The sequence below is a fragment of the Indicator indicator genome, chromosome 18 (genome assembly GCF_027791375.1).
Source record: "Indicator indicator isolate 239-I01 chromosome 18, UM_Iind_1.1, whole genome shotgun sequence".
In the NCBI taxonomy this organism is placed as follows: domain Eukaryota; kingdom Metazoa; phylum Chordata; class Aves; order Piciformes; family Indicatoridae; genus Indicator; species Indicator indicator.
In genome coordinates, this window is record NC_072027.1 from 9,618,232 (window position 1) to 9,683,651 (window position 65,420).

General features: G+C 38.5%; 1 protein-coding gene across 1 annotated transcript; it reads left to right on the forward strand.

Annotated features, from left to right (window-relative positions):
- The first annotated feature begins 37,010 nt into the window (after positions 1–37,010).
- ADRA1B (adrenoceptor alpha 1B) lies at positions 37,011–52,549 on the forward strand. The gene is made up of 2 exons (XM_054389116.1): positions 37,011–37,983; positions 51,987–52,549. Exons 1-2 carry the CDS (start codon positions 37,011–37,013, stop codon positions 52,547–52,549), a joined length of 1,536 nt encoding a protein of 511 aa, XP_054245091.1.
- Positions 52,550–65,420: the final 12,871 nt, after the last annotated feature.

Here is a 65,420-nt window from a genome sequence, read left to right on the forward strand (position 1 = left end):
TTATATTTTGGTCGCTGGACTTTAAATAGAGGACTGTTTCATAAATCACTGATTTTTGCTTAAATCATGTTGGTAAAGCATTAAACAACACGATTTGCCAGGAAATCTATGTTCTCTAGTGATACAAGTCTGACTGAAGAGGTGTTGAAAGAAACCGATTAAGAAGCACAAAGTAGTGTTTGGTACTGTGTGTTCACAAGTTGTCAGTGAGCTGCTGTATTAGCACCAGAAGGTCTTACCCAAGACGGAGGGCAGCATATGGTCCCTGCTGTTCTGTAATACAAGGTCTCTCAAGTTCCCGGTCATACTGCTCCAGCATGGATTTGTCTGAAAACAGCAGTTAAAAAAACCTCATGAGCCAGAAATACTTAACTCTCTTTTGCCTTAACATATTGTCCCAAAGGACCTTGTTTTAAAAGCAAGGAACTCACTCATCAGTATTTTAGCACTAGACAGTGTGCTGGGATTGGACCACGGCAGGATGAAAATGAAGCAAAGGGATAACGATTTTAAAAATACGTTATTAATGCTATAAATTTACGTACTCACTACACTGGAATCAGAGCGGAAAAAACACTCATTAATATTAAAAGACTGGGAATTAAAATAGCTATTAATTTGCCATGAAATCACAAAATGTAATGTTTAGCACTGGTGTTATGTTTATACTTTTTATACTTTATCTTTTGCATCTTTTAAAATATAAGTGCTTTGAGACACCTAGTGAGACTAATTTTATTGGGAAAAAAATTCAGCTTTACAAAACGCAGCTTTATTTTTCAAAATTGGATTGTAAATTTGGAGATATTAACAAATTGCACTGTAGCTTTATGGATGCATTCTATGATCATGGGTCATGAACTATGTCCATTTCAATATTGCAAAATATTTCCTTTCATTAAATGAGAAGCAGTGCCGTTTTCCAAAACACTGCCTAACCAAGGAGTTCCTGGAACAAACTTCTAGCCTATACTGCTGCAAAAGGATGTTGTGCCACTCGAAATGGAAAAAAACACCACCACCACCAAAACACATCAGAATCAAGCTTCTGTCTGTACTGTTTTAGTATACTTGGCTATTAACTCAGTTTACAGAGTTCAGTGGGGTAAACTAACCAACTGGAAAGAAGAAACTGTGCTGTTGGGATATTTTTCAGCTAGCAGTTATAAAAGGGAAAATGAACAGACATGGTTATCTTTTAAGATGTTTTGTGACTAAGCAGCATTCCTGTTTGCTTGCACTGCATATTTAATAGGTAACAGATCTTGTAATTAAAGTGTAAAGTAAAAGCCACTTCAGGAAACTTCCATCATTATCTCATATTGAGGAGTCAACTGTAAACATCACTCAAAAGATCATCAGTGCATTCAGCTGATGAGCTCCCTTTTCCAAACTCCCCAAGTTAAACACAGAAACAGTGTGCATTTACCTCAGTCTTGTTTTAACTAGTCTAGTATAAAAAACTTAGAACAGAAGCGTGATCACACTATTGATTCAGCATGAACAAGTTTCAATCTGGCAGCATTACACAACAAAATATTTCTGCAACAATCAAATTTTCCAGGTGTTAGGTAGATTTATTATAGAACAGGAAATAAATGACAGGATCTATGAGTATTCAAGCCATAACATTTCCAGTGCACTTTCCAATTCACATAGCTCAGTTTGTCCAGGTTTTCTAAAATTGACACAGATTCCCAGATATTTTCATACAATAAATATAATTATTATTACCCATTATGATGTTGTCTTGAAAGATATTTGCATGACGAGGTTAGGTTTTACTGCTTTTTGTTGCTGTTGTTCCATCATATATATAAACAACATTTTCCTTGAAATGTAGACTGAATTTGCTGAGCATCTTACAGATCTGACTTAGAAACATTTTACCTTGACATACAAATAGAGGTATTTAATATTGATGATAAAACTGCTTTTTTCTGAATTCCCTGTAAATGTTTGATAGGCTATGTGCTTGAAATAAGCTGCTAAGATGTAATGTCCAGAAGTCACTAATTCTGCTCTGGAAAAGGCCAACGTACTTAAAATTCTGCTCTTGAAAAATTCCTGGTGCTCATGGCCAACTCCCCCAAGCATGTGTCAAAAACACATCATGTCAAACTTCCTAGCAGAGCCCTGAGCAGTATGTAAGTTGAGTGGAACCTGAATATTTTCTATTCTAATTAGGCCATCAAATTGTTTTAATTGTTAAACATAACTTAGTTGTTTCCCTATCCTTATGTCTGCAGGTTTTCAAAATTCCAGTTTGTAAAATTCCATTTTCTTGAGTGAGTTATTTTGATCAGTGTCCCCATTCTCTATATCCTGCTGCGGGTGTGCACAAAACTCTTCATGTAATGTTAATTTTTAAATGAAGTAGATTGAATATATCTGGTTTATCTTTTCAAAATACATCCTCTGCCCTTCACAGCTGAGATGAACTCACTTAGTGAAAGGAACATTTTCCAAAATAACATTTAAGCAAGCTGCAGAAGTGCCACTGAAAGCTCATTTTGAACATGCAGTTCTGTGTAGTGACACTAATTCCAAAAGTTGTATCAGCCTCACGTGTAGCTGGCCCCATGTTCCTGAGCCACAGGTACCAAGGCCTGAGGACAGGCAAACCAGCAACGATTAGCACACTTCTCCACGTGTATTCAAAGGACAGGAGAGAAAAAAAAAATAGCTTAATACCTCTCTAATAAAGTTCTAAAACAGTTATGGTCAGCAGGAAAATCAACTGGGCAGAATCCAACTGTTTTCATGTAGAGATCTTTTTGTGCTTAATAGAATATTTTAACAAAAGCATGCTGCTTTTTGATGTACTGTACTGGCAGCTGAGAAGCAATTACTCACTGTACATTTTATGCTTTCTTCTTAATTATGTTAAAAAAACTGTACACATGTACACCATACCAGAATATTACAGACAATATTAAATTAATTGTTTATCCCCAACCCAATACTAACAAAGATAACTGGATAATTATACAACTACAGAAATTTCAGCAGTTCTATTTCCTGATAAACTTCTGCTATCTTGGATGACTTTATAATCCCCATATCTACCCCTTGCTCAATATGAAATTTTAATGACATGTCTGTTTACATGCTCTAATCTGCTGGAAAATGTGTATTTTCTCTTAGGCTTTGGGAGTACTTGTTTTCCTGAAAGAATGTGAAAGAAAAGACAGAAAATCTACCATTTTTGTATCTGTGTTAACCCTCAGATTCATTAAACTTTGTATCTGCAAAGTCTTTCTCAAGTGCCTTGTAGTTCAAGCATCTCTGCTCTCCTGGCCCTTCAATCTGCAGTCACAATGATGTTAGGTTCCTAGTCCTGCTTCCTGGCAGAGTACTACAAAATTTCCACCCCCCTCCCTCCCTAATTTATTCTGTGTCCTGAGAAAAGCCAAAACCTTAGAAGCACAAATGGGAAAACACACTAAGGGGAGTGAAGAAATTAATCCGTATTTTTTAAAAATCTGCTTACTTATCAGTATTTATTGTATTTATACAATCACTCACACAAACATGAGGAATGAAAATGAAATTCTGGAGTGGCTGTCAGGCACTTTAACAGGACAGAAATGCATTATGGTTTGATCAGAAGGGTGTGTTGACTGATGTCATATACAACTACTCTTTACATTATCTTTAGGTCAAACTGACATTCTAAGCAACTACCCAAGTACTTCATGGGTTATTTTTCAATACCCTTACATTCACATTTGTGCTTTCTCCAGCCTCCCCCTCTGCCATGTCCTGGTACCCTGCAGTGTGTACCCAAACCTTGTCTATGCCCTGTTAGCTAATGCTGTGGACTGGGCTGTCTCCCAGCTTGGCAGCAAGCTATCACTTACAAAGCTGATTTCACAGCTGTCTTGTCTCCTTATCCCACCTCCTTTCTGCTCTCGTCCCATGATATTTAAAAGGCAACTAAAAATAAGATAGCTGGGCTCTGAATGTCACTGACACAACCACTTCTCAGCTTCCTTGGATTAATGGTGTATGTGTCTGCCTTCACAATGGTGCCAAATCCAGTTATTTTCTTGCAAGTTGCATAGTACCTCCTTAAGACCCCAGTTGTGCAATTATGCTAGAAAGCCAGCAGCAGCTAAAAAGAAAGTTCCATGTTTGTGGTGAAAGGTTTGAAAACACAAAGAGCCTTATACCCTAAGGCTCCAAAAAAGGCAAAGTGAAAAAGATCCTATGTTGTTTTCTTTCTTGTTCGTGACTTACAAGTTCATTTCGTGAATTTCCTGGGCTCTGAACTCACTTTTCAGTGCATGGGTTTGGCATTGCTAATGTAAATACTCAGTAATTAGCACAAACTGTCCCTTTATTTTGGGATCCAGTAAGTCACTTAGTTATGACAAGTATTTCCCAGTGTAAAAGAGTCTCTGTGTGTTACTGCACTAGATGCTATATCAGTATTGCAGGCTCTCAAACAATAAGACCAATCTTACATATTTTCAGGTCAAGGCATTATATTATAATGATGAAGTCAGGTCAGGTAATGCTTGAAGATCCATTGTGGCTAAGTGGATTTTTCAGATGCCTAGAAACTAGTTTCAAACACTGATGCATTGTCATTTTTCATATTTATTTGTTATTTTGTATTAACAGAGAAATTGCAATTCGTATCACCATGTAATTATAATTCTAAGATGTTAACTGCTATGTATTGTAGACTGAGGTGAAATAATTGAACTGATTCCTCTTAGGCCAGTCTTTTTCAAGCAGAAAAAAAAAAGATGTTTTTCTGCCTTATCTCCCCTCCATGGTAGGACAAATACTTCTGCAATTATCTAGCAAACCACAGATTTTTCATCACTCTCTCCTCTTCTGCCTGCTAGCTGATATCATACAAGTGAAGCCTTAGGGAGAAAACTCTCCTCTCAATTTATACTTCACATTATCCTACATCTACCAACATTATCCTTTGTAGAATTATCCTGAAAAATTCATAATAATTCCCATCAAAATTTTGTGTCTGGCTTTTGATGTTGGGTACATATTTTTGTACATCTATCTGAACTAAAATGTCAACCCTATGTGCATACTTGTGTCTAGAAGTTTCCCCTCCAGCTGGTGGACACTGCTCTGACTGTGAATCTAGAAGTCTCCAAAAAAGGAATCTGTTTTGTTGCGTTTGATCCTATCAGCACCTTTGTACACAGCCACTGTTGCTTTACCACTAAACTGTGTGCTAAAGCACAGCTAGAGATGGGCATACATTAAGCACTGTCAGTACACAGAGCCTTTCTAAACAGGGACTCTGAACTACAGCCCATAATGACAGCTGCGATCCCACTAACACACATACGAATGACATGAAAAATTATTGCTTTGGCCTGCTTGAATGTTATTCACATGTATCTCAAATCACAGAAGAACAAGCAGGTTCAACACAGCTTGCAAATTACCACATCAAAACAGCCTGATCTGACACACAAGAGCACATGCGTCCCTAGGAATTTCCACATAGCACATCCTGGTCGTGTCCAGGAGACATTCATCATAACAATATCATATTTCAGCAACAACTACTTTGTTTAGATTGTCTTAACTAATTATTCATTTGTTTACTTTCCTCTCCTAAGATACAGCTTTAATACTTGTCTTCCTATCAAATCTATCAATATGCTGAAATTTAAGGGTGTCTGCTGCAACATGACTGACCAACAACAGGGAACAGGCATGGTTAAAAGCCTACAGCTTTATACTTTGGAAGTCAGATTTATCCATCTAGTATTGGTTATCTTAAGTTATATAATTAGTGCATTATCTGGGCACTCCCTACAAGCAATGAGGACACAGACTGTACAAGATACCTCCATTCCTGCAGGTCAGGGTGGGGTGACTCTCACCCCAGTGACTGGTGTCTGAGTGTGGCTATTTGGTGGGATTGCTCCCAGGGCATGTGCTATGGGTTACAAGTAGCTGACTTCAGTCACATTGAGAGGCTACTCTGACTTCAGTTTAACTCTGTTCACGGGGGGTTTTAAATAAATAATTAATTGTGTGGTAATGTCAATTTTTTGCACACATTAAAATGAAAAGGAATTTTAAATGAGAAGTATCAATCCCAGCTGAGGCAGTAATGGGTTCAGTGTGGCACTTCACACTGAAATTGAAATCACTGTGCTTTCACAGATGCACAGCTGAATTACAAACTGCAGCTGAAAGTTGATAGAAAGATTCCTTTACATTCCTAGGAGTGACAACATTTAATCCACTTACATCCTATTATATGTTCACCAGCTATTCCCTTGCTTCAGGTGTCTTTCTCTAAGGCACAATCACCAGCACAGTGCAGATGGAGGCCTGGGCAGGATGACAAACAGGTAGCACAAACTGCCTCACCTGAGGGCACTCTTCTGGGACATTTCAATATGCTAGTTGCAGGTCCAAGCCATAGCAATCCAGTTAGCAGTTATGTTCATTGCAGAAAGCAGGAATACACAGGGAAGGAAGTCTAGGCACACTGAACTCAGACATGGGCAGCCAGTGTGCCATAAGGAAGATCTTTTATTCTGTCATTACATGGCACTTACAGAAGTTACTATGATTAATATAAGAACCTATGGAAGAAACCTATTCTTATTTATGGTATGTTTATATCAACAGTAGATCTTCAGTTCCTGACCTTTATTGCTTGCCTGGTTCTCTGGAATTTACAGAAAGGAAAATGTGCACCCATCTACATGTACAAAAGCAGACTAGTTATCATCTTCTGCTTCTTAATCAAAATGTGACAGTCATCCAAACCAAAATGTGACCCTCTGTATATTAAGAGCATTTACAAGGCACTAGGTAATTTCAAGACAAGATGTGTTTGCTGAAACCTAAAACCATAAGCTGTCAGGAAAGGTTGGTGAACGTCTTCTGCACAATGTGGCATAACTGCACTCAGCAGTTTCAAAGCAATTTGCATCACTTAAAGAAGCTAGTTTATGTTGTTGTAAACAGAGCTTTTCCCTGCATTACCAGAGGCAGTAGATGAAGCCAGGCAGGCTCAAGACAGTTCATCTCAAATTTTGTCATCTCCCTGCTGTATGCCAACAACAGTAAAATATTCCACTCATTTCTAAGAGTCCTCCACTCTTATGTACCCTCCCTTCTTCCCTATGTCCAGCTGTCACTCAGTTCAAATGACATTGTTGTTAATTCTACTTGTCAAGGTTTTGGAAGGACAATACCAAAAAAGGTATTTGGTTTGGAAAATATGTTATGTGTTCTTGGAACTGCATAGAATTGGTGACCTCATGACTTTAAATATAGACTCTGAAACCTAAGAATTTATTGGAAGAAATAGTAAGATTTCATGCACATTTTGTTAATCATGCTCAGTTAGAGTGACTTGAGATTTTGGGGTTTGTTCCTTTTTTCTTAGAATTTGTTTTTCAGTAGTTGACAGCACTGGCCAGTGTTGAAAGTGATAGACAAGCACTCACATGCTCCCCTGCTGAGGATCTGATCCAGCCCCCCATGCTATCCAGCCCTACCTCAGAGCAGCTCTGCCAGTATGCTTCAATCTCCGCTTGTAGCTCCTAATGTCATCCCTGTCCTCTTCTACCTGTCTTTTATAGGCCTTGTCATTCAGTCTGCTATTGGGATCCTGTCCAAGGCCATGAAAGAGATCCGTAACAGGGAAACAGATGACTGCCATAATGAACTGGGTCCACTGCACACAGCATCTCCCAACCATAGCAGATGCTTAGGAAAGGAATATTAGTACCAGGAAGAAGGGAGGAAGACTCTTACTAGTCACAGGAGCATTACCAGCATGTCTTTATCTCATGCACAGATACAGATATTCTTATTTTCATGTATTCTTACTACAATTTGATTCAGAAACAGTGACAGGGTGGCTTTCTATCACGTGATTAACATTATGATCTAGTGAAAATTGCTTCATAAATGCAGCTACCGTTCTCAAAGTCCCATTTATAGATTGGGCAGAAGAGATCTCAGGATATTTGCAGAGACACTAAGAAGAGACAGGTTCAAAGACTGAATCCATTATGTTTGTTTGGGAGTATACAAGACAGGACAGGACAAGTCCTTTCTTCTCAAGTCCTTTGGAAGAGGAGCTGCTGTTGCTGTCCCTGTGGGGACCCACACAGCAGAGGTGCCCTGTGCACGCACTCAGCAAAGGAAAAGAAGCAAGAGAGTGGGTGCTGGAGAAAGCCTCCTTCTCCAGACACTTCCCCAGCAGCCTGCAGACAGGGAGAGCAAGAGACAAACCATTGCATGGACAGCACTCATGCATGCAGAGGGAATAGCAGAGTTTAGGGCAAAAGTTTCATCTGCTCCCAATTTGACTGCATCTTGTGCCTGACTGGAGCCCCAAGGAAGACTGTTACTGTTTGCATCAGCATGCATGGATAGGAGGAGGAACAGATTTCACTTCACCCATCAGTTTACTTGAGCTGGGGAGGTTATCCTGTCTCATCAGCAACGGATGGAATAAATACCTTTGTTCACTGTGCCCACACATAGCACACTATACATATTACACATCAGGATACATATTTTCCTACTCCTAGTAACCACCGTGTGGCTTTAGCTTTACACAGTTAATAGTTTCTTGTCTTTCCTAACTGGACGATTATCTCTCCTTTCATTCTTCAAGGTTGCAGTTTAATAAGTGCAACATGCTTCCTTAAAAAAATCTGCCTACTTACAGACAAAGTGTACACAGGCACACACTTTATTTAATTACTTTGTCTCTTTGTGTTATATATTTTAACTTATAATTGCATTTCCCATTTCTTATTTATATTATTTCGTACACAGCCCCTGACTATGTTTTGCCTTCTGATGAACACTCCCTCTGGTAAAAACAGCAGTACAACAGGCCAAATAGCCACTGTCAGCTGAACCGATTCCTGCAGTTGGAAGCAGAGCCACTCTTATTAATGTAATTAAATTTTGTAGCTTAAAAGAACATGCATCCTCACTGATCTACAATATGCAGCTGGTGATTAAATTCCCAAAAATTCATTTCACCAAGACACTGTGTTCTATTTCAGTTCTCATGGGATGATCACATGGTCATTCAAAAATTGTTGATATGCAGTATTCTGTCATTAAAAGGAGCTGAGAAAGCTCCTAACACAGAGACACAGATTATTTCTTTTGAATCAGACTACAACAGATGTTCTAAAAATAGCTGAGGAGAAAACAAGTGCTTAAAAGCCAAAAAAGTAAACAATAGATAAACCTAGTGTAGAAGTAAAAATAACACATGCCAAAAAAAAAAAAAAAAAAGTAACACCACCCCTCCACTCCCAAACAATCAAAAAACCCAAGCAAAGACTGGAAAAAAGAATTGTAAAGTATCACTGGAGACAGTCGCAAGGGATGGTGAAGTCAGAAGTGTATAACAACACAAACAGAGTATTATTTTCAGTTGTCTGCAGAGTAGATGCTGGGGAAAGGGAAATTTGTCTGGGGAGAACATATATCTCTGGGTATCCTTCGTGGGTACAGACACAGCATTTAAAGTCAAATCCATAGATGTAATTTCTGTACCTTCTGGGTACTGGATGTGCAATGGATGTTCAAGCATCTCTTTTTAAACTATCAAATAGGTGAGATTTTCCCTGACATTGCTGGACATACCACTGCTGCTTCACCAAACTGTATTCATTATAAATTTCTTCAATGAAAGGAGTAGTCACAGTTTTGAAGAAAAATGCAGATCATTGATAGGCTTTTCTGTGTGATAATTAATTAGAAGGGGCCCAATGTCTCATTTGATTGCTAAACAAAAAAGGAGAAAGGTAAGACTTTGGAAGACTGTTGAAGCCTCAGCAGAAACAATGTAAAAATTGGTCCTCAAGGAAAATTATATTATTGGGTACTCAATACCCAAAGAATTCTTCTCCAAAAGCATCTGCTCTATATGGAAAATGTAGCTTTTACTGCAATTGAAAAACTGCCTGAAAAGGCAAGCTGTATTTTTTTTTCCTGAAATTTAATTTTATCAAACAAAAGTCAGTAGTTTTAACTTAGGTTCATCACCAACAGCACACTGAATCTTAAGTTGTGTAGTAGCCACTCATCCTCACAGATGCAGATTTTCTTCATGCTCATCTTGGGAGCAGAAAATCCACATACACACTGCCTTCTCCACGCCAGGGACCCAGCTTGGGCAGCACAGTGCCACACGGAGACACTCAGACCGCATTTCTCCCAGATAATTCAGATACTGCTTCTAGCTCCTACCCTACCTTGCTGCTTGTAAGTCAGGTAAGCATCCAAATGTAAATAGTTTTGTTAATGCCAAGGGCACACCAAAGACCAGTATCTTCCTTTTCAATCAGATGTGTGTGTGTGTTGTGCAAATTCCTTGCCACTTTGTCATCCTATCCTTTCTGCTCTTCCCTCTTGACTATTAAAAAAAAAAAATAGAGCCCTTGGAATAACCTTACATTTCTTGTCTGACTGAGGATGCTGCTTCAGTCCCATATACTTTGTTTTATTTGTCTTTTGCTGCGGGCATCTTCTTGACAGGTCACTCCAGGTCTTCTACTACAAATATTTGTTTTGTCTCCATGCCTCTTAGATTTCAAGTTTTCTTAGTGCAAGGACTGAGTCATTTTTTTCTGTTAAAGAACATTCTTACTATACTTCATCCATTGTAGATTTCTATGCATTTATTGTACACATAGATTTATGGAACACAAATATTGAATAAGTGTAAATCTTAATTACAACTCATGGTATTTTCCCTGTTTCATAATCCTATTATGCTATCAGTTAAATAATATATATCTTACTGAAACTAAATAATATGTGGTTTTGGAACCTCTCACCTATAGCCAAATGTCAGTTATTGTGGAACGCTTGCTTAGAAGAGGGAAAGACCAGAGAAACCAACAGAAAGATTTTACCCATTGGTGAGAGGTAAAATAAAAGACTCAGCTGCCTTAAAACTGAAACAAGCAAATAAATTCTCTGCTGCCCCAAACACCGCCTAAACCTCAAAAAAATGTTAACATCTTACACATGTCAAGAGGGTTATTTATGAAACTATTTTCTTGTCAGCCACTGCAGTACATTCCGTCCCTTTGCTAAGATACTGTAAATTCATGAATGATGAGTAAAAGTCTTACTTTGGCAGAAATATTTATCTGAAAATTATCAGCTTGCTTCAATGCCGAGATAGTCGTCCACTGACTAGTGGTATGTAATTATACCACACTCTCTCACTATGCTAAGGCTCTGACTTGTAGCAGATAGCCTTTGTAAGTTCAGTAAAGGATTTCAGTTTGACTGAAGCAGATTTTCTTCCTTAACAGCTTCAAAGTTTTCTTCTAGTGTTGCATTTCCAGCCTTTGTGTGCGTGATTTCTGGTGCTTAAGCTTGTGAACAACTGTTGATACCCTCCTGCAGGGAGACCTGGGTGCTAAAAGCAGCGTGGTTGCCAGCCTGGACCACAGCTCTTGCACAAGGCTGCCTGAACTGGGGAGAGCAGTGCTCTGCTTGAAGAACTGTGCTCCTAGCTCACCTGCTCCAGTCCCAGCTGAGCCACTCAAAGCTGAAACTTCTGACAAGTTCTCATGTGACATCCAAACACACTCTCACCAGCTGAGATAAAAGAAGGCTTCCTGCCCAAAGTGGTAGTTTTTCAGTAGAGAAGGACAATTTATGCCAAATTTATGCCTCTCTGTAGTATTATGAGTTAGAAGGGGGCTGGTGTCTGGGAGGGGACAGGAAACATGAATGGGCTCCATAAACAAGGCTCACAAACAAACCAGTCACACAGATGCTTTCACTAAAGCAAAGTATGTTTTGTTTGCTTCTCCAAGTTGTAAAACAAGCATTTTATTGTTTAGCAGACTGATGATCTGAAGGCTCTAGGATGAATTTCTATGGCCAGTGTTATGCTGGAGGTTGGGATCAGTGATCTAATTGTCTACCTGCCCATTAAAGCTATGGTTCTATGAATCACAAGGATATTTTCAAAGAGAGCTGAACAACCACTGTTCGAAAACAGCTGTAAAGAGCTCTCCTTCTGTCACTCTGAAAAGATCAAACAAATACATGGGACAAGAGACCACGTTTTATGTTGCATCCCAAACATCTCCCTAGGTGAAAAGGTGTCCAAAGCTGACTTATCTGAAGCTAATCTCCTCCAAAGTCCCAGGCTACCAGAACCGGACCCAAATTTTCTCTGTTTCAGTTTTAATCCAGAGCACAAAAGTAGTGTTAGATGTGTATATAAAAAACCAAATTGCAACAAGCTTCAGCAGTTCATTGCAGTAATTTATCCTGAATGATGGATGCTCCTAGGTTAGCACAGACGCAGAGGCATTATAAAATGAGCCTTTCTCATGAAATTCGAATACTCTCTGTTCCAGAAAGTGGGGGCCAGGAATAGTGGTCTCCTCCCTGAAAACTCTTGTGACCAAACTGGTATATACTTGAGAAAAGAATGGGAAGAGTTGATATAATTGAGTTTCCATTAGTGGAATGTTAACCTCCTTGCTCATTAGAAAGAATGTGGATCATGACTTTATAAATACATGTCTGTAATTATAATCATACTCATAATGCTTTATAAAAAGCAACCACTATTCTGTCTGGAAATTAGCCGTAAATTTCCACACAGACTTGAAATCTATTTTAAGCAAAGTGCAGTTTGTGATCTGACAAATGTCAGTTCGGTACATGCTTGCAAGAAGTCTGATATAAATTTGGGTAATGCTTTCACGCAGTCTTTTACTAGCAATGAATAGAACATTTTAAAAATGGGAGTGGGGAAGAGAACTTTCCCTGGGACTGACCACATTTCCAGCCTCATTAAATCCTCTTTTTTTTTTTTTAAAGCAATGTTTGTTCTCATTATTTATCTTCATTTCATAACAGAACACTTATTCTCATGAAAACATAGCTTTGTTCTCACACCCTTTCACAGTACATGCCAAACTTGGTTTCTGGCATATTTAGTTTTGTTGGTATTACACTACAACTTGGAAAAAGTAGTTACTGAATGACATGAGGGAGTCATAAACATGAGCACAAGATGATCGCAATGCTAGCAAATTATCTGTAGGATCTGCTACAAAGTTAGCTGAGCTTCTGACCGTTTGAAAAAACAACTGATGAAATTGTAAGACACATGCACCATACATTTACTGTTATCAGAATATCTTCAATATTTAGACAGGAAAACAACCTCATATTCATGAGCATTTTCTCACAGTGCAGACCTTCCAGATGAACTCATGTTTGTGACTTAGAACAAACATATTTGTATTCATAGTTAATATCAATTAGAACACTTACTCTTTTGTGGAACCACCACTAAAAAGATGACATGATTTGGGAGAGAAGGGGTGGAAACCTAGCTGATGATTATCAAAACCAAAACTTCAGCTCTGCTTTGAAAGTCCTGTGTTCTGTAAATTAGTATGAAGAGCACCATTTTCAATACTCCCAAGGCCAAATGGTAAGAGGAATCTCTGAAAACCTCAGTTTCCACTACTTTTCTCAGTGTTGTGGAGTCTTTCCTTTCCTGTTTGATGAATTAGTCTCCCTGTACGTATTTACAGATTTTAAACAAACAAAACTTTGCCCACGCAATAGGCAATACCCGTGAGATACAGCTAAGGCTAGTGATTAAGATAAGCAAAAATAAACAATATATCATTCTTGACCTCCCATACATTAAAAAAAAAAAAAAAAACAACTCCAACCACAAACCAAAACAAACTCCTGCAACTTCCAGAGACTTTAACAGGAGCTTAGCTTGCCATTTTAGAGTTCTTTTATAGTTTTAGGTCATTTCATAGCACCAAAAAAATAATCGGAAATGTAGGTACATCGAGAAATTATTTTATGTGCACTTAAGTACAGACAAGTACCCTGTGCTATGCTACTGATTTGAACAGTACAATGAGGCAGAACACTTGTGCAACTGGAGAAACATCAATCACTGGTTGTATTCAGAAACAAACACAGGGGGGGCTGAGCCAAGCTCTCACTGCCAAGCACCACCAATCCATACCAAAACTCGAATTCCTCGCTCTCCTTTCTCCTCCCCCTATTTATCAGAATCCAGAAGATTAATGGAAAATATTAATTTCTGTAAAATTTGATACACTTAAAATTCAAGTCTCATTCTTGTGTTTCAGCCCATTTCTAATTAATATCTTTTTTACTGTTTTCATGTTTTCCATTTCACTGAGCAAAACAGATTGTTGATCTGTCCATCTTCTTCCTAAACAGACATGAATCCAAAGAACAATATGATCTTCTCATTTATTCAATCACTCAAACTATTATGAATTTGCACCCTGTCTTTAAGGTACCATTGAATTTTATTCTGGTTAGAACATTTTAATAATAACAAATATTGAGATTCCTATAACCAGTGCATATTCATTAATGCAAAATCACTTAGCAATTCCTTATAATTATATGAAGTGTCCAAAGCATTGACCACTGAAGGAAATTATAATTAAAGTTATTAAAATTAATTAGAAAAGGAGACAGTAATTAAATCCCAGTTGATGAAATGTAAAACTGCATGGATGGCTCCTCCAGAAAGGAGAATGCTGGTAACATTTCTTTCCTTAGTTACTCAAAATTTAAGTTAATTTTTACTGTAATATTTTTCTCTCTAATAAAAATACTTGAATAAAATTCTTTACCCAGTGAAGTTTTTCTAAGATGATTATCCTGATACGTTGCATGTGAAAAATGCATATTGTTTGTCTTCACTTCACAAGAGAGACCTGGTATCAGGCCTGGTAAACTCCATGGTCTTACCACCAGCTGGAAAAACATCACAGTGGTAAAGTTAATGCTGAAAGCAAAGCAGTTTCTCAGTGAGCTACTCATTTTTTCAGCTCTAAGTGGTAATGGCTAATACTCATCCTTATCTTCATCTTGCCAGACTTACTGCAGTGAAGATTTGTTTTCATTTCCCCAGTAAACATCCCCAGTAAACACTCCCAGACTGGCTATCTTAGCCAGTCTCCCTCTGGTTCAATAAATAAGCTTTCTTGTAACACACAAAAGCTCAGACTGCTGCAGCAGACTGAAGGCCTTTCCACACAAAAGGGAGGGCAGGGCAGGGCAGGCAGTTCTGATGGGAGGAAATCCAAGGGCAGCTCCCAGGCACAAGAGCAACTACAGCTAGATTTCTCTGCTTTGCTGAGAAAACAAGCTAAAATTTGCTGGCTTTTAAGTGAATAACCTCAGTCCATTGATGCAGGTCTCTCACATCCTCCTCCACATCAGGCACCCTTTGCTTTCCTGAAAGTTTTTCCAGGAAATAGTTGCATTTCTGAATCGAATCTGCTCAATGAAAGATTTAATCCCATATATATGAAAAGGAATTTAAGTTCACTATTTTTATAAAACATGAGTGCATCCTTACTTGTGTTACCTACTGACAAGTTAATCCTAGCTATTAGAAAACTCAGTGCTCCAATCTGAACCTCTGAGAAGAAAGAGGTGTATATATAGAAGCCAAGGAAAACATTTTATTTTCCTAGTTATGACAAAGTCAATCTGTCATTTTTCAAGAAAAGTCATCCCATGGCCGCATAGACTAAAAATGGTAAATTTCATATAAACCCAGGAATTAACTGTCTTCTAAGACTTTCCACATTAGTGTCAACTACCTGTAATATAAACACAAAAATGCGAAACTCTTTATGCTACAGAGGACCATGAGACTAGAATGCATCTTTATGAGTAATAAGATCACTTTAATGTTATCCTTGTGACTACTGATGGAAATATTGATTCACTATTCATTGTTAATATTGACAAAATGTTCAGAGGGAAAAAAAAAACACTTCCCCTCAACCTCTTTCTCAGCCATGAATAAAAGAAATTATAAGAAATAATACAACCCCCAATTAACCATGCTGCACAAAGCTTTGGATTTGTGCTTAGCTCCTGTATCAATACACTAGATCTGGTCCATGCTGTGGATAATTACGTTGAAAACACACTAAAGTGTGGCATTGATGGAGGAATTAGCACAGGCTTGCTCTGAAGATTTTTGCCATGATTTCTTGAGGAATAAGATTCTTTTCAGTAATACAACTTTTGGAACAAACTGATGCAAACTTGTTGCAACTCCAAAACTTTTGCTTTGACGCCAGTAAATCATGCTTAATAGTTTTAGTGGCAGATAACAATGGCATCCGTAATACTAAACTATTATGGAAAACTGTTTTATCACCATTACCAGCAGATTTCCTATACTCTAATATTGAAAACAGCTTAGCTACAGGAACCGAACGATTTCTAGTGCTAGTACAAACATTTTGGTAGGATCCTTTCTCTCCTGGGAGAAGAGAGATTCTATTAGCTATGCTGCTGATGACCATCTACATTTTGCTTTTGAAAAATCATGTGTAACTCAGTTACCTTATGGAAAATATCCTCAGTGAAATTCAGTGTCTCCTGCAATTGTAGAAGCATTCCTGATTGAAACAAGATGTATCTGAGTGATAATATACCCTTACCATAGACTAAGGACCCTAAAGTTGGTGTAACAATGGCATAACATTGGAACAGGTTGCCCAGGGAGGTGGTTGGGGTCCTGTACTTGGACATATTCAAAATGAGGCTTGACAGGGCACTGGGCCACCTGATCTAGTCGAGGATGCCCCTGCTTACTGCAGAGGGGGTTGGACTAGATGACCTTCAGAGGTCCCTTCCAACTCAGACTATTCTATGATTCTATAAAAAAGCAGTCTTGCTAGTAATATGTCGTAATAAACTCTCATGTTTTGAGCTTGTTAAGCTACATTGCTCCTATTGGCTTGGGTTGTCTCATGCTTTTGGAGAAGATAAATTAGTGTCTATGAAAACAAAAGCAAACAAATGTTCACGTGGTATTTTGCCAATAAATGTTTTCTACTATATTTTGTATTCCGTAAGTAGCTTATTTAGAAAATCTAGCACAGTCATAATACATCTGACTCATGATATTGAATAATACATCTTGATTAGTTTGAAAATCAAACTAATTCTTTCTGTGATGTTTTCCTCTATCCAATCCCATGACCTCATATTTTCCCACAGGTCAAGGGATACAAAAATAAATATATTTCCACAGACGCAAGCTGAAACCATTTCAATGACTGTACCTCACTTTAGACACATGCTCCAAGAGAAGCTTGTACTGATCACTGAAACAGTGAAACACTGTTTCACTGGCTATTTCCAGCTGTTGGAAGAACAAATGCAAACTAAGGTTATCTGTAGCAGCAGATATAGTAATAGGGAAAAACACCTTGTAAAATGATGGCTTAAAAAAAGCTTTTGACTCTTTAGATTTCTTCCTTATGTACCCAGAATTATTTCTGGCAGCTTACTCTCTGATACACTATCTATGTTTGGGTAAAGAAAAGGCTAAGATTACTCACTATTTCCTTTTATAATTACCACAAATGTTTCAAGTACAGCTAAGTTTTAAAAGCAGGTATTTTACTTTTTGGCTTATTTGTTAGATACAAAATACTTTGCACGTGGTAAAACTGCAAAGTTTGTCTCTTAGTCACATTTGCATTGAATCCAACTGCTTTAACAAGCTAACAGATGATTTTCCTGTTCAGCTCTGTCAAATGCACAGTGTTATGAAAAATAAAATTAAATTATGTTGCCTATCATAAGCAGTAAGCCCTCTCTCTTTCATGGGGTGAAGGTTCAGAAGCAGCAGTCCATAGAAACACATCATCAGCAAGGCTTTCATAGGTTTATTGCTGACACTGGGTCCAAGAAATAGTATTTAGCCAATGAACTTCCACAAAGGTCATGAGATATCTGTGGGTTTACAGGCAAAAGCCAGCTTCTCTTCCTATTCAACAAGAGTCAAGCATATCCCAAAGGAAATGACAGACGTGTTGACTGGAGCTATTTACTTGTACTATTAATCCACCTCTAGTTGTACCCTTTCCCCCACATAGCCTCCCAAGTTTATATAGATTTTTTTATAGGATTTTATTCTCTAGAGATTTCATTCATTCAAATAAAGCCAGCTTGAGGGCAGATAATTCTGCTAGATAAGGAAGAAACATCCAGTAACTGTTAGCCACAAACAAGAACAAAGTTAGAAGTTTTAATTTCTTCCACTTAGGTTACTTTTGAAAACCCAGGCATGCACCAAGCCTCTTCTGCAAACAATGGAGATGTTAGAAAACCTTTTAAAAAATAAAATAATTTTCAAGAATATTTTCATAATCAGTACTGCCAGACACTTAGATTATGAGAGCATGATGCAGCACTACCTCAGGAAGATGGCTGGAGAGCACTGGTGAATAACTATACAACAAGGATCTGTCATACAACCTGTCCTGAACAAAGCTTGGGATGCTCATGGATACACGCAATGGTGCAATCCACTCCACTGACTCTTGCGCATCTAGTTACATGCAAGAGGCATCACCTTGTGGCCTCAGCAAAGAAGCCAGCACTAAAAAATTCATAGGACACTGAAGGAATTTCCATGGGTTACTCTTTTTCCCATGCCCTCACCACAGGCCTGCTCTGGAAAGTCCTCAAGACGAAGGGCAGCCAGCAGCACAGCAGTCACTTGGCTCAGTTGCTTTGGGAGATCTAGCCCAGCTCAGACACTGGACAGAGTCAACTCAGGCATCCCTGTTTAGAAAGAAACAACATCTCTCCCAAACTGCAGTTCTGTTTCTCCAATATGCTGTTTGCCCATAACACTGACTCTTAATTTTGTCTTTTTCTGAAAGTCCCAAAATCTTGGAATCATTTTGACTTTTCCCAGATACTGTCTTGGCATCAGCACCAGATTTTGAGTGCGCTGAAATTTCATTTATCATTCTTAACTGATCAACAGTAGATACCAAACATCATTCCTCACAACTGGCTACAATTCTGTACTATATTCTCACTTGTAAAACACGCATTTAACTGTATTTGTATCCTTCTGGCCTTATGGCATAGTGTTAAGAAGGAAGATCCTCTTCTAGAAAAAGGAAATTTGCAATGAACTTTAAGCTATCCTGACTGCAAATTTGTAGAGAGTTACTGCTCCATACAACCACAAAACAGTAACTAAGTTTATTTTAATAAAATGTTCATTAAACTGCTATTAAATGTAACCCAGAATATACATACGTAAAAATATCTGCCATAATTCTGCTTAAATTGCCTCTAAGTAAAAATCCATCATCCTCATTATTCAATCCATAAATGTCTGAATAAAAAGTGAAGGAGAATGATGAATCAGAAACAGAAGTCTGAAGTAGCAGTGCTCAAGCTGTGAGTTGCACCAGCAGCCTCCTCATCAAACGTAAATCACTGCTGTGTTAAACCAGCTTGAGGTAGCCATGGCTTGACTGAAGCAATAGGGGAAAAAAGAGTCATTACAGCACAGAATGGGTAAAACACATGAAAGAAACAATGTCTGGAGAAGTTCAACCTCAAGAGGGGTAATAAACTTGAACTAATTTCAACAAACAGAGTTTGGAGCTTTAGGAAAGGAAGCAAGAGACAGTTTATATGTTACAAGAACAAAAACAAAGGGTTGAAATTGGAATCTCTTTTCTTTCTTTTTTTTCTGGCACCAGCTCTCAGAGAACCTTAGTGACTGCCAGCCTTTCCACGTGAGCTCAGAAAGCTGTTGTGGCCTCACGACTCCCTACATACATACACCAACAATTCCAGTTCTCCTAGTTCTAGGATATGGTGAGCTCTGATGATTTCATTCAAAGTGCATCTGATTTTGTTGGCTACCACAACATCAGTGTGCTTGCAGAGAGACTGAGAGGTCCAAGGCTCACATTTTTCCTCAGTAGCTGCAGAATTTGGTACAGCCTTGCGTGGCCTCAACATACCTATGCAGGTCATGGGAATGGATTCTACTCATGATGAGACAGAGGTGACATTTCAGAGGGGTGTGTTTTTCATGACACTGACCTATGCAGGTGCCAAGATCTTCTCTGTCCAGACGCTCTGTATCAGAAGTGCTACAATTATATCTTACAAGCCTGTGAATTAGAAGTCCAAATGCCTTTGCAGGGTACCTCCCCCAGGAGCACTGGCAAAGCTCTTCAAAATACTTCTCATTTTTGGCTGGGCTTTCTCAGCAGCTCTGCAGGTCAGTCAGCTGAAATCCCCAGTCTGATTCAAAAGCGTGCTTAGCAAAACTCTGAAATGTGGGGCAGCTCATAAACAAAAGAAGCAAAAAGCAGTCTGCATCATATCCTTTGGATCAACACAAATGAAGCAGACCATTTCGAAGATATCCAGCCTAGTATAACTTCTGTTTCTGTCAAACCAAGTAGGTCAAAAGCACATCTACAGATGACACAGCATGCTACCATTAAACCTCCCTAAAACATGGAACAGCTGGCTCAATGCTTAAAAGAAATAAATATTATGACATAAAATGCTAACGTTGATTCTTATCTATGAACATGAGTAATGCTTTGCATATATTCATCCAAGTCTAGAAGGCAGGAAAGATATATGTATATCTGTTAGAGGATGAAAGGATAAACTCAGTAACAAAAAAGTAACAGGCATGATAGAACAGAGTGACAGGACAGGGAACAGACTTCCTGTATTCATTGAATACTGCACTGCAAAATTAATTTGAAAGCATTTTGATATACAGGAAAGAAGCTACCCTATATTTGGTGTAGTATAATGTTACATCTGAATGTTGCTTGCAAGTCTTTACACTTATTATCCTGTCTACTTTCATGCAGAGTAATCCCATTTCCTTGACATTTATAAGAACAGGAGCACTGAGGAACACTGGTTCATTCATTTGTACAGATTCTTTTTGGCTTGCAACCTACCTACACAGTACTTAGAAGCAATACTGAAATCATCATATACCAACAAAACACTGCATATGCTTATTGAAGGTACTGGTTAAAGATGCTTCCTATTTAGGCAGCTGTAGAGAAGGTCAGAATGCAAGGTTTGCATGTAATCAAAATTAGAGCATCGTGTTCTTTAATTTGTCTAACACAGCTTTTAAAAAAAAATTATTGGTAGAGTCTGTACCTGTTATATTTAATAAACACTATTCCAGCTAGCCAATTGCACTCACATAGATGGCAATAAAAAATAAAGGAATAAAGACGACTTTGGTACAACTCTACATCTCAAAGCAAAAGGAACCCTATGGAATTGTACTGCTGTTCGTGAGAATGCCAGGAACTGACACCTTGTCAGTTTTGGAAGCATATTTGGAGTCAGGCTCCTTTAAATCATCACTGCCACATCTCTGGACCTCCATGGCTAGCTAAGCAAACAGCTTCAGCCTTTCAGCTAAGCTTTCCCTCACAAAACAGGGAAGAGCAGTAAACTGTAACTAGTCTGAGAACTCCAGCACTCACCATAGCAGTTTTAATCAGTCTAACTCTGACTAAATGCCAACAAGGAGAATTTTACAAGCATTGCTACTTTTACTTTTACCTGAATAAATAACAAGTCGATCAATAATAATTCATTATGCTATCCCATGAGCCTCTCTGTTCCTGTCTGTGTCCCTGCATAATGCTTTCTAAGTCTCTAATAACTTCAGGCTCATGCATTCCTATGTATTCAGAATATATTTCATCTGGCTTTTTTCACTTGTGTGAATAAAAAAATCGCTCTCAAAAACATTTACTGAAGATGTTTTGTGAATATATTCTTATTAATATTTGAAAAATACTTTCAGACTCTTGACTAATAATGATATATAAGAACTTGGAAAATGTGAAGCTTCAGAAAATTGGAATATGCCTTAAGTCATTAAAATTTAATGAGGTTCCTTATTACCACTTAGGAAAAATCTCAAAATCAATCAGGTTCATTGTACAATTTTTAATGGTCTTTTATGTTACTTTTTAATGCAAGTTCAGACATAGATCTGTAAATTATATACTGTTTCTGCTTTCTAATTCTCCCTTTATAATATGAAACTTTTTAGACAAATATCCCACCAAACTTAATTTGCTGAACACATGATCACAGTTGCTTCCTCTGAGACTTCCCTTCCTATTGCAGAAATGGTGCCTGAGCCATCCCTTTAAGGATGAAAGCAGAACACAGTGGAGATAGTAGAAGCATAGCTGTTAGACTTTCAGCCACAGCAAAACCTATTAACTGTCCATCTGAAGTTTCCCATCAAAAAAGTAAAAATTACTCTCAAACACTACCCTGTAGTGGAAGTTTCCAAGCCTCCATCCTATAGGCTTCACCCATTACAGTCTCCCCACACCCTGTTTCTTCACATCCTGTTGCTTGCCCTCCACAGCCCATGGTTTTGCCTCACTTGTAGAGAGCAGACACATCAGGGCGATCCTGGCAACCTTATGGCAAACCTGTCTGTGCACTAGCAGTGACCTCTACTCCAGCTCTTGCCGTGATTACAGATCAGCAGCCTCCACCATCTCTGGAAGCCTCCAACAGCTCCCTTTCAGTACACACCTTCCCATACTCCTGGGGACACCTAGTTATCAACCAAGCTTTGTGATTTCTTCAGTCTAAAAGGAAAAAAAAAAAAAATCCCTAGTTTTCACCCTGCTCCAGGTGCAGCTAAATGCTGAGCTACTCCTTATCTACTTGCCACTTCAACATTTAGCCAGTCCTTCTGCAGGCATGCTGGAGAGTGCATCTACTAGCCATGTATCACAGAATCACAGAATGTCAGTGGCTGGAAGGGACCTTGAAAGATCATCCAGTCCAATCCCCTTGCCAGAGAAGGATCACCTATACCAGATCACACAGGTACACATCCAGGCAGGTACTGAACTGAAAGCATCCAAAGAACAATACCAGCCAGGAACGGGCAGGCAAAAAGGAGAAAACTGATGGAAGGAAAATCTGACAGCCATGGAAAAGAAGTGAAATATGAGAGCTATACGGATGAACAGTTGGATGTCAACTTTGAGACAGGTAGAAGAGGAATTTGAATGCTGGTTTAGCCATAATTCAGATAAATAACTGTCATAGAGCTATCTCATGATGGGCCTTTATCTCTCTGACATAGATCAAAATTTCCATGCTGCCACACAAAAGTAAGTGAAAGTCCAGCAAAATTTCCATGTTCTTATGGAAACTTCAGATTTCAGAGAATTTAAAATATTTTGTAAAGATTTAGAAGAATTTATGATGAAAACCTGTTTCAGTGGAAAATTCTGATCAGCATCTATAAAATGCCTCTGCTTACCAGAGACACAGTTTAAGCTTCATATATATGGAAACCTCTTACAGTACGAACCAGTAATAAACAGAGAAAAAAACAGCTATTATCTCCTACGTGGCAGCTACCTTCATTTCTTCTAGTAGCAGTTTACATTCATCATGCAGCTGCTGCAAGCAAGATTTGCAGTTTGAGACGCATCATATATTCGGCAGCACTGAGATCACAGTGACGTGCAAAGCAAGGCGAGAGAATCACCCCTTCATCCATTCCAAAAATACTCCTCTTACAGCCGGCAAGAGCACGCCTGCAGCTGATCCATCCACCATCAAAAAGACCCAAGTTGTATTTCCAACTGCTCCATTTTTCCGAGGCTGAAGGACATCACAGAGACAGGTACATCACTAAAGTTCCTAGTTGCTCATTTATTTTTAAACATTGATGTTATTTCTCTCTGTAATAGCCTCAGAGTCACACAACAGACGAACAGGCACTCACCCTGTTAGTATGCATAAAAGGCTACAGAGGCTCTGTGAAAAATTCACTCTAGCAGAAGCAGAGACACAGGAATCGTGATTGTAAGTATAACAGGAAGAAAATCACACTTGTACTAAAGTGGATCTGAATATATACACCTATATATCTATATGCATGTGGGAAGGGGGAAAGCTTGAGTGTTCAGAGAATTATATTTTCCTCCTAGCTAGCAATAGACTCTTTTGGCTATATTGCTTTTCAGCTAAATGACTGAAGGTATTTTACCTAAGACAGGCATCATAATTTCCTTGGAAAAGGCAGAGAAACTTAGCACTGGCAGAGTGCATGACTGTGTAAATTCACTCAGCAACCCATTAGAAGAGCTCAGACTACAATTACCATCTCCTCATGCTCAGGCCAGTGCCCTACCTCATAGCAACATTGCTTCTGCATACCAGACCCAAACAGTGTGGTGTATCAGAGAATAAGTCTCATCAGAAGTGAGGTGGAGGAATGGTGGTGTGCCATTGTACTGCTATTAAATTGATAGTACCTTTCTGTTACACATATACACATATATGTAGGCAAATAATTCTCATGGAGCCATGTGAGTCTTTTTTTTTTTTTCACTAAATGACATGCATGACAGGAACTTTTGTCTCCTTTATCAGCTCTGGAGAAGTCCAAAATCTATTTTCTGGCTGCAGTTACTTTATGATCACAGTCAAGATGAGACTGACAGACATGTTACATTTTATCCTTGCAATAGTAAATACTTTTATCCCTGAATGTATTTCAATACATTTAGAGTAGTAGCGCACCCTTAAGTGGTAGCATTGAAGACTGACAGACACAAAGATGAGATGCAGACCATAGTAGTATTCTGAACACTCTCCAGATTTGTGCTTGTTTCTATTTTAGACATCTACTGCACTGCTTAGGTAGAGATAAAGGCAACAAGTGAAATGCAATCTTTTCTCCAACATGTATTCCAAGAAGTCTTGAAGGACTCCACAGAATTAAAACTGATTTAGCTCTTTTCCACTTTTACTACCATAATGTGCTCATTTAATTTGTGACAGAAATAGCTGCTTGAGTTATCATTATTCATTACTTTAGCTTTTTCTACAGTTTCATTTGTCCTCCTGCAACTCTCCATTGAGTTTGCTTAAGCTATAAATATGACCTCTTGGGATACTGGATCTTGCCTTCTGAACAAAAATTTCGGTGACTCATTCTCATATTTTCTCTCATTATCTTCATCACAGGCAAATGTTCATGCTCATTCCAAAAGGTCAGAAGAAAAGAAGCTGTGACAAGCTTCCTGTCAGAAGTAGGTCAGAATGCTCTTTCCTTAGATGTCCTTAAACAAAGGTGAGTTTATTCATTAACCAGAGACTGTTTGAGTACTCTCTGGTTACCACTAAATCTTCTGAAGCCACAGAGATATTGGGTGATTCCTGCCCAAAAAAAGGAAAGTTGTTAATCAGAAGAGTGGTGCCAGACTGACTGACAAGTCTAATGACTTCATTTGGCTTCACTAACTTGTAAGCTAGTTGATGCCTTATTGAATTGGTTATGTAGAGTGCTGAAGTCAAGAATGTCACTCTTAATTACAACAAATATTAACCTGAGTAATAGAATTGGAATGGCCAAAGCCTCCAGAGACACCACCTGGTGGGACACACACAATCCAGAAAATATCCCATATCTCAGCTCATCAACATATTATTTCTAAAGGATAACTTCCTATTTGTTTGAAACCTAAATTTTGTAAAATTAAAAAAGTTAGTGACTGGAAATCATTGGCCATAACTCAAAACACACATTTCTGAGGTCAAGTGTCTGGTCTTTTTATCCATATATTGCAGTGTGCCATACCCCTTGGTGCATTCAGCTTTTCCAAAATACTCCTGTTGCATCTCTTCAACTACTGACAGATTCACACAGATGGCTTCACTCACAGAGCTCTCAGATATTTCACTCAGAGCTCTCAGGTACTACTCATGGTCTTCCTTTGTCATTTAGTTCTTTTTACTAAACACTGGCAAGATAATGAGATGTTCTACAGAACAGGTGGTTATGACTGGCTGTGGGTCATGCACTGCCAGTGGATTACAGCTTGTAGAGTGATCTTGTGAAAATTCTGAAACTATTACTGACGGACCAAAACTGCAGCCTTTAGCTCCCTTTTATTTCTGACTCACAGTGACTTTTGACACTTTCAAGAATATTTCTTGCAATGAGCCTGTAAAAAAATGTGAATTCCATCAAAGTCCTGCTTATTATCTCAGTTAAGCAATATCATGAAGCAGCTGCATTCTGCAGCACCACACTGCTTTGCTTTTGGTGAATAAATCCAAGAGTAAATATTCCTGCGGTTATAGGCCTTTGGGGGAACAGGCCCTTATCTTATACGCCTGGTGTTACAGCTACATTGTGTACGTAAGTAAACAACAAATCAGTAACTGTGTTTACCTCTAATAAATTATTGATAGCTCTGTGAGGAACCCAAAGTCAAGTGCTAGTGCTACTGAAGTACGCAATCTTTGCTCTACACTGAGCCCTACACTGCTGCCAGTAACCCTCCAGGTTAGAGTCAAGGTGCTGGTTACAGACTATAAAGTTCTTAACAGCTTGAATTTCATCACCTTTCCTTCTCTGTCCTGCTGTATGTTCAGCACTAAAATGTTTCAGGCAACTGTGCCACTGATGAGACTTTAGAGGGTCTGGCACATAGGGTCAGGCTGTGCACAGAAGCCAGCCCTTCTGCCTGGTGGCAGAGCTGGCAATAGGAGCATTTTTCCTGCTTCTTGATAATGATCAGAGAGGTTTTCTCCTATTGCAAAGTATTTCTTTTTGCTGCCTGGTTGAAGTTGCTGATGCTATAAAATGATTACAGAGCATAAACTCCATATAATGGTGAATGCTTCTGACTCTAAATCACATGTAACAAATCTGGGCTCTGCGTTGCTGGGCACAACATGCTTTTGCAATCCATAATAAACTGCTGAGGCATCTGTCAGAGTAGTTAAATAATAGAATTGGGACCTGCAAAGGTGATTTGTGGGTTTTATTCTTTCTGCTCTTTGTATCTGGAGGGATCAGGTGATTTCCCTGGCTTGAATCCATTCATGCAATGATTTTAAACCCACCTGCACTCACCTGACTTGTTCTGCCACATGACATGTGTGGATAAGCAGCAGCCAGATATTGCACATCCCTCTGATAAACCACAGGAATATAAAAGCAGTAGAGAATATTTCAGTTCTAAAAGATAAAGCTGTTCTCACAGTTCTGTTACACTACCATCAGCTGTTACACAATACTCAGTGCAGCTCAGTTTTATACCTAATGCATACTTAATTAGAATTAAACAGAATTAGGTCTTTCCCAGTAGCTTTAATAGTCAATATAATTATTTCAAATCTTGACAGGAAAAAGACAAGAAACAGATGCTTCCTTTCAGCTAATTTTTCTCCGGAAAAAATAAAGAGTGGTTATAGATTTTTATGGCTTCTCAAAAGAACAAAATATGGGAAAAGTTTCAGATTCACAAATAATTAACGTCAGTTTAAAGAAGAGTTCAGTGTTCACTTTAACAGAACATACAAGCCAAACTCTAATTCTTTTCTTTGAAATTCTCACAGTTCCGCCCACAAGTACGTGCTCTAACTACTGAGTGCTTGACTGTCACTGAGGCACTGAGTAACACTGAAAAAATCATTTATTTCTCCTCTTAAGCCACCTTTAAAAGATGGAGTAGCATGGGCTTCTTTTATTTACTCTGAGTAGTGTGAAACCACTAGGGTATATTTTAAAGTATTATGAAATGTTTATATGCATTCAAAATGCTCTTGTGAAGGAGAAGAATCTGTAACACTTAAACACCTGGCTCACAAGCTGAGGTTTAATAAAGTAATATGGAAGAGGGAATATCTTGGTTCACTGCTCAACCAGGAGTTTTTAATTGTCCTTATAAAAAAGGCATAGTTTTCTCTCAGCAAGTTCCAGACTATGGCATGGTGCAAACTTTACTTCCTCCTGCTTTGATGAACAGACTACTGGGAGTAGCACATTTGAAGGTACAACATAAGCCACTCTTCCAGTTCTTTTTGCTATTTTTGCTAAGCAGTTCTCTTTCTTTCGTTCCCTCCTGCACAATAAAGAGGTCTGATTTATCTTTTACCTCTTCATTATCTTAATGTTTTCAGCAATGGACCAAAGAAACTTTCTATCCAAGTTTCAACCCTTCTCCAAGCAATTACATCATTTAACATAATTTTTCACTGCAATCAGTTTAGCAAAGGAAAGACTGGATAATTATTGAGACATGGAGGAGAAATATAACTTTCAAGTCTTTCTGGGATTTTCTGCTGGAACAGGGAACCAGTAACACTGGTTTCTTTTCCTCAGAGATATTAATATTTTAACAAAATACTTCAAGAATTAAATAAATAACTAAATAGATAAATAAATAATTTATTGCCTTGATTCAATAAAGGTATTCTGGAATATATCTACAATACCAATTTATGAAAAGGAACAGACCAAATTAGATTATAAATCGACATCCATTTCTTTGGAGGAAGATCTAGGATCTATATTTTAAGTCTTGTTATTATTGCACACATAAAACTTAGCCACTGACTCTCCCAGGCATTTTTATCAAGGCAAAACATCAGGATGGGTTGGTATATCACCATGGCAAAATGAATTTCAGTGTTTATCAGCAGTGGGTCCCTGCCCGCTTACTGACAAAAAGATATTTATGCTGCAATTGAAAATTCTAAATGTCATAAAGATGTAATGAAGTACTGTGCACACCATGATCAGAACTTAATGAAATGGAGAGAGACAAAGAATAAGTTTATGTTATTTATTTTAAAAAGGAAATATTGGTCTTTCACTAAAATGCCCCAGCTTGTAGAATTCAAGTTTAGATTTCAAATGCCCCAGCACTTTGGACTCAAATTGCTATGACATGCTAGAGGCAGAATAAACCGCTGTGATATTTAAAAACAAAGGGAGGGCTACCATCGGGCTCAGAAGTAATCCCAGCTCTCGTGCACAGATCAAGGGAAGCTTTCAGAAGTCTCCAACAGCCACAAGGTATTCTGGTGCTTAAAGATGAAGGTCAAAAATATCAACCAGCAGAATTCTCTTTTGGTGCAGCTAGAGCATTGAGCCAACCTAGATATCTTCAGAGAACCTCTCTCCTAGCCATATTTCTGTTCTGTTAAAAATAGTACTTTAGGCTCAGCACAGAATTACTAGAATGAAGAAATGGCTCTGAAAAAGGCATAGAAATGAGACTAATTGCTTATGACATAATCTGCCAGTGAAGGAAGTTTCTATCCAGCCTGAATTTACCTTCAAGTTTATTTCTGGAGGCATGGAGATTTATAATGATGTGGTCATCTTTGCTAATTTATGAGTGATTGTTTCATTAGCCACATAAATGCCTAATCTACTTTTAATCTTGAACAGCTCTTGCCACAGTGTTGTTTTATGACAGTGAATAACATGAGTTATGTGTTGTGTTTAAAATTGTTCTTCTTTTTTCAGTATTTAATTACTGTCCTTTTAATGACACGTTAAATATTTTAAATGAGGACTGGTTTATTTAATGTAAATAAATATATCCAGCCACGTGTCTTTCTTTTAAATGACTGTGCAATTTGTATTAATTTTAATGCTTCTGATCTAGAACATATTATAATATGGAGATTAAAACCTCAAGTTCAATTCATTGCAATGCTGTTTGAAAAATGTCAACTTTAAGGCAGCTTGAATGCATAAGAATCAAAAGGATTCTTTCAGGAGAGCCTGGTGTCTCCCTCCTGCCTCACCACCACGAGTCAGCTGTTTCAACTAAGCAGCTGAGAAGCCTTCTTGCACACCTGTAGGACTTTAATAAGAGGTGAAGGTGCTCTGAGCCTCGCAGAACAGTTAAAGTGTGACACTTTCTAAATAAATCATGATGGCATTAAATATGGTGCCTTCTGAGCAGTCGTAGACAGACTTGTTTCACTCCACTCCTACTTCACTTTGGCCAGGCTTTAGCCACATTTGGCCAGGAAGCCACACAGCCGTCTTTCAGAGCTCAGTGTTCATGCTCAGAAGGTTTCCTGGGAGAAGCAGTGGCCTAGTTCTGCTGTCACAGCTGTTCCACTGCTGGACTGAGCTGGCCAACAGTTAGCCCATGCGAAACACAAACACTGAAGTTCATCTGGTTCCCCTTATTGGATTAAAATTTAGAAAGACTGCCCATGTCAAAGATTTACCAAGGTTTAGGACTCACCTCCATCAGGTAGAAACCCTCTTTTCCTCAGTGCAGTTTAGCACAGCATTGTAAGGGATTTAAACTTTCTTTCTGGCAGCTGCGCAACCCAACCAGCACACTTTTGCTGTTTATTTTATTACATTCACCAAAGATAAAATCATTCTTTTTATAAAAAAATTCCTCATAGAGTACTTGTTGTCTGTTCTGCTGTGCTTTATTTAAAGTGTGAATACTTCACATGGCCCAAGTCTTCGTCACTTGCACACCAAAAGATGTCTGTCATGAGCTGGTAACTGACTCACAGCCAGGGTTTCTTTCAGGCATCTGACCCATGCCAAACTCTGGAGTATATAATGCTTAGACTGCTGGAGCTCAGATTCATTCTTTGCTTACAAATCAACAGGTTTATGAAAGAATCTAAATATACTTTAAAAGGTCACAGTTAGGATGGAGGTCAAATCTGACCATTAAGGAAGGAAGATGAGAAGAAATAAAACAGGACTTTTGATCATCTAAAGCATCAGCCATTGTTAGAAATTCCTTACAGGGAGTACTGTGTACCCTGCATAGACAGTTAGCCAGTATTCACCATGGCAAGTCCATGGCCATAATTAAAGTTTATGAACCCAAAGTTTGATTCCTGTGAGAATGACTCCTGAAGATTAGCTAACTCACTTCTACCTCTCACTGCCCAGTTGAGAATTCTTAGATTATCTCAGTGCAATTCTTAGATTATCTCAGTGCTTGGAGAAAGTGCATTAGGTCTTAACTAACTAATAGAGTCTTGTGGAATTAGAGATTCCTAAATCTAACACACATTTTCCTTTCATAGATTCATAGATCCATAGAATGGTTTGGATTAAAAGACAATTTAGTTCCAACCCCCCTGGCATTGGCAGGGACATCTTCCACTAGACTAGGTTGCCCAAGGCCTCATCTAATCTGGCCTTGAACAACTCCAGAGAGTTTACTTTCATCTCCTTTATTTTCAAGGCATAGTTAATAAGGACTTTAGTCTCTGTTTTGGAGTGGAGACTGTATTTTCTACAAAGGATACACATTTCAAGCAACAATCAAGAGGGCATGAGAAAACACTTTGAAGAGTTTCTTTTTCTCCTCCTGCATTTATGGCCTTAATACATTTTCTGGTTAGCCACACTGCAGTGTAACAGTAACTAAGTGACCAAATTACTAGATAGAGATGAAAAGGATGGAGACTGCACCTTTGCAACCAGAGCAGGCTCACATACAGTGCAGGGACACTTCTATCACACCAGCTCACCAAGAACAGGGATATTTTGCAAGCTCCTTTACAATGATATTCTATGTTAGATTTTCACTATTTCACATTCACCCAAAAGATGAGCACAACCCTATAATTCTGCACGTGTCAAACACGCCCCCATGGCTTTTCCTTATTCTCAGTAAAAATACTCTACACTTTACATGAGCATCTTAGTAAGATTTTTTTTTTACTGCATTATGTTTGTCAGAACACCTTGTCAGCAAATATTATCTTACAACAGCTCTGATATCTCCCCATAGTTAGAAATCAGCTCCAAGCCAGCACAACTTCCTGAAAAAAGTCAAAGAAGACTCAGTAAAATGAAATTTTCTTCCACTATGAGAAATGTTCAATGCCAGTAGGTGGAAATACTTAAGAAGAGACCTACAGTTTATAAAAGAACCACAAGTGATTGTTCCTGTAGAAACATTTTGATTCTTTTTTTTTTTTTTTTTTTGGTGTCAGGCAATGTTATGGAATAAAACCATGTGTTTTATCCCACTGATAGTCCCAGTGTAACCACAAGCAGAAAATAAACTGCCTGCATGAATTGATAAGAGGGTCATAGATAATAAGAAAATTATAACATGTATGCTAGCCTGCCAGCAGACAATGAAGAAAAGTCAGAACTTCATGACTTCTCACTTTTTAACTCATCTTCTGATGATTTTGCCTGGTATTTATCTAACTATGTGATAGTTACTTCTCCAGTAGTTCTACTTTTCTCCTGGGAAGATGCTAACAATATTAGCTTGGAGCACAGAAAAGTGCTGAGCTTTTTTTAAAAATATCAGCAATCCAATGACCTTGTTCAAGCAGCTTGAAGGAGTCTGTTTATAGCTGTTCATTGGTGTTACTGTCTGGGGATGCTTTGCTTTTGTAGCAGGAAAGTGTCCAGGCTAAAGTCACCGCTGGAGCTTCAGGAAGGTGATGAGACTGTCTTATGAATAGTAGTGCTCTGCCCTCTCTTCACAGCTCCAGGGAGCAGAGGGCAGGTGGCAAAAGAGAGCATATGGTCATGGATCATGTGATCAAAACATAGAGGCAGATAAACAGAAAAATACAGAGAGAAGGCAGAGACTCAGATCTAGCACCTCCATACTCTTGTTTCTCTTGTTTTGGGAAGGATGGGTCAGCATGCAGTCACCTGTGCCCCTCCTGGATGCTACTACAATTTTGTGATACACAAAGAAAGAAACAAGACCTGCTGAGATTAGAAGGTCATCCCCCTCTCTGCTCTTTGTGGGTCTGTTCAGTGCAGTGTTTGGTTGCAAACTGTGTACTTTGTGAAAGACAGGTAAGATTATGAGAGCAGAAGACACAAAGCAACATCTGTCCTCCCTTCAGTGCATCTGTGGAGTGACTGTGACAGGAGCCATGCAGAATGGCAGCCTGAGGGAAACCTGTGCACCAAGGTGGCCCCACGGTTTTTGATAAGTGCAGTTTGCATTAGAAGAGCAGCATCCCCCCAAACTGTCCCAGACACCCAGGTTTGCCTTTAGAGAGTATGCAATTTGCAGTACTGTCCTAGATTATTTTTTTTTACAATTCAATTGCACAGTGACATTTTTGTAGAGAGACAGCATGAAGTGGGTCCATCAGCTTCCCAAGCATTTTTAAGCTGAGAACTACACACACAGACATGCACTTATTCCTCCCACTGCTGGAGACAGAGAGACTGTGTTATTTTATCTCTCTTTAAGGCAGGGACATACTTTTTTCCAGACTTCCAAACACTGATTTTTAACAGACTTAAACACATAGCCCATTAATCTCTGCTCAAAAAAGTCAAAATCACATCAGTCTCATCAATTCTGCTTTTGAGATGAGTATCAGCAACTGCTAATTCTGGGATTCTGCAGCACAGCTCTAGCAGAGCTGTATAGCTAAAGCAGTTTAAGAAAAAACATGTTCTGTTGTGGGAAATGGGCCTGCAAAACTTAAATCTGGAAGAGGATTTAAGAGTCAGTGACAACATAAAAAGCATAATATTTTAGTTCGTTCACTACATTTGACTTAGAAAATGTTCTTTAAATTCTGTTTACATAAAAATTACAAGCACTGAATCACAAGAGAAAAAAAAAGACACAAAACCGCAAATGTTTGCAACCTCCTTTTGGCAAGTTCAAGCTGACAACCTTAGCTTCTAATTCAACCCTATGGTACATTTTTCTTACTCAAAAAAAAAAAAAAACCCACAAATTTTTAAATATCATCACTGGACAACTAAAAATTAGCATTTTAAATGCATTTTTTCTTTTCTCATCATAGAAATTGACTCTTTCCTGAGGTTCAGGGTTTGTGTTGTGCACATTCACAGGGAACTAGCTTCTGCTTAATTGTGAAATGCAAAGAAACATCAACCCTGTGTATTTCCAAAGTCCATGGAAATTTTTCACAACTCTGCCTAAGCCAAAGAGGTTTTCTATGAAGGACAAAATTCTGCTAATCAGCAGCAGTGGAAAAGAAAGGACAAAATTTTGCAGATCACACTGTCTCTGGATTTTAAGAGTTGCCCAGTGGTCCTTAGAGAAAGAAAGAAGACTTCAGAACAAACACTTGTGTCAAAACAGTAGTAACTTTTTGCATCATCTGTAATTAATAATAAAAGCAATAAAATAAGTGTAGCTAGGTAGCTAATTAAATTTCTTACAAAAAACAGACAAGAGTTTCATCATTTTATCAGTTTCTTTTCAATGACTAACACTGTCTACAAAGTAGCTGTATTGAGAAGCAAATAATCTAGTACCAAAGAATCAGTCTCACATTTTTTCTGAGCTGCATATGCATTTTATGCACATGAGCCTACATATGCACCCATAATCATACAAACCTTCCCTTAGCCCACCTCCTCACTCTACTTGGGAATGTTTTAGTATCAGAGACAGTGCCAGAGAAGTTAGAAGTTTCTACAGCTGTATCCAATGTCCTTTTCATTGCTGCTTGCTTTTCATATTACTGTCATGTGAGGAAGGCTTACTGGTTTGTGCTGGTATGACAAGAACACTTGTATCAAATATGAGACCCTGTTCATGATACTCTTCAAGTCAGAGGGAATAAGCTAAACTGTTTCTGACACTATAGCCTTGTTTTAATTCAGTAATTTGTTTATTTCTGTGAGTTATCAGAGTTTCTAATTAAATCAAATAATTAAGAGGAACGATATAAAACTATATGCAGACAGACTCATTTAAATTATATATTGGCTTGTCCTCCCACACCCAATTAGGAGCAGGCTGTGTTGTTACTCACTGGTGTTGCAAATGTGCTCTGGAAGTACTTGCGCTGTGTTTCTGAAATCAGCTCAAAATGCCAGTACATATTTTTAACATCACTTTGTAAAAGAATAAAAGGAACACAGCTCTGTACAAAACTGAGCCATGACAACAGGGCTCCTTTTGTATCATTTATATGATACAACAAAATACCTTTTAAAAGTTCAGTCTATTTCAAATTTTAACTAGGCTAAGAACATATGAAGATGTTCTCCAGGTTTCTCAAACGTACATTCTGTGTCCAGTCTTCTGCTGCTTCAGCAAGCTCACAGCAGAAGTATACTAAGTAGCTACAGGATATCCTATCTTGCTGTATATCATTATTGAAATAATACGAAGTAGCATCTCCAGGCTACTAAATTTACTTTTTCATTGAAAACGGTGATTCATCTGAACAAAAGCAACTTTGCATTGAACACTATCTGCACTTCTCTGATGAGATGTTTTAGATTGCACTAGCTTGAAGTGTTACCTTGAACATGGCAGAAAAAGTAGCCTGTTTTCCACAGTACCTACTCTCACTCATCCAAAGGTAGGTGAAGAGTTAACATTCATGTCTGGGTTTCAATACTCTCTGCTTTATTATAGTACCTGCCAGTGAAGAACGCAGAGCAATTTGTGAACATTAATCAGCTGAACCTCCTGACTATTCAGCCAGTATGTTATGACACAGACTGCTAAGCAGAGATGTGAAAACACATCAGACTTCTTGGTATGGCTGTAAGAGATGAGCAGTAGCTTTGTCTGCCTCTTTGCCCCCTAGCCTGAGGAATTCGTGCTTTAGACAAGGCAGAGAAACAAAATCAGAATTACCAAAAAAACTCAAGAGTGTTTATGTGGAGGCCAGCAAGACTTGTAAGTGTGAAGGATACACGTCCAAAATCAAAGGCCGCTAACTGCTTTTATTTGTAGTGAAAGCTCTGCCTTGAAGAGAGTGGAGGCAGAAAAGCTGAGACTAAGCTCATAAACTGTTTGTTCCTCTTCCCTTCAGTGACTCCATGACATGGCATCATGTCATTCTTGTAAATGTTTCAAAGAAAAGTTTTTGAATGATAGTGCTTTGCTCTAGTCCCTGCTGTTAAAAAGGGCTATACAAACATCAGCCATACACTCCTCAAATAAAATTCAACCAGAGCTTTTGTTTACATGGTTTGTCCTTAAAACCAGCACTCAGCTGCAACTTCCAGCCCTATATAGCTGCCTTATTAAAAGTGAACCTCTTATTTTAAACATAGTACATTTTGTAACAGGAAAATCAATATACAGTAACCCAGAGTCCCGCAGACAACAGCTGCAGGACATAATGTGATGACAAAAAGTTGAGAACAGTATTTTGGCAGTTATATGTTCAGCTAATCTTTCGCTTTTTGTTTTTAATGGCACTGAACTACAAAGATCTGAGATTTCTCCCTACCTGATGACCCAAAGCTACACAAAATGAAGAAACTAAGAAATCACTATTTTCAACATTAAAGGCTATTTTCTGGAAAATAATTCAGTTGTTACTTATTTTTTCTATTACAGATACTGTAAGAAGGCAGCTCTTCCTAGAGCTACAATGAGATGTGTCTGCTGCACAGGAGAAGAGGATAAACATAAAGATCTTAATAGAGATTTTGATTTTGATCATCTGTTACTTTTTCTTTATTTACAATTACAAACAAATTACTCCATATATGGCATCATTAAATACGGAATCTATCTGAATAAACTATGGATTTTTGGAACCTATTAGTCCTTAGAAGGTGGGACATGATTAGTTTTCTAAAGTGCATGTGATTCACTTCAATTACAAAATAAATACGTTTCCTTGGTGAGCAAAAGGCAAAGGGTGCTAGATCATTTTGTACTGAAATTGCTTTTTTCACCGCAGCCCACCGAGTATATTTTTCTCAGATAATGAAATTGGTTTTTTAAAGGTTTCCAATCTAGATTTATGTAGCAAATACTTTAATTAGGATTGATATATTCCATTTGTTTAGCTTTGAGATTTTGATACGGGAAGTTTTAACTTGAACTGCATTGCCCTCTAGCGCTGTAACGGGGCCGGCCGCAGTGATGTCACTAGCACATGCAGTGTGAGCACAGGCAGCCAGCTCATGCAGAGCTGCCTAAATGCTGACAAACCCTTCTTGGAGACGCATGTCACAGCAGCTAGACAGGGGCATCCTTCCAACAGAACCACAAGTGCACAAGGGAAAACAGTAAACCTGTCTTTTATTCCAGGGACGTCATGATCGAAACAGCTACTTTCGGGCTCCAGCCAAGACTCCTGCCTGCTAATTTCTGTTTAAATGAGTTCGTATGAGAAATTAAGCAAGTTTGCACAGCCTATTATTTCTGACAGGCTCCAGAGGACTTCACGCAAGTTTCACATGCTCGTGGCTGACAGCTTGCTGGAGAGATGAGTTCTCAATCTAAACCTGTCTGGGGCTTTGCAGCAACTTCTTGGGTGGAGAGATAACTTTCAACAGAACTCAAACCATCTGTGTGCTGTACAAGGGATCCAATCACAGCTTGCTATGGAGGATGATTTTTAAGATGACTACCTACCTTGGTGATAAATCAAATTCATCAATATCTGGATATTTCAAAGTGTCTGCACTAAATAATGGCAACCTCTCTGCAAACAACTCCAATGAGACAGCAAGCAATCTGGATTCACCTGCCTTGGATATCAGTAGGGCAATAATTGTGGGACTTATCCTAGGTGCCTTTATACTATTTGCTATTATAGGTAATATCTTGGTAATTCTCTCTGTTGCTTGCAATAGACATTTAAGAATTCCTACAAACTATTTCATAATTAACCTTGCAATAGCAGATTTGTTGCTGAGTTTTACTGTCCTTCCATTCTCTGCCACACTGGAAATCCTTGGCTACTGGGTTTTGGGGAGGATATTTTGTGATATCTGGGCAGCAGTTGATGTGCTGTGCTGTACAGCTTCTATTTTAAGTCTGTGTGCAATTTCTATAGATAGATATATAGGGGTGCGTTATTCCCTCCAGTATCCAACTTTGGTAACAAGGAGAAGGGCAATTTTAGCTCTCATAGGTGTCTGGGTCCTTTCCATGGTAATTTCTATTGGGCCTCTTTTGGGCTGGAAAGAGCCAGCACCCAAGGATGATAAAGAGTGTCGTATCACTGAAGAACCATTCTATGCTTTATTTTCCTCCTTGGGGTCATTTTACATTCCTTTAATCGTCATCCTTGTGATGTACTGTCGGGTGTACATAGTGGCAAAAAGGACTACTAAAAACCTGGAAGCTGGGGTTATGAAAGAAATGTCCAACTCTAAGGAGCTGACTTTACGGATTCATTACAAGAACATCCATGAGGACACACTAAACAGCACCAAACCCAAGGGTCACAATCCCAGGAGCTCCTTAGCTTTCAAACTTTTTAAATTCTCTAGAGAAAAAAAGGCAGCCAAGACGCTGGGAATCGTGGTTGGCATGTTTATCTTGTGCTGGCTACCTTTCTTCATTGTTCTGCCACTAGGTAAGTTGGTCATACAGGGGTTGTGAGGGGAGGGGGAGGAAGAAGGTTAGTTGTTTACTACAGAAATATCACAGAAAAAAAAATCAGATGAATGCTAAGTAGATATCATTTTGAGAGCTGCAGTGAAGAGATGAAAGGAAGGGAAGTGAAAGTAATTTACTTCTGATGTTGGTTTTTTCAAAGAGTCATACTGAAACTTTGTAAAGCGTGCAGCCTGCAGAAAGCCTGCTCATCTGGTAGTCCTTATCAGACTGGGCAGATGTCAGTCAAATCAGGGGACAATTATCTTCAGAGCTTTTATATATTACATCCCCCTTTATGGTCTTTGAATTTAATTTGGTTTCCGAAACATTTTAATAGAACGTTTTAACAAAAATCTAGATAAGAACACAAAAAGAGTTCCAGCACTGAAATGTTCTTGGCTTAGTACACTGTTAAATATTTGGACTATTATACAGTAGGTCTTCTGGCATTATTAGGTGTCTTAAATGGAAGTGAATCTGCTCTAATGATGAGGTGCAAAACTCCCCTGAGCTTTGGGGAGATTAAAAAATTCTAGTTCTCATTTCAAACATCATTGATCAAATCCCAAAAGCAAACAGAAGAAGCCCACTGATGCCTTCAGAAAGGTTCTCATCGGTTTCAACACGTCTTAATTCAGGGATTTCAGGAGATTGCCATGTGAGCTTTTGGCAGCCACTTTGTTCACTTTCAAATTTAAAATACTATTAAAGCATTTGATGTGGCTTTTTGTTTGCTTTTTTTGATTTGCTCTGTGTTCCCAAGTCCTTGTGAAATTTCTTTGTATTGTCTTTAACAGTAGCACTACCTCTGAAGTGAAATAGCTAAAGACATTGAATTGCTAAGCTTTCAAAAATATCTGTTCAGACACAGAAAATCTGGAAACCTAAATATGGAAAGAGGTGGGAAAAGGGAGAAAAAGCCTTTATTAATTTTCTGTATTCTGTTTACTTGGTTACCCTACCAGAACATTTTTAGTAGTAAACAAATTTTTTTACATACTGATGTAGAAAACAGAGTTCAGCACCCTGGTTACCGAAATGTGCATTACATACTGAAATGTGATATTTAGATTAGACTCTTAACTGCAAGACAACTCCTTAAAGCTATTTCAGGGTGACATGATACCAAAGTATTGTAAACTTCAAAACCTTTATGATTCAAGATCTGCATAAAGCTAATGTTAGGGATATGAAGAATTCCAAATAGAAGGGGAATTGTAAGCAAAGTTCTTTTCACCTATAAATGTTTAAAACTTTGTGCTGGCTCTTTAAGAAAGTTTATAACATAGAGCAAGTTTCCACCTGTTGCAAAAATACTTGTGGATATAAATATGTTTTCACCATGTGGCATCATTAGTAGTACTGGATATGCAGCTAGTAGGCCACTATGCAGCTAGGATCACCCCTGATAAAGTAGAGTCTGTCCTCAATTTTGAGTTAAGAAAAGAACTTTGTGGGGGAGAAAAAAAAAAACAAAAAACAAAGCAAATGTGAATGCAGTAGAGAATATCTTTAGCCCACAGAAGCCAGTATGGCTACAGACATTATTGAACAAACACAGGTGCAGACCAGACCTCTCAAAACATTACAATCACAGGGCAGAAGCAATGTGAGAAACAATTAAGTTTCTTGAAAGCGTGGCAGTTTTCTCTTTGAGAAGTTATTTCAAAATGCCTGAGTTTTTTGAGAGGTTTAACAAGTTGTTGCTCGAAACACTGTAGTGGAGAGTTTATTGCTTGTTACAATAAGGTTTTGTTCCTCATAAATTGTGTCGAAGGCATTAGTGAGGTGACAGGCCAAGTGCCTTCACTACAGCACATTGTCTGCTGGCAGGAGTGCTGGGTGGGCTGAGTGGCTAAACCCACTGACCTGACCTGAGTGCCTGTAACCCCCAAGGTGCTCACTTCAGTGCTGTGAGTACTTGGTGATGCACAGAGATGAGGTTCAGAAAAAGTTGCCAATATGTGACTTAAAAGAGTGAAAAAAAAAAACATCTTGGCATTACAACACAGTCTGCTGGTTCTCCTGTCCTCTGTCTAGAAATCCTCCCAGGGCCCAACTCTTGAATCTACAAAGGATTGATTCCTTAGTCTAAAAAGGAGGAAAAGAAGATATACATTGTATACAGTATCTAAATGCATTTCAATAGTAGGTACCTTCCCTTTGTGTTGCTGACAAGAAATAGAGCTGGGTTTGCTCCTTGTCCTTGATCTCTTTTTTAAAATGTATTTAGTGTGCTCCAAACCCTTGTACATTTCACCTCTGTGCATCAGTGTAAAGTTAATTAATGATAGGGATGACTAAAGCATTGCTCACTAAAACAAGAGGGGAAAAGACCTTTTGCTGGCATGCACAATGAAGCCAATCTTAACTGGAGAAGAGAGTGGATCAGTGAAGAAAGACTTAAGGAGCTTGCTGTGTGCTGCATTCTTCATACCAGAAATCACTTGCTTTATGTCTTGAAGTCACAAAATTAAATGAAATGCTATTAAAAACACTTACATAAAGCACACAATGGCATGAAATCAAAAGGGACTGATGATTTGCAAAACTCTGCATAGGTGCCCTGGGCTGCTTTAGTCACAACCCACTCACTCATCAATGCAAGACTGCAAATTATGATACATTTTCTGTTACTGAGTGCAGACTAGATACTTACCTTCACTATACTGGAATGATAGGCTTCTTCCTTAGTCTGTATTTTTTTTCACACCTTCTATTTGCACCATTAACCCAAATCATACCCTTGAATCAGCATCTTTACCTTTTTTTTTTTTTTCTGCTCTGTGGTGTTTCACTCAGTAATTACCATGACTCTGCAGAATGGTGTTAGCAGAGCAGCTCTGGATTTCTGAGGATGCAACTACAAAATATCTGACAAGTCAGTAAATGTTATTCCTGCAACACCTTGAAACTATGTCTTAGAAAATCTGATTCTATTCAGAGGAGCTTCCTTCTTGTTAGAAGTGTTCTCAGCTCTTTTACCGCTTTCCCAGACAAAATTATAATTCTTCTGCTCTGATATTTTAATATATTCCCCAGCTACTCATTTTGATATCCCAGACAAAGGTTTATTGCATCAGGCAACAGATACATACTGGGAGCTGATGCAGTGCTGAAAGCAGGGATATTGCTTGAAGAAAAAATCCATGACAAAGGAAAAGAAATACTAACATGGTGTTTTTCAAGCAAGAATCAAAAGGCTTTGCAAGGAAAGCTCTCTGACAGCATCCTGTATACAGCTGTGGAGAGGAATTACAGCACTGACACTATGATGCACTGAGCATTGTAAAACGATCAGCACAAAGAATGATCCACAATCTCTTTTTGTAGGACTGAACCATGCTGCCTTTAGTGTTGGGCACCTGATGATGCAGCAAAACTTGCATCAAAAAGCCTCATGTGAATAATTTGTTCTTCCAGTAGTTACCAGATGCTCTTTCCAGACAGCAATAGAGCTATAGAGTATCCTTGTGCACATTAGTAAATGCTTCATAGGCTTTTTAAAGAGTTGTGTTGCCACTCAGAATTATTTGTGGTGCAGCACAAAATATCAAATTATGGCATATGTGTCTTTGAGACATCTTCTTGTATCATAAATTCAGTGACTCAGCTTCTTTAAAAAAAATGTTTCTGCCCCCTCATACAGATCCATTCTTAGGCATCAGGACTATATTAAACGTGCATTGCTGAAAAATGCTGAGTGAAATAGAAGGAAGGATTGTATGTTTTCCCCTGGCTTCTACATACAAGTTTAGTCTCATTCCTGTTAACTGAGATATCAGAGTGGGCTTACCAGTCTTCTCACACCCTCACACTCCCTCTGCAAAGAGAAACCTAGCCACCTCCAGTACTTTAAGCAAAGTGTATTAACTTCCCCAGGCTATTGCTTAACTCCAGTGGAGATCTGTGGGGATCAAATCAGCAGAGCATTATGCACTTTCCAGTTCAGAGCATAAGTCCTCTTCCAACAAAGTTTGTGATCTTATACACTGAAGGCAGAAACAAAATTCTTGTAACTTAACTGGCAGTGGGATAAGGTCCCAAGAGCTTCATAATGAAGATACAACTGTTTTGACTATCCTTAAATACATTAAGTTTTTGAAACCTCTCTAAAATATTAAAAAATGAACATAAAAATATTCTGCATGCTCCAGGTCTGCCAATACAAAATTATTCTTAAAATAAAATGCTATTCAAGTACAGTACGTAGATTTATGTTACATCAGGCCAGCCTCTGAATCTCTGCACCAAACATACAAAATTAGGCCACTCAGTTTCCCATGGGAAACACTTGAAGATGTTAGGTCCAGTCAATGCTACTGGTTTCTGCTTTCTGCAAGGCTTTAGGTCTGGCTTCTCTTTCATCTCATTTTGGTCTTATCCCCTCTTCCCACTCTAACTAGCCTAGCTCACTAGATTCGATGCTCTCAGGTTAATAGTTATACAGAATTTGAACAAATTAATGATAAATGTCGCAATCTGACCCTCTGCCCACTTGCAGGTCAATCTTTGGTACAATGTTCAATTGCACAGGTGATAGCAGGAACCTTCTCCACCTATGTTCTAGCCAATTCCTATAAAATTAAACATCATAAGGGAATTTCATGACCAGTACAGCACATTTTGAAACAAGTGGAGGACTAGATTACTTCAAGGTTATTCTTTTACAATAAAATAGCCTTGCTTAAGTCCTGGCTTAAACATCTTGGTTTGCAAAGGATGCCAGTGGTCAGCTACTTGCACACTTCTATTTTTTAGAACAAGAGTTGTTTGTTATTGAAGTAGATGAAACTGCACAAATTCTGGAGTATTTCCTATGTAGGTTTTTGATTTGCAAGTCAGAGGAACAAAGGGAAATCTTAAAGTGTTCAGTCTTAGGAAAACAAATATGTAAAGAAATACAGGAAAAATACAAATACATTGGCTCTTCAACCTCAGGGATGGCAGCAACCTATCTCAGGTCATCAGAAAGCTCCAAGGGAAGAAAAAAAAACCCTCAGGACTGAGGCATTGGGCAGCAATAGGAAATCTCAAAACTATTTAAATCAAAGACAGGAGAGAAGTAATCATTTTAGAAGAAACACTGCAAACGTGCTGTTGCTCAGGTTGGTAGTCTTGATGAAAGCACTGAGTTAATTTATACCTGTGCATAGGGTTCTAAAGCATTGAGGTCATATCTCAGGATCTCTTTAGCATACTTACCTGAGAAATATAGACATGAATAAAAAAGTTGTGAGATTTTTAATATCTTCACTAAAATCCTCCTCCATAGCCCACTGCAAGATTTTGAGCTATTTTGATGGGCTTCCAAGTGACACCCAGAAACGAAAAGCTAATTACATCAGACTTTAAGTAACAAAAGAGGAAAAACATAACGGAAGTTCATACAATACTTCTGTGGCTGTGTTATTCAATTCCACTCCAATGATGTCTAAGACAGATGGCCTCAGTTTTAATTTAGAACCAAGAAGAGAAAAAAAACACCAAATCATGCCCAGTAACTGAAGATATTTAAGTACAATAAATGAAATACCGGCAGACTTAGAGGAACATTTCTAGGCTCCCTTAATCAGCTAATCCCTCGCAAAACAAGCATAAGCTTGGCCCATATTTTTTCTAGTCAGCAAGCAGCAAAAGTCTGTAAGTCATTTGATCAAAATAATAGTAATAATGATATCATGTTTCTGTCCCTACCTACTGTCAGTTTCAGAGAACTAATGAAGATTCTTGCTAAAATGGGTGTTGATTTCCCCACATTTATGTGAGGGTGAACCAATTTTAAAACAAGTTAATTCTCTCCATATTGAAAGTAATTACAACTGTTCTGGACTAAGAGGTGGTAGTCTAGTATATACATGGTCATAGAGGGTTTGTGTCAAAAATGCAAGTGCTTGACAGAATTTTTCCTTATCTCATGTATATTCCGTATCTTATATCTCCGTATTTTGTTATTCAAGATCAAAATTTTTGCTATTATGACACTATAAAAAGGCAGAAAAAACCTTAATCCTGTTGCATTTTTTTTTATTGTTCTTTTTTAAACTACATCTTTCCTCTCTTTTTCTTTCTGGGCCCTATAAATAAAGCTCCCAGTTCTATTTTTTGTAGCCCTTTTAAATAGCAATTTGTGAATGGTCTGTTGTGCCATAAGTTTTTAAAAATAATTTTTAACACTCAATAATTTAGAGCATCAAAATCATCTTTTGTGTGATGCTACAGAAAGAACAATCATGGACTGCAGACCAGAGTAGGATCTCTGGAACTGACAGATTATCTCTTCTGTCTATAAATCAGAGACAATCTCACAGTGCCAGGAATGCTAATGTTAGTAGTTCTGCGGTTAAATATGTAGGCACTGTCTTCTGGAAAATACAGCTACTCTGGTTTGCAACTGCTTGTAGTACATGGTGTAGCAGCTTTGGGGTTAGGTAAAAAGATCTAATACCTATATGTACTACAACTGTATCTTCCATCAGCAAAGTGTCAAGGGAGATAAAGTCCTGCTTTTATTTTGGACATTCAAGATAAGTGTCTATTTTTTGAGCCCTTAAAAGGTTCTCAGATTTGAGCTATTGTGTATGACATTCATGTAGGTCTCAGTGAGTGATTTGTTCATCTGAAATATGAGGCATCCTTTATCAGAGACAGATAGTGTGGATGGTGAGAAATTATGAATCTTAATTAGGATGAGAAAATAGAAACAATAACCTTTCCCAGTCTATGAGATAGAAAGAAAAATGTTTTCCTCAGGCTTTTTTCTTACTCCTAATATATCCATATGGAGATGTACAGTTTGTGGTCAGATTCTGCATTCGTTTGCATCTGCTACTTTGATCTGACTGCTTAAGAACTTGCTACACTGGGTCAGGTCTTAGACTGGTATGAGTTACTGAGTTTAGTTAATACCAATAGTGTATTGGTTTGCAGGCATTTATTTCACTGTTTGAATGGGTCAGGACAGTTAGGGGAGATTTCTCTGTATGACTTCCTTGACTCAAATGGAAAAGAGGGAAATGAAAAATTCAGGGGCTGAAGACTGGCTGAATGATCCCTTAGATCCCTTACAAGTGTCTGCTCACCATAGGCTAGAAGGCTCCAGCAACAGAGATAGGTGATCACTTCTAGGACTTCAATTCCTCACCACCAGGACACTTTTCTTCACTGCTGGCCTATATCCTTGGATATACATGCAACACCCCTGTTAATACAATGAAGAATGAGAACTCCTGTACTTGCAACAGCAACATTTTTGTATTTCTGTTTCTCCCACATTATTTTCTGCAATACCATTGTCTAGCTAGTTATTCCTTATTGCATATTTCTTCCTCAGCTGCAAAGTGCTCTTTCCCCAACACACACACACAAGTTGCTCCCAAACACAGATCTGCAGATCTGCACTGTGTTGATGTCTGTGGGGTTACTGTGATTACGATGGTGCGTTCTGGCCTGCAATATTACCACTGGAATACGCAGCCCAAGGCATCCCACAGAGACAACGTGCTCAAAAACCATAGCCAAACACTAGCTATCATTTCTTGTTTGTAGTAGTTATAATTTAACCTTCTTTCCTTTAATTTTCTTTATTTAATTTTATCCTGTTGTGTTTGGATGCTTTCCCTATTTCTGAAGATGTTTTTTCACTGCTGTCTTAATTCTCTTCTCCAGAAAGCCTGCAGTCCCTCCTAGCTTGATCAACTCCTAATTTTATAATCATAGTCTCTATTTCATCCTTTACTGTTTGTAAACTGTGGGGTTTTTTCCTATATTAAATAAGTCCAGGGGAATGTAAACAAACATTGACTGTTGGAAGGAAAGAAATCAGAAGCTTTAGAAATCAAATTAGCTTTAAAACCTTGGCATGCTGACTTGGCTAAGCATGTGGTTAAAAGGACCGCAGAAAGAAAGCTTAAATAAAAGACAAACACATCCTTTCTGCATTCTGTAAACTCAACAGCTCAGGTCAGAGTCAGCTTATTACTTTTACAGGGAGAATTTTACTAGCTATACACATCTAGCATTTGAGGTTTTCCTGCTGATTAGGAAGTGGTCATAACTCAGCCATTAGCAACTACCAGCAGTTACAGCTGCAGCAGGAATTACAGCATGAGCCGCAGGAGAAAAGCGGAGGTTCCAGGCCAGGCCATCAGCAGCCATCTATTGCCTAGCTCTGGGAAAGTCTCTTACTGCTCACATCACAAATCTGAGCAAGTCATTTTTCACAGGAAGGCTGAGCTCCATCATAAAAAAATTTCTCACAAACCAATAATTGTTTTTACAAAAGCTGTCTTCTCAAGGACAAATGGAAAGACAGAGTTTGATATTGTTGAAGCTTCCTGTTTTCCATGTTCCAGCACTCATTTATTACCATTGTGTATTTTGCAGTGGTTTTCATTACCACAATTTTAAACACTGGAATTTTCTCTTGTATGGAATGTCAAAAACTTCTGATTTAACTCCAGTCAGAATGACTCCAGTCTGCACCAAAAGGGAATAATTCTCTCCTCTGAATGAAAGATTTTATGTTTGCCTTCCAAGGTTACATTAATTATTTAAATTTGACCAGATTCTAAGAAACTTACAAATACTCATAAATTCTCTATTTCTCTTCTTTATGTGTTCAAACAAGGTGTTCAAGGCCACGTTGGAGGAGGCCTTGAGCAACCTGGTCTAGTGGAAAGTCTCCCTGCCCTTGGCAGGGAAGTTGAAACCAAATGATCTTTAAGGTCCCTTCCAATCCAAACCATTCTATAAGTCTATGAATTTATGAATACCCTCACTCAGTGTTGCAAGTTTTAAAACCATTCATTTTCTGCTTGTTACATATAAAGACAAGTAGTTTCAAATTTTATGGATTTTCTTTCATCTCAAGACAATGACAAAAATCTGTGCAGCAAAGCTCTCCTTCTACCCCATCATTGTTCCACAACCTAACTTACTGTAGCTAGATCACTATTACTGGAATATCAACTGACATGTTGTGGAGTATTTAAACAACTCCAGACCATTTTGTTTCAATAAAAACTAATGTTGTATTTGTCCCAGTAAACAGGAACATACACTCACTCTAGGTTGGCTCTCATCTAAGTAAGACTGAAATTAGAAGATTTTGAAACATGATTTTTTTGTTAATGGGCAGAAAAACACAACACCTGTAAACCCAAAACTCATCCACAGAAAATTTTCCTCCTTACATCCAGGAAACTCACAGTACTTCTGCCCAACTATTATCTAATCTAAGTAAGAAATACTCAATTTTGAACAGAACTTATGATTCTATGAGTAATTTGAGTAATTTAGATACTTAGCTGGTATCAAATATACAACTTACCACAAATTAATTGTTCATTAATAGGAAGTTAATGATAATAACAAAAATGACTAGAAAAGAGATTAGCAGTTGGAGTTAAAAACCAAGGAAGACATAAGGAGAGTAGAAATAAATATTGAAATGTTAAGAGGAAGAGAGGAAATGAGTAACTGTAAAGTGAACATGCTTGGCTGCAAAAAAGGAAAAGCAGAGCTATTAGAAAGAAGGCAGACAGCAGAGGACAAGAATGCAATTAATTTTAGATTTTAAAAATAGTAATAGTTTAAATTTTTCCTTCCTCGGGGTACAAATAATAAATAAATGGCATTCTTGAAAATACGTACGCCCAAGATACCCTCGGTCATGAAGATGGCTCACACAAATTTAACATAGGTTGTGAACCTATCCAAATGTCCCTACCAGATGTAAGCTGAAGCATCTTGGGCTGTGTAACAGGCACGGAGCCAGTAGATGGAGTGAAGCTATTATTCTGTTTTACTCAACACTCATTAGACTGTGTCTGGTGTACTGCATACATGCAGGTAAAACAACAATAAACTGGAGTGTATACAGTGGAGGCAACCAAAAGAATCAAGAGCAGTTAAGTTTTCTCCCTCCTGGAAGTAGATTGGGAAGTTTGGTCCAGCTGGTTGGTTGTATTAGGAGATCTAAATTTGCTGCTAAGTCCTTTCTTCCATAAAGTGGAAGTAGAAATTCAAACATGTTCTGTGTATTACACTTTTTTTAATAAGCTTGCCAGCCATTACATTAAAAATAATAAATAGGAGGTCCTAACTTTCCCATCCTTCTTTCCCTACAAATGCAGCAGTCAGCGATGAAAGGTAGCAAAGGAGCAGGTAATGAGATGGAAGAAAAGTAATAGAACAGAAAAGAATCTAAGAGGTTTGTGTGTTTCTCCTCTGCACAGGGCTACACCAAAACTTTCTTCAGTGAAGAGTTTTCCTTAATTAAGAGTATTGGGATTAAGCCAGTCCAGAAGATTTTCCTGCTGCTCACCCTTCTATTTTAAGGACTCCCCAAATCCACTGAAGTCCTTATGAGGCTTTGTCCTTTACAAAGGCTTTCAAAGACTCCCACTGACTCTAGTGGACTCTGAATTTCAGTTTCTCAGTGGTGTTCTGGGCAGACATTCTGCAGAATATGTGAAGACAATTAATATGGCAAATTGTTTCCCACAATGCTCCTTAATTTTACTGGGGGTGCTTTACCTACTTTCTGTGTAATTAATCATTCATTATAAAGAAACAGTCAGCCCCTAAATGAAATTAGCTTTTACCGAGTAAAAGACTGAATTCTTTTTTATGATATTTGCTGTTGCTCAGTGCATTTCCAAACTGAATAACTCCATGAGGTCTGGAGAGCATGGTCAAAAGCCAATCACAACTGATCAAGTTGATTGAGTTTCTGAAATATTTCCTCTTCTCAGTTTGTGCTGGATATAGGCTTTGCAAAAGCTTCATTAGTGTCAATGATGCAATTAGGGGTAAGATTGTGGTCCTATGTTTAGTAAATCATAGTTTAGTGCAGAAAAATAAAAGAGAATGGAAATACATTCTCTTAGAGTGAAGCCATGAAGGATCAGGAGGTGATCAGTTTGAGTAAGGAAGACACTCTGGCTGCTCCCATCACAAATCCACTGAGGAGATAATCACAGGCAAAAATTTCCAGCCATTTTGAAAGGCAATCTAAATCAGTACAGGGAAATATTTAATCTGTTTATCAGACTGCAGTGGGAAAGTAGTCAGAGATTAGGGAAATATTAGTGTGATGTTTAGAGACTCTGTCTAGTAGGCTTTGCTTTATCATTTTATCAAGGTACCAAAGTAGACTGCAGCTGTGTGCTCCTGATGGGTTAATTACGAATTAAAGCATGTGTGTAGCTAAATAAAAGGTATTGTTAATTTGAAGAACAAGGTAGGGGGAAAGGTAATAATGTTAATAATATTAAGTATTATCAAAATATTTTTTATATCTTTATATAGTAAAATCTAGTTGGAGCTTTGTATAATAGTCACCAAGTTAAACCATACTTAGATGTACAGGCAGGTACGGTGACTTGGAGACATCCTTCTAAACCACCTTCTGGATAATAATTGACAGCTCCTTTCCCACTGTAGAAAACTTGCAATGGGATTCCACCTAGTGAAGAGGGACTAAACACAAAAACTCAGAAACTCTCTAAAGATCTGAGAAGCATAAATACCAAAATAAATATCTATCTCAGATGCTGCATTTTGGTAACAATTAATCCTCAACCTACATAATAGATACATTTATCAAGGGATCTAAGACCATAGTGTCAGTGAGATTCCACTATTGCAAATATGAAACACTGCTGGGCTGCCAAATCTTAAGCCATAATGTTTTCCTGATGAACACAGTCAAATTCTGCAGTTAATCAGAGAAAGGACTAGAAGGAATCTGAAGAGGTCATTCAGGCCATCCTCCAAGTCAAAGACTGGATTAGCTATACATAAATCAGTAGATGTGTGTCTACTCTGTTTTTAGAGCCACCAGGGTTGGATTTTTACACCCTTCTTAGGCAGTATGTTCCATAAATCATATTTTAAAGGAGTTCCAGAAAACAAAACAAGAAAGTTTCCAGTACAAGCTCCAAAATGTTCCTTATTGTACAGATTAATGTTTTGTATTTGTTTTGTAATGTCACAAATATTATAGTTTTCCTTAACTGAAGGATTATTAATTAGAAAATTAATCTTGAAAATGTTTGCAACTACACATCTAGGAGATATTTGGAGCATCTTCCTCATCTTGGCTGCTGTTATAAACTTAGATCAACTTTTCCCTGAATGTTTATAGGAATTTGACACCTGTTTAACAGCTTATTATTGTATGGAATGATATGAGCTGTCATCAAACAGTATGCAATACTCACATAACAGTTTTTAGTGCTGTTGGAAATTTATTAAACACAATTCACTGTTCCTCTGAAGTCAGACATTGTATTCTGTACTTTCTGCAGCATCAGTTAGGACAGACATAGAATCTCCATCAGATGGACAGAACAGGTGTCAGTCAAACCCTGCAAATCCTTAGCAGCAAAAAAGAATTAGGGGCTGTGGGAGCAACTTAAAGAGTCTTGTGTATGGAGTAAAAGTCAGTAAAGTGCAGGAGTCATGAAAGAAACACTATGAGCCTTGTAACTTAAAACCTCAAATTTAACCTTAAGGGCTTAACTCTGAGATAATGGGTAGAGCTGTCTCTAGCTGGCACCATCCCAAAACACTACTATGGAAAAAAAGTCTATTTTTCTGGATTCACAGGATCTTTCTTGACTCCTATTGCCCAAGTGAGGGGGAAGACAAGTCTCTCCATATAGCTGATGCCATCTCAGCATCTTATTTTCTCTTTTCATGATCTAAGGAGTCTCAGACTCCTACAGTCAGCACCAGGCCAGTACTGTTATCTAGATAAACAGCAGTATCTGCTGTGTCACATAAGGGGTATTTACCCAAGAACCTAGGACACCTTTTGCATAGTTTTGAAGTCCAAGCCATGGCCTCTACATTGCTATGAGATGGGAAATATGCCTAGAATGATATCCCTCCCCACTAAGGCATCCTAACAGTCCCAACTGACTCAGCTGCTTTCACAGCCCAAGGAATCTGAAACCACTCCCTTGAGAAAGGTCATTCTTCTCAGAAATGTGACATTCAGGCTTGAGTATCACCTTTCATTTGAAAAACCCTTCAAATCCCACTCCAGTTCTTGCCATAAGAATTCTCTCCTGAATCCCCACTCTTTGACTACTTGAGCCTGACACAAAGGTGTTTTCCCAGCTGGATAACTGTTGAATGCCTGATTTGCTTTTAAAACGTCATACGTTGTTTTATAAAGCCCCATTTGCTAAATTTAGCTGATCAATTGCATGTTTATAATACTAAAAGTACAGGAAATGGATTTCCCAATATGAGTTTTTTATTTGGGCAGCCTCTTTAGGGAAATTATTTGGTTGTGAACAGAAGAGGAAGTATTCATAAAATAACCTGTTTGAGGAAGTATTCATAAAAACAAAACAAAACAAACTGTTTGGGTTACATTGTTTTTATGAATGCCTGAGATAGGGGGAGTACCACAACTAACCTAGGTTTCAAGAGGTTTGTTCTAGCACAATTATTTAGATAGATGGAGCGATGGTTAGGAGCTGCCAAAGAATGTATTAGAAGTTATATGGTCTGTCTGAACATACCTCTTCCAAGTAGCCTAGGAACAGTTAGGTACTTCTCTTCCAAAATGACATTTGAAGGCTCTTTGAAGGAACAACCTTATTCCGTGTGTGCTTTGATCAACAGATTGGACAATGGAGGTTTGATTTTTCATTAGGATCAAAACATGTTAATGTAGCAGCTATGTACATGTAGACACAAGGATTGCCTTTTATTTTTTTAATTCTACATTATTTACGTGTTCCTTTAGCTTTCAGATGCTAGAAGGCGTTTCCTTACTAGCTTTAAAAATAACAAAAATAATGTTTTGTTACCAAAAGACCAAAAATGAAAGCAACATATACTAAACATTTTTACTAAACAGATTCTAACAGTGATCTGATGGAACATTTATTCTTCCTAAAGGAAGACAAGCCAGTTATTTCAGATGTTGTCTCTGCTTGTTTTTTTTTTTCTGGACAGGATCTCTGTTCTCAGCTCTGAAGCCCCCTGAAACAATCTTCAAGGTGATTTTTTGGCTTGGCTACTTTAACAGCTGCTTGAATCCAATCATCTACCCTTGCTCAAGCAAAGAGTTCAAGAGGGCTTTTATACAGATCCTAAAATGCCAATGCCACCGTCGAAAGCAGTTTGGGTGGTGGACCTACAGCTACAGAAACTGGAATCGGTGTTCCTTTGAACACCATAGGAAAGACTCTCTGGAAGACAGCGGGAGTTTCCTAAGTGGCAGTCAAAGAACATTGTCTTCAGCATCTCCCAGCCCTGGCTACCTGAGCAAAATCACTCACCCACATATGGAGATGTGCACATTCCAGGAATGGAAAAATTCCAGCTCTTTCCTGAGTCCTTTACAGGAAGGCAGCAGACAAAAGGACCCATGCCAGTTCTTTACTTTCAATCTCTTAACAGAGCGCAATGGCCATGTTCCTGCTGGCAGCCAAGCTTCCAGCAACGGAGACCCTGAAGCCATCTGTGACACATTGAATGGCAAAACCAGCTGTAGAGCAAACATGACACTGGAATGAACAGATGCTCAATGGTCTTCTCTCTTTGTACACCAACAGTTTGATGTTCAGCCCACTGGAAGAAATGGACTCTTGCATAGTTTCTCCATATGGCACTAGAAGGAATCCACTGAGGAACAGGCAGATTTATGTCACAAGAGTCGCAGTGTAGGGACTAACCATGCTCCCAGACAATTGCTAGAGAGACTCCTGAAGCAAAAAAAGAATGCAGGGAAGATACTGCATAAACCCAGGGAAGTGTACATACAATTATTTAGCTGTTGTGGAAGAGCTGTGGAACAGCCAACCAATATGTATATAGACAGAGTGTTAAGCATGGGGGTGGGCAGGGGCAATGTGTATGGGGTGTGTGTGTTCATGTGTGCTAGCCACATGTATGGATGCTGAGAATGGAAATGAGCAATGCAGTGTTGTTTGTACCTCTCCAGGGTACTGGTTGCCGCTGATTTTGCCTGTAAACTCTTTCTGTTGTTGTACTTCACTGTACATTAGCACTTTAGAAATGGAAAACAATGTCAAAGATTAAAGTAATTTTGCAACAATTTAAACACTTGCACTTTTACTATAGAACTGGAATTCATATGCTTCCCTCACTGCAGTTTTCACTTCCAAAGAAAACACTCCTAGCAGTTAACTTAGCCATTGTAACTCCTAGGACACTCTCGTATCTCTCTGCAGTTGCTTCCCTTCCATGATCCTCCTCTCACCAACATCTGTAATTCCTCTTCACCATATTCTTTTTTTGAAAGTTTGGAAATACCAGCAATGATGAGAGTTCATAATCTACGTTTCAAAACATTAGTAAGCGTCCTGCAAACATACAGGCTACCAGAGAATCTGATTTCTAAAAGCAACACTCATAAATCACTTCAAATACCTCACAAACAGTGTTGTGGACAGAGCACAAAAGAGCACTGACCGCTGGAAGCCCAAAACCCAGTGTTAGGACAAATAGGCTGAGCCCATGGTTCTTTCTTTGAACATTGCATCACACGTTTAAAGATTTTTATTTTGCCAGTCAGATGAGAAGAGAAAGTCAAAACAATGGAGTAGTGTAAGTTTCACTGTCATTAATGTTTTAGCTCAGTAATATAGCACTGAAACAGAATTCCTAAAAATATCTTCTAGGACATTTTAGGTCATGTTTGGATGTTATTTTCATCTCTTTCAATTAAACATGAATCATGAAACTAGTGACTGATTTTGTTTTACGTGAAGTGGTACAAACCGTGGAAATTGGTATTTTCTCCTTCCTCCAACTGAGACTTTCCTTATTAGGAATTTTACTGTCATTTTTGTAAAGCTTGAAAAACAGAATGAGCTATAAACAGATGTACTAGAAATATGAGGGGCAATTTAACAATGCTAGGTCCCAAGGGAGAGCCACTTCCTCTCATTTCCCTTAAAGTGTGTTCTCTCATTAAATTGACAGGGTGGATGTGACTTGTGGTTAGATGAACTATCCCCCAGCTCAGTGAGCAACGAGAGGAAAGTCATGTTCCAAGGTCTTCCCATGGTCCTATGCTATGGTATGAACCACATAAGTGTATTTTAAGTCTTATCCTGATTGAAGTTATGGCCAATGTCCCTTTTTAATAATTGCACTTTGATTCTGGGGCAGGCCATAATTTCCTCTTAAAAGGAAAATGCTTGTAAGATGTAGTATTATAAAACAGATAAACAAGCTCTGGTTGCTCAAATATTGATGCTGTCATAAAGACTATTCTATCTAACCACGATAAACCAGCATGAAGCTGTCCTATTTGGGTCTCTAAATAGCAGAGAACTGTATTTCTAACCCATTGTTATAATTTTTGGAGGGAACCTACAGTGGTCTGTTAGACTTTTGGGTTCTGTAAAGCTTTTTCAACATTACTGTTAATGGGAAATAAATTTGTGTAGTTTAACCACCTTACAGCACACTTCAGCTAAATTGGGAGACACACATGACTTGTATAGTGTAAAGGAAATCCAAATAATGTTATCCCTACCTGAGATTTTCTAAGTGATACTGCAAGGTTTCAGAACAAATAGCATTCCATTACTCTGAAGCCTTTAACTATGTAGCTCTGAGACCAAAAATTCTTTTAATTAGTTTCTAGTTCTAACAAAGGCTGTATGATCTCTGATTATCATTTCAGCTCCTTAACCAATGACATAATTCTTTAATTACGTATGAAATCATATAGGCTTTTATCCCATACTGAAGTAACCTATTAGTACTTACTTCTTTGTACAGTTTTACAGGGTGTAACAAAAACCGCAAGGAAAGTTTCCTCACTGCTTTATCTTTAATCTACAGAAAGATAATTTCAGCCTTTTTAGCACTGACAAAGCAGCTTTCTCTAATCACTGTAACTGATCAGGAGGAGGAGATGAGCATTAACATCAAGTTAGCCCATGACATTTAGAATATCCAGTGCCTCTAACCTTATCAATCATATACCAAAATCCTCAGAGAGCCAAAAACCCCAAAACACATGTCCCACAAGCCTTTAAGAGTAGAGAAGAGAAGGCATTCCACAGGCAGACAGTAATATTTTTCCCCAGGAGTTACACTGATCTGTGAGCTTGAGCTGGGAAAGCTGCTGGACCTTGTAGGGACAGCAGCATGGACTCAACCCATCCATGCTAGCTTGATTTTCCTCACAGCCAGCCACAGCCTTGCAGCTCTTCCTGTGTCCTGCCTAGCACGGGCTAGTTTGAACTGCATGCAAAACATTTATGGCTCAAGAGCCACAGGATCTCTGTAGTTCTTCCCTTCCTCAAGCCCAAGTCCTGCAAGTATGTTAAGGGCAATCTCCCCTGGGACATGACTAGGTTACACTGCCTTGACAAGAAAACAGGAAACTAAAAGAAACTCTGCTTTGGGATTTCTGACACTAGGGAAAACAAGAAGGGGAAAAGGAGTTTATTCATAATGTTGAAGTTGGAAAACAAAAAAGTTGGAAATAATCACAAGCAATCCAAACAAATATACTCTGTCGTTTCTAAGACAGACACATCAGGCTCATTTCTCTTAGCATGTTCATTAAGCCACACCCTAAGAGATCATCTCATACAATCTCTGGCATCAGAGAGATGAAGGAATGACAAACTGTAGCAGACCAATCAGTGATAATAGAAAGAAGGGAGAACAAGTTCAGGCAATACCTGAGATATAATTCAGATATAATTCTAACAAATTATGTCTCATTCTTAATCACTACTCAATTACATTTTAAGACTGGAAGTCCTACTACTTGTACCTATAACAGATACAAGATGGAAGGGTTCCTAACATTTCTGAAATATATATTTCTTTTGTCCAAGCTTTTTCCAGGTCCTGTACATATCTTGTCATATTAGGCTCTTCATAGCCAGGGATGGTATTATATGACTTCCCAAAACCAAACAGATGACAGCTCCTCTTCTAAGCTCTTTCTTTTTTGTGTCATGAATTCCCAATTTTGTAGGGTCCTATATGGCCTGTTCTTACACTCAGCAACACTGTCCTAGTGGGGGTCCCATCTATCAAATAAGTAAGACTTCAAAAGAATCATGACCTATCTATTCATAAGCTGCCAAAAACACCTGCTTGACCTCCAGCCACAGCTTCAGTGAGGGGACAGACAATAATACTGATAGTAAAAATTAAAAAAAAATGAATATGAAGGAAGGTCTGCAAAGTTTACTAAGAAGGAAGTCTGATATGCCATTTTAATATATGAAACCCTTTCAAGATCATCTGACTTCTCTAGAACAAATTTCTTCTAAAAATCTTTACCAGTAGAATTTTCTTCAACCTCCACCAGACAAAGCTATCCCAAACAGGGCTGTACAAATCCCCCTCTTCCCTTTGTTAGTCCTTCATTTGTTGCAATGTTTCCCTTTAAAGGAAAAACTACTTGGGTGAGGGCATCATTGTCAAACCTTGTGGGACAAGCCCATATTAGCCCAATTTTTAGTAGAGCAAAAATTAATTTGACAAGTAGAACATCCACAATCTACTGAAACAGCAATTGGCAGATGATGGTGGTCTACCAGCAGCAGCTACACTCCATCACGCATATTTTTAATGCATATTAACAGAACTTCTGATTAACCCATTTTATGGGCAAATAGATTTGCCTCCAGAGTTGCTGCCATTTAGCACAGAAGGTGTTCATAAAACACTGTGACTTTCTCCAGATTAAGCTACTGTGTGGAGCTTAATCACTAACCAGAGGCATGTACAGAGCCATTCAGTTGAGAGGCACAGCTGTAATGGCTCACAGAGTATTGTTACAGCCCAGCTGCACATAAATTAAATCCATTAGGCTTCAATGCACTCAGCTATCACAAAAGTGCTTATTTTTTAAAAGAGTTATGGCAAAATCAATCCAACTGAATCAGACTGAAACTCTAGAGCAATCCACATTTTTTACTCTTTGGAAATACAGTTTTCTATTATCTTTCCAAATGTGACAGGGAGAGAAGAGGGAACATTAATATTATAAAGTGCAGCTCTAGTTCAGAAAGTGTAAAAATAGCAACTTTCTATTCAACAGATGGGCTCTCTGCTCTCAATTTCTGTGTGTGACTTTCACTTGATACAAACAAGAATAACATTGCACAACACAGGAGAGGATAATCCACAACAGCAGCTATGGTATGAAAGCAGTGGTATACTAACTGCTGATTCCTGTCAGTGGCCACAAACTAACCAGCTTCTTCCCACAAGAATAAACTGGATTCTGTTTTGATAAACTCAACACTCAACAACAGGTAAGCTTACCTTTCTTCCAAACCATCCTGGCAGTGCTATGGCTAGCATACTTTGTAGGCCAGAACACAGTTATCTCAGGAATGATCCATCAGACAAAGAAACATGATTTTCATCCTGAAGTGGTCAAAAAAAAAAAAAAAACCACAACCAAAACTTCAGAACGTGAAGACACATCCTTCTAGTTTAAGTCACTTTAACAGAACCAAAAGTTGTTTCTACCCAGCATGACTTTATTGGACTGGGTGGGGTATCGGTTACCTTCCTTATGAGGTTTGTTATTTGTGCAAAAGGTATGTCATGATTCCCAAGATTAGTCAAAACATCTAAAGTAGTAACCTGGTGGTCAGGGCACTAAACCAGGAAAATTCCACCCTTTGCCTTAATAACGGCTTGCATGTTTCCTCTCCAGGCTGTGTAATAAGCCTGCAGAGATAGCGCAAGGAGCAGAGGATAGCTTTCAGATGGTTGTGCAAAGCACGATGGCATGACACTCCCTCCTCCTTGCACAATGCATCTTGAGGTCCAAGATGCACAGTGGAGTATGGCTTCTACAGGAAACATCCAGCAAAACTTTTTCTCTAGGGTTTAATGCAGTCACTGGAGTGAAAATGGAATCCACAAGTTCCTCTCACATAATGACTGCTATGCCAGTTGCCATTCTGTGACTGCTGGGATGTAATTATTGGTTTGCCTAAGAAGTGGAAGAGAAACTTCTCTCTGTGATCAAAGCACCATTAACCACACTTTCTGTGGCAAAGTGTACAGACGTTTTTTACACCGTTCTCCTGCCTGTGTAGACATAGATGAGCCAGCCAGATGAGAAGCTGCATGATGGATTTCTACCAAATTGAACAAGTTAAATTAAGAAAGATAACCATTTCTGCATTATAAAAAATTGTGGCTGAATACAGGAAAAGGACCCAAATTAGTGCCTCCTCTCAGGATAAGATCTTTGGTCCCTTGACCAATATGAAAGCCTGCTGGCTACTAAGCTTGTACATGCTGACTACCTGGATTAGTTAGCTGGCAGCTAAGCCACACACTCCCATTTGCCCAGTAAGAGAAGGCAGGACAATGTGGGAGGACAACATGGAAGACACATGAGGGTGAAAACATGACATAAAAAGGAGTATTAAGAGATAAAGGTTGCAAATCTATACATCAGTTTATTCATCTTAATGGTCACAGAACTACTTGTTATAACATATTTATCTGTTTGGTTCATAACTAAAGCAAGGAGATTAGCAAAGCCTCCCCATAGAGAAAAGCAAGTCTATTATGTCAATTTATGGCACTACAACATGGGCAGATGCATCTGCTTTCCTCAATTCTCCTGCCTTGGTTGTAAAAGCAGAAGGTTAGGTTCAGTTTAAACTTAGTCAGGCTTTTTCCTAGAATATTTGTAATTTTCACACTCAAATTTGAGTATACAGTTCTAATAAGACTAATCTGAAACAATTTTTTTATTAAACAATGATACACTTATTGCTGATTTTAATCAAGCACTGGCTTAGTGTTACAGCTGACTTTTTTTGTTACTCCTGTAAGCAGTAAGCTCTACAGAAATTACAAACATGTCTCAAACACTCCACTTTCCCAGTAGCACTGCTGACGGTGTAAGTCTGAAACAAGTGGAAGAAGCAGCCTGCCCCAAATGGAAGTCACTGGTAGGGCACACAATCCCACTGCGTGAATTGGGGACTTCACTACAGCAATTCCTGCTTTAGATACTCTAATGATATGAATTAGCATCATTTTGAGATCCAAAGAGACATATTCATTCACATTGGCTGAACAATCTACAAAACATGTAACGAATGAAAAAGACACAGAATAGTCTTAACTAACAGGCTGGACTCTTATACCCCATGTACTTGAGTCAAACTGATGAAAACAATGGAAGGCTTGAAAAAATACTGGAATAGGGTTGTTCAGATAAGTGGAGGGTGGCAGGGCAAGGCAATCTGCTGTTGTTACTGGAAATTCATTATGTCAAAATATATTACCTTGATCAATGAAGAACATACTCCCTCTCTAATAATTCCCATAATCTTTATAGGACTCCAGCCAAGACATGGAGAAGAGAATGAATGTTCAAAATAAGGAAGAATCTTTCACAAATTCTTTAGTAAGTCAACACAAAAAGAGGATGCAGTAAAACTTTAATTTATAGCTGTGATTTAAAAGCCTTTAATTGCCTATTTCACAATTTCCTTTAAAACATACTTTGGGAAGCACAGTAATTTGATTCCACTGAGACTATGCAAATGTTCAATTCTAGCAAAGAACGTGAACTTTATATAACCTCTGGAAAATAGTAATTATTTTTTCTTTGTTTGATTTGTTAAGCTTTGGTTTATTCACTGTGAAGATCAAAAACATGTCCCAAAAAGTAATTTTAGCATGTGCTTTGGTAACTATGGAACAGTCCATCCCTCTTCTAGTGAGCTTAGTGTCCTACCCTGCACTATTGCAAGACAGAAAAGTTTGAGCCCCGGCTTCAATAAGAACTGGAGCAGTTTTACAAGGAAATGGATGGAGAACTGGCTTTGAAAATCCAACATCGCCATCTATTGGACTTCTATCCCAGATGAGATTCACAATTAACCAGCAAAGAATTCCCTGGATTTTACACACCACAAATCCAGCTTCTTTACTGGTAAATCAGGAAGACATTTCTTAAGGCAGCAAGAGAACTTTGATATCCTAGCTTTAATTTCAATTATATCTCTTCCAGAAGCGATGTTTGTTTTGTTGAAGTGTTTCTTTTTTACAATAAAATCCATGCAGCAAAGCTGACTGGCAATCTTAGAGATAAAGAATTTAACTAAATTATGCAAGTGCCTATAAAAATCCCCTCCTTAAACTATTTGGTTTCCATAGAAATTCATGTGTCTGGAAGTTTTATTCTGTTTTATTTAAAAAACTAGAGGATGCTGTTCAGGCAACTCAGGTCTACAAAAAAAGGAAAACTGGGAAAAGCAATACTTCCTTTGAAAGTTTCCACATATAACATGTATGCTTTTAGTAGAAACTCTTCCATTCAGTCTTCCTTTCTAAAATAGCCCACCTCCTGTGCAATACAAGCCAGTTTACTGTAATCATAAGAAATAAGAGAAGCTCTTTTCCAGAATGCTGAGTTTTAGCAGCACAAGTTGCACTCAGCTGCAGTACATGCCAGTGGGCCTGTCTGCACCCTAGCTGTGCACACAATAATTCAGACCCATCCTTGCAGCACTGCCATTGCACCAGTGTCACACCCAAAAGAGCCTGAAACACCTTAACAACATCCCCATCACCAAACTCCTTGATTGCCTGCTCCTTCACACTATTCCTGTCTTCAGCAGCACAAGCCTGATGTTTTTTCTCACAGAATGTATTCTTTTAAAAAGCATCTGGAGTTAGCAGCAGATACTTTATAAGCTCAAGTATAAATCAGCCATTTTCACCCAACAACAAAGGTTCCAGGTTTCACAGCTGGGTGAAAAGAGAGTCCAGCCCCAAGATTCTAGTGCAATACTTGAGAGCAGCTGCATTCAGGTGGGCAACAGAGCAAGTCCAAAACAGGCTACAGAGAAAAGATCCTTTTATTATGCAGAATTCATAACTCAAATGTGTTCTAGCCCTGCCATGCTCCTCCTGCAAAACTTAGCTGTTCTGTGAAAAGCAAGAAACATGCATATACATTGCTCAGTTTGTGAGCCAAACTTTGGCTCCACCTTGTGAATCTTCCTCTGTAAATATCAGTTAATTAAGAATGTCTATAGACTGCAAAATTTAAATGCTTATTCCTTTAGTCTATGACTGTTGGAATCCAGAGTTTTGGTTCTGTCTGCTGGTAAAATTTAAACCTCCCTTGAGGCTTAGATTTGAAATACCTTAACACTTTTAACACTGTATGAAATCAGTGATACATGAGATTAAGTGAGTTTAGGATCATCTCAAAGTCACGTGGGAAAATCTATATATTCCTGAGGTATATAAACATGAAATGCTCATCAGGGTAGCTCAGAACTGGAATAGCTCACAGTTCTTGAGGACATTCAGAAAAACAGAGCAACTTTCTGGAATGAAATGTTAGAAACTTGTTATCCACAAAGACAATTACGTGGTTATCAGAAAGCTGCAGGAGGGAATGCAAGCTTTAACAAACAAACAAATGCTTTTATTGGAACTAGATGATCTTTAAGGTCCCTTCCAACCCAAACCATTCTATTTCTCTGAGATATTTATCACAAGACTCACAAGGTTTTAAGGATTTTTTTAAATGCAGGTACATATGTTTTCTTATGCTCAGCTTTCTTGCTTTTTCATACAAATCAAGCAAATGAGCAAACACATGAAATGCAGCAGTTACTGTGTCACCTACTGTGTGCCTGAAATCACTGTCATTATGCACAGAGAGTAGGTGCCTAATTCTTGAAAATGTGCCTACAAATACTACAGCTACAAACTCCCAGTGTGGGATTTAGCTGCCAGATATTTTATGACCAGCATAAAATCAGATGGACTGTAGCAGTGTAACTATTGTATGTCTATTGTTACATTTTATGAACATTTTACATTTGGAAAAAGAAATTCTTATTATCTTTGGTCTTGTTAGAAGTGGTTTTAGTCAGCTCTGGGATATTAGGCTATCAACTGCCATAACTTCAGTGAAAGAGCAGTCAGTTCACCAACTGCAAATTAGGCATTGCTGCAAAATAGGGAGTAACTATTAAAAATTTTTAAAATATCTGTTTTGAACCACCTGAGCAAAGTGCTCTGCTCTGCTCCTGTCAGACACCCTCTTGTAATACTCTATTCTGGAGGGTAAAGAAGTTGCTGGTGGAAAGTGTTGTCATACAGACTCTTGCTCTGACTTTATCTCTTCAACTTACGCCTAGCTCAATAAAAGTGTTGTAGTATGAGTGTTCCACTTGAGGTATTCTGCAACCCTGCTGCATGCTCACCCAGAGAGGTCAGAGACCATTAAAATTAGAGAGTAAATCTCGACAATAAAAGCTAAGGCTTCCAGCACTGAACTCTTATCCAAACATATCTACTTAATCAGGATTATGTGTTCTTGATTTTTTTCAACAGGTGTTCAGTTAAACAAACATGAATGCTCTGAAAAATCTCTTAGCACCAAGAAGATTAAACAAATGATACTGAGTTTTCATTTTTGTATAAACACAATCCTCAGCTATTCATACACTTCCACTTACAGCAATGAATTAGAGTTCTAAAAGACTGACTAAAGCAGCAACATGTTCTGTGTTTGAACAAGTAAGATTTAGTGATAAAAGCCAGGAACTGCCCTATAACCTCCAGGGTAAGTGTCTCTTACTAAATGTGTATGTTTGAAATTACTGTGAGGCACATTGTTCTATCTTCCAAACAAAGCAACTCATGAATACAACACTCCTGAAAAGAGAATTAAATTGTAAAGAAGGGAAGGTGAGACAGACAGTGAGTCAATACTTGGGAACCACAAAGATAGAATTCATATGCATTGACTATGTTGACACCTAATGAGGTGTTACAAAGCCTCTGCCTCTTCATTAGCAAGCTGGAGGACTGGTCCCCAGAGAAGACCAGACAGAAAGCCTCCAGTGCTCCTGGTGGGTGGTTATTCCCTGAAAACCAGCAAAGCCTTTGGGATTTTACTTCATAGCGGCACCAGAGAGAAATTCAGACTTTCACTGAGCTGATGCTCAAAAGTCACTCTACTAAAAAGGACTCCCAGAGACATCCTGCCCTTTAATAAAGTAGGACCATGGGAAAGCTTGCCCTTCTTGCTAGATCTAGGGTAGATTCACTAAGGAATAATCACCCCTAAATGAAAGCAAGGAACTGGGGTTCTAGGAAGTTGCATCTTTTCCCCTATGTTGTGCCAAGAGAAACAAAGTGCTGAATGGGCTGCGTTTATAAAGTTCACGAAACCCAAAGTGTCCCCAGATCTGAGAAGATGCAGGCAGAAAGTTTATACAGTAAAATAGCTAGTTTTTGTCACCCTTCTTCCTGTGAAGTCAGTAAGACAGTATGCTTCATCAAAGTGGAGGAAATCTTATTTAAAAGTGAGATGATAGGAAAAAATGTCAGACATTTTGGAATAGTCAATTTATGAGATAGGAGCCAAAGGCAGCAGATAAATGGTGCACAACAGGGCTGGCCAGAGACTGGAACTGGGAACCATGGCATTCCTGAAGAGCACATGTTCCTAATCCTGACTCCCACTAAGCTTGAAGCTATGTGGAAGTTAGAAGCCTCTGCCTTAGAAGGAATAGTAGAAGGAATTGTCACTGACCATCAGCCCCTCAAAAGTTTTAGGCAGGTTCATGTCCTGTGGAGTTATTATGGTAAATAAACTCTATTTGGAGAAGTCAAAATAGAAGCTGGCACACCACCTTGGATGGGTTGCTGAACCTTGATATCCAATATTATCTTAGCAATTCACTTCCTTCTGGGGATGAAACACCATAACTTATTCAAACCCCTGTGCTTTCTGCACAGCCAGAAGAGCTTTAAACAGCATTTCAATGAATTCAAAACTGCATGATTTGATTTTGAACCACAGTCACAATTTCTTTCTTCCTTTTCAGACAGCATGATATTTAACAGGACAGTGTGAAGGTTCAAGAATATTTTCTGTAAGTCAGAATAAATTACAGTGCTAGCAGAACAGCAGAAAGAGACGTTTTTGTGGACTAAATCATAGCAGTTGAGTCGTCGTAGAATGCTTAATCTAGACTTTTATCCAGGGAGAGTAGGAGAAAAATCACCCATAGAACTCCTGTTTGCAGTAAACTTGCAGGAGTGTGGCTAGTTACAATGAAAGCTAAGTGTTCCTGTTTCTCATTAATACCCATGCCCTCACTGGCACCAACAGACTCAGTCATCAGAAATGTTCATTTAGAAGCAACAATAAAACAATTTAGCATCAAAAACTGATCTGGCATCTGAATCTGCTACTTTTAGACTGATTTTGAAATGCTAAACATCCCACAGGCCCTCCAGGCCTTAATCAAAGCTGGTGATGTCAGTTAGAAGTTCAGAAGCCAGGTCACATTTCAAAATATTTCTAAATATTTTATTTCAAAACTTTTGGAAATCCTGTTTTGTTTCAAAGCTTGTGGATTAAAATTTGCATGCAAACATGATGAAAGGCAGTACTATTGCAGTGCTTAATTTGATAGAACTCAGTTTTCCTGTCATTGGAATAGAAAAACTGAAATTGAAGAGCATCCTCAAAGGAAACAATTTTTCATGCCATGGAAGTGACACAGCTATTACATGAATGCTAAATAGTCACGCACTAGATAAACCCTAAACCCTAGCCCCTAACCCTTACCCTACCCTAACCCTAATTGCCCAACTCTAATCCTAACCGTAAAACTAACCGTAATGGCCGAACTCGGAAGCTCTCCAGATCTTTCTCCCTGTTCTCTAGACCCTTTGCCAAGTTTATTCTTGGACCAGAATTTGAAAGTCTTGCTCCTAAACCCACCAAAACCATGGCTACATTTGTGCAGGCAACACAACTTGGGCCAATATCACTGATCTGGTCAGGTAGGTATGATCCCTCTATCTATCCCCCTAACATGACTTTACTTTCGTTTCCTTTATTTTCTTTTTTGTTGTTGTTTGTTTTTTCATTTATTTCGTTGATTTGTTTGCTTGGGGGGGTGGGGGGGAGGGTGTTTGTTTGGGGTTTTTTGTTTGTTTTTTCTTTTCCGTTTTCCTTTCCCAGTTGATGATGTTTATCTTCTTAAGTCAGGCGGTACTTTCCCTCGGCCACACGCCTCCCACGGCCGGCCGGCACCATCCCTAGCCGGTCCCGGTGTAGATAGTCACTACGCATGCCCTAGCTCTCAAACGCTTCCTGGTGACTGAGCAGCGCCCTTACCGTGGATGAGAACCGGTGGGGCTCTACCATTCTACACCCTCCCATAGATGTCACGGCGCCTTATCCCTTTAGGGGCCTCTGAGGGGGCAGCCCCCAGCCAGAGCTACCCTGCACACAGCCTGATAGGGGCCTGTCCCAGTGCTACCACCACAGGGGCAGTTTCAAGGTAACAACGTTGCAGTGAGCCCAAACACCTACTTGCCAGGAGCGCGAAAGAGCTGCGCAAGAGGCTCGTG

What these genes read in the sequence shown, in the direction of transcription:
- ADRA1B (XM_054389116.1), top strand. Translation starts at nt 37,011, where the DNA reads ATGATTTTTAAGATGACTACCTACCTTGGTGATAAATCAAATTCATCA. An exon ending in CTTCATTGTTCTGCCACTAG is followed by an intron (nt 37,984 to 51,986) that starts GTAAGTTGGTCA and finishes TTTTCTGGACAG; the next exon opens with GATCTCTGTTCTCAGCTCTG.